This window comes from Elaeis guineensis, chromosome 2 (assembly GCF_000442705.2).
Source record: "Elaeis guineensis isolate ETL-2024a chromosome 2, EG11, whole genome shotgun sequence".
In the NCBI taxonomy this organism is placed as follows: Eukaryota; Viridiplantae; Streptophyta; class Magnoliopsida; order Arecales; family Arecaceae; genus Elaeis; species Elaeis guineensis.
Genome location: NC_025994.2, coordinates 93,284,682 through 93,345,629, shown reverse-complemented (window position 1 = coordinate 93,345,629; position 60,948 = coordinate 93,284,682). Strand labels below are relative to the sequence as shown.

General features: G+C 39.2%; 3 protein-coding genes and 1 long non-coding RNA gene across 6 annotated transcripts; 2 read left to right on the top strand and 2 right to left on the bottom strand.

The window, feature by feature from the left end:
* Positions 1–1,500: 1,500 nt before the first annotated feature.
* On the top strand, positions 1,501–1,989 carry LOC140855318 (uncharacterized). The gene has a single exon (XM_073251193.1). It carries the CDS (start codon positions 1,501–1,503, stop codon positions 1,987–1,989), a length of 489 nt encoding a protein of 162 aa, XP_073107294.1.
* Positions 1,990–8,739: 6,750 nt separating this feature from the next.
* On the bottom strand, positions 8,740–23,580 carry LOC105055460 (oligopeptide transporter 5-like). Its single transcript, XM_010937277.3, has 4 exons — positions 23,562–23,580; positions 22,985–23,424; positions 9,438–9,535; positions 8,740–9,313 (listed from the first exon to the last, which is right to left on the bottom strand). Exons 1-4 carry the CDS (start codon positions 23,578–23,580, stop codon positions 8,740–8,742), a joined length of 1,131 nt encoding a protein of 376 aa, XP_010935579.2.
* An 11,720-nt stretch (positions 23,581–35,300) lies between these two features.
* On the bottom strand, positions 35,301–37,001 carry LOC140855716 (pentatricopeptide repeat-containing protein At5g56310-like). Its single transcript, XM_073252206.1, has one exon. It carries the CDS (start codon positions 36,900–36,902, stop codon positions 35,577–35,579), a length of 1,326 nt encoding a protein of 441 aa, XP_073108307.1. The 5' UTR covers positions 36,903–37,001; the 3' UTR covers positions 35,301–35,576.
* A 15,048-nt stretch (positions 37,002–52,049) lies between these two features.
* On the top strand, positions 52,050–58,966 carry LOC105055440 (uncharacterized). 3 transcript variants are annotated; one of them, XR_003802377.2, is made up of 8 exons: positions 52,050–55,896; positions 56,022–57,455; positions 57,553–57,767; positions 57,872–57,912; positions 57,995–58,092; positions 58,188–58,280; positions 58,359–58,460; positions 58,540–58,966. It is a non-coding gene; the product is annotated as an uncharacterized lncRNA (long non-coding RNA). The 3 variants fall into 3 exon arrangements; XR_012138705.1 differs by having other exon boundaries at positions 57,872–58,092; XR_012138704.1 differs by having other exon boundaries at positions 57,553–58,092.
* The last annotated feature ends 1,982 nt before the right edge of the window (positions 58,967–60,948 follow it).

Genomic DNA, 60,948 nt, shown 5'->3' with positions numbered 1-60,948 from the left:
AGGGTCATCAATATGATCTCCAAACGACTGGATCGGGGGACGACTGCTGAAGGGGAGTCGATGAAGAAGCTGCGCCAGGATAATGTAATCACCTTTACGGATGAAGATGCTCGGAGAATCCAAACTCCCCATGATGATGCTGTTGTTGTCTCGACAACAATAGAAAATTATGATGTAAAAAGAATTCTTGTCGATAATGAAAGTTCGACTAATATTTTGTTCTACTCGACCTTCTCCCGAATGCGACTGTCGACTGATCGGCTCAAGAGAGTCTCTACGCCCCTAGTAGGTTTCGCTGGAGATGCCGTCACAGTGGAAGGAGAAATCACTCTTCCTGTGACAGCTGAAACCGAACCATAACAAAGCACCGTCCACTTAACTTTCACGGTCATCTAAGTACCTTCGGCCTACAATGCCATACTTGGAAGACCCGGACTAAATGCTCTTAAAGTGATAGTCTCGACATATCACCTGCTGGTCTAGTTTCCGACTAAAAATGGAGCTGGAGAAATGCGTGGGGATCAACAGCTCACTCGACGATGCTTCTAAATCTCGACTCAAAGCGATGCGCCCAAGGATTCTCTGTCGATCAATGAGTTGGATCAACGAGAAGAGGAGGAACAGGGTGAACCGGTCGAACAGCTGATTTCCATCCCAATAGCAGAGAATCTCGAACAGGGTGTCTGGGTCGGATCGCAGTTATTCGACCCAGAGCGACGGTAGCTGATAGAGCTGTTGAAGGCCAATGCCGATGTATTCGCTTGGTCGACAGCGGATATGTCCGGCATCCCCCCAAAAATGATGACTCACCGACTCAACATCGATCCCGACATGAGGTCGGTGAGGCAGAAGAAGCGATCTTTTGCCCCCGAAAGACAGAAGGCCATCGACGAAGAAGTGGACAAGCTACTCGAGGTGGGCTTCATCAGAGAAACCACATATCCCGACTGGCTCGCCAATATTGTCATGGTGAAAAAAGGTAATGGAAAGTGGAGGATCTGCATCGACTATACTGACCTGAATCGTGCCTGTCCGAAGGACAGCTTTCCACTTCCAAAAATCGACCAACTGGTGGACGTGACGTCCGGCCATCGACTGCTCAACTTCATGGATGCCTTTGCCGGATATAACCAGATCCAGATGGCGCCCGAGGATGAGCATACGGCCTTCGTGACCACTAAAGGCCTTTACTGCTACAGAGTAATGCCCTTCGGTCTGAAGAATACCGGAGCCACCTACCAGCGACTCATCAATAAGGTCTTCAAAGATCAAATCGGGTGCAACATGGAGATGTACATGGATGACATGCTGGTGAAAAGCGTGCAGACTTCAGATCACGTTTAGGATCTTGAAGAAACTTTTCGCACTCTTCGACGACATTGGATGAAGCTGAACCCAACTAAGTGCTCCTTCGGGGTGACTTCGGAGAAATTTCTCAGGTTCCTCGTTTCTCAATGCGAAATTGAGGCCAACCCCGAGAAGATAAAGGCGATCATCGACATGCGAAATCTGAACACCAAAAAAGAGGTACAGCAGCTCAACAGAAGAATCATTATGCTCAGCCAATTTATTTCTCGGTCGGCTGAGAGATGCCTCTCGTTCTTCAAAATCCTAAGGCAGGAAAAGGACTTCTCTTGGCCGGATGAGTGCTGGCAAGCCTTCGAGGACCTGAAGAGATATCCGACTTCTCCGCCTCTGCTTGTAAAACTAGAGGTCGGAGAAATGTTGTACCTCTACTTGGCTACCTCCCCAGAGGCGGTTAGCTCGGTGCTCGTCTGGAAGAACAAGAGCCGAATTTACCAGCTCATATACTACACCAGCAAAGTGCTCCACGAAGTTGAAACTCGATACTCGAAGGCGGAGAAAATGATATTTGCCTTGGTCATATCAGCACAGCAACTTCATCCGTATTTCCAAGCGCATGCCATCGTGGTCCTCATCGACCAGCCCCTGAGAGTGATCCTGCATCGCCCTGACACATCAGGATGACTGGTGAAATGGGCGGTGAGACTGAGTGAGTTCGACATTCAGTATCGACCACGACCTACTCTGAAAGCCCAGGTTCTGACCGACTTTATTGCAGAGTGCCCAACAACCGACCAAGTGTCGGGAGATGGGAGCTCCAAAGAGGCTGCGACCTCTGAATATGACCCCGGGTCAACCTGGGTATTGCACATCGATGGAGCTTCCAATGCTCGAGGGAGCGGGGTCGGGTTCCTGCTCACCAACTCGGAGGGAGTGGTTACCGAGTACGCTCTTCGATTCGACTTCAAGACCTCCAATAATCAAGCTGAATATGAGGTGCTCCTCGCTGGCTTGAGAGTGGCGAAGGAGCTCAGGATCGACAGCCTTAGAGTCTTCTCCGACTCCCAGCTGATTGCGGGGCAGGTCAGAGGTGAATTCGAAGCGCGGGATCCGACTATGGCAAAATATCTTCAAAAAGTGAGAGATCTCGTAGCACATCTTAAGTACTTCGAGATCTCCCACATTCGTAGGATGGAGAACACTCGGGCTGACACACTCTCCAGGCTTGCGACATCCGACTACGGCACTTTGGGTCGGACACTCATAGAGAGTCTCGAGCAATCGAGCATCGACAAGATTGAGGATGTGCTACAACTGGCGATCGAGCCGAACTGGATGGATCCGATCGTTCAGTATCTGACCGACAGAACCAACCCTGAAGACCCCACGGAAGCCAAACGACTCCGGTGGATGGCCTCCTAATATGTAATGATGGACGAGCGACTCTACAAAAGATCGTTCTCCATTCCCTTGCTAAAGTGCCTGGGACCGACAGACGCGGACTACGCACTCAGAGAAGTGCATGAAAGGATCTGCGAAAATCACTTGGGAGGCAAATTCTTGGCCTACAAAGTCCTACGATAGGGTTACTACTGGCCCACCATGAAGAAGAATGCAGTTGAGTTGGTTCGAAAGTGTGACCATGTCAAAAGTATGCCAACATACAACAACACCGACCCGCCAACTAGCTGACTCCCATTGTTGCCCCGTGGCCCTTCGCCTAGTGGAGAATCGACATACTCGGTCCTTTCCCTCCGACGTCCGGTCAAAGAAAGTTCATAGTCATCGCAATCGACTACTTCACCAAGTGGGTGGAGGGCGAGCCTCTGGCGCAAATCACTGAGCGCAAGATGGAAGACTTCGTCCAGAAATCCATCATCTTCAGATTCGGACTACCACACACTATTATCACCGACAATGGACGACAATTCGACAACCAAGACTTCAGAGAGTTCTGTGCGAGATTTCATATCGCACACAGGCTGACCTCGATCGGACATCCACAGTCCAATGGTGAGGTCGAAGTAACCAACCGGACCATTCTGTATGGACTGAAGACCCGACTGAACGAAGCCAAAGACCTTTGGGTTGAGGAATTGCACTCCGTCCTATGGGCGTATCGAACGACACCCCGTGTCCCGATCGGAGAATCTCCTTTCAACATGGCCTACGGGACGGAGGCAATGATCCCACTGGAGATCGGGCTACCATCGACTAGAGTTGAGCAGTATTGTGAATCGGGCAACTCCGAATGTCGGAGAGCCGACTTGAACCTCCTACCCGAACTCCGATGCGAGTTTCAACTCCATATAGCTTCCTACCGACAAAGAGTGGCCCGATACTACATGCTAAAGTTAAGCCGAAGTTTTTCAGACCTGGAGATCTGATCTTAAGAAAGACGGAAGTCTCGAAGCCTCTAGACCAAGGGAAACTATCCCCGAACTAGGAAGGATCCTACAAGATAGCGGACACCTATAGGCCGGGAGCCTACCGACTTGAGACTCTAGGAGGGGCGGCCATTCTTCGAACTTGGAATACCGACAACCTGAGATTGTACTACCAGTAAACTCTATATGCCCTTGTTCGAAATACAAACTCAGTTTCAAAACTCCAGAATCTACAAGTTTCGGCTCTCCAACTATGGGTCGGCGCTCGCCAGGAGTACGAGCCCCGACGCCCCGACTTGGACCGACGTTCCATTGGGAATCTACAACCCGATCGTCGATGACACATCGGACTCTTAACGAGAGTCGATCTATCTACGCTAGTGGAAGGCCGACGTTGGCGATGAAACCCCCCCTAAGTTGAAGCCGTGCTCCTTCCACAGTCAACTCTCGAGCAAGATGACTGGCTAACTTGCCGACTTGGCTCCGGCCAAGAAAGGCAAAACGCCAACATGACCAACGTCGCGTTCGTGACATACCGACCTGGTCACGATCGGTCGAAGGATATTCGGCTTACCACCATTTATCACACGTCATGACGTATACGCCCGACCAAGGTCCGGGCAATGGATACCTGACTTATCGTCGTTATCCTAACTAAATACGTCGGACACTATTCGACTATCAGACTCTACGGGATGATCGGGTCAACAAGCCACATCCGAAGGTCAGTCGACTCCCAACTCGACATACACGTCCGACCCAGGTCTGGGCGACGGACGCCCGACTTACACTCTTGACTATCGGATCCTATGACAGTCAGGATGCCGGTCTATAATCGGGGCTCGCTCTGTCTTTACCATGGTGCGCGCTACTGATTGTCTCATCTAACTACCCGGGATCTTACCGAACGTCCTAACGAGGTATGTCGGGCCTACGACTTATACGCTCGAGGGCATTTTGACGAAACATGCATTTCGAGATACATTTCAGGATACATGAAGAAGAAAATTGAAAGTTCTCAATTTCATTCAAGTATAAACTGAATTTACAAAATTGGACCGAAGCCTAATTACAAGTACATGAAATAAAAGCAAAAACAATAAAGTGCCGACTACTCATCGGAGTCAACCTCTTGGATCGGGAGAAGCTCGGGGGCGATCGGCGTGCCCGCTCGGGTCGGAGTAGGATCGAAGGTCGGTGCCGCCTCACCTTCAGTGACTTGCTTCGGAACGGCTTCCTCCACAGCAGTGTGATCTCCCGATGTTGGGTCGGCCACCTCTTCTGTGACTTGGCCCTCCGACCCTGGGAGAACGACGCTGCTGAGATCAAGCTCCGGATACAGACCCTGGACTGCATCTCGGGTGTCCTCGTACCCCACTCGGTACGAGGCAAAACCACTTTCCAGGATCTCCTCCCGATATTCATCGGAGCCGTGAAAGTCCTCCACTGCCCGACCCAGCACCTCCTTCGCTGACTCTGCCTCCACCTTCGCTATGTCTGCATTGGCTTGGGCGGTGGACAAGTTCTCCTCAGCCTTGGCAAGATTCTTCAGGCTCACCCTGAGTTGCTCGCACTCGGCCTCGAGCTCGCTGACGCAACCATCCTACTCGCACCACAGTCGGTGAGCGGTACGACCCTTATGCTTGGCTTCCTCATGGGCTGACTGAAGTTCGGCCTCCGAGGTAGCCAGGGCATCGGTAAGGTAGGAGATCTCCTCCTCGAGCCTCGCCTCCCGATCGATCGACAGCTTCAGCTGCTCGACCAATACCACCTTCTCAGCCTCGGCGGTCTCTGCCCTATCCTTCCAGGCCGCCCGAACGTCCCTGAACCTCCGGTATCCGGCCTCCAATTCGAACATGCTATAGATTAGCTGCAAACAAAAAAGCCGATCATCAGAAGGATAAAATAATAAGAACAACGATGAAGAAGGAAGACAAGGCAGAACTTACCTCGATCATAGTCGGGTAAAAGGAAGACAGCATCTCGATCACCGACCGAGTCTTCAGAGGCTCCCGATTGGCTGGGAGGAGGATCGCCTGACACAGTCTCCTAGCCAAGTTGTGGTTGGCCAGGGCCGACGCTCCCTTGAGGACCCAGATGTCGGACGACGTGGTGCGGTCCCCCGACCTCGTGTCATCCGTCGGTGTCATCGGGGCCTTCCCTCGACCAGCCGCCCAGGCCCGAAGATCGGGGAAGGAGGGAAAGCTCGAACTTGATTGAGCTCCCCCCGAAGCCGCTACAAGAGCTGCCGAAGGACGTTCGGGCTCCCGAGCTTCAACCCGAACCTCCTCCACCGGTGAAGCTGCCGACACTCCCTCGGCTACACCCTCCACCATCCTTCCCTCGGGTGGCACCGCTGGTGCCGACAGTGCAATGATCGGCTCTGACTGCTAGGCCGCCGACGTAGCGACAGTCGGGGGTGACGTCTGGGGCCTTTTGGGCGGTCGTGAAGGTCCGGCCCCAGACGCCGGCCTCTTTCTTACCGCATGTTGCCTGATTTTGACGTCCGTCAGTCTCATTCTCGATGGCGTACCTACAATTTCAACAAAAGAATTAGTATAAGTTCGGAGACAAATGAAAAGCTAAAAGACAACTGATGGGTCGAGCTGTACCTAGGTGGGGGACCAGGCTTAAGCCGGCATCATAAAGAGCTTGTTCGGTGACAAGCTCTCTCTGCTTCAGTACCGACATGTCTTTAAGTTGGTAGAAGTCCTCCCGGTCGTCTGCCTCCACTCGGCTATTTTCGTTCGGCCGAGTCAGAGGGTCGCCCCAACGGGAAGGGAACCTCCAAGGTGATGAAGAGGAAACAAAGAAAAACTGATTCTTCCACCCATGAATGGACGATGGAAGACCAGTGATGAAGGAAAAACCCTTCTGAGGATTGAAAAACCACCACCCTCGGGCTTTAGGGTATGGTCGGAGGATGAAGAACGTCCGAAAGAGGAAAATTTGGGGATTGGTTGGCAAAAGCCAACACAACAAGGCGAAGCTGACTATCAGTCGGACTGAGTTCGGTGCCATTTGCACCAGACAAAGTCCGTAATAGTCCAGGATGTTCCGGATAAACTCCGAAATCGAAAAATGAAGACCGGTCCGGAGGTCCTCGACATAAAAGGCCACCTGGCCCAGGGAAGGGTTGTTAACCCGACCCTCAGTCCCAGGGGCGAACAGTCGAAACTGCTCTGGGATACTATATAGCTCCTTGAGCCGATCGATGTTCGGCCCCGAAAGTGAAGAAACCTCCACCTCCGGGGTCGACCGAGAATCATCAGTCGGGTTCCCCGACTGACTTCCTTGAGGAGGGGTTCTGGCCATGATGCTAGAACCAAGGAAGGAGGATGAAGAAGAAGAAGAAAGAAGAAAATCCGAAGGAAGTGAAGGAAGCAAAAAATGCAAGGAGACAAAAGTCTCGAAGAAAACTTTTCAAGAATGAAGGCAGGGACAACTACCTGGGACAAAGGGGATCACTCGACCAGAATCTCAGCAACAGAACTGTAAAAAGTGAAGTTTTGGATACAAGTGACCCTATATATATAGTGCCCCTCGACGGTCAGGATAAGAGCACGCCCAACGAGGGTCTCCCGAAAGTTGACATGTGGCAGCATCTGGGCCCTCCCTTAGTCCGACGATTCGACGCTCCTGCCCCAGATCAAGCCACGTCGCCCCCATCCGCGCGACCGGCTCCGGCCCAATGACCTCCCGACACGTGGCAAGAAAAACTGCATCTCGGGATTAATTGACGGCGGTTCGCGTTCCCGACGGGATGCCTGACGGCGGCCCACGTTCCCAAGGGAACACCTGGCGGCGGTTTGCGTTCCCAATGAGATGCCTGATGTCGGAATCGTCCGTTGGTGAGGTCGGCAGAATCGGGCATGACGTGCTAAAAATCCACTCCTTTCGTCCGCCGCCGCCGCCCACGTGGTAACACGGGCCAACACGACATCAGACTCAGGAGTGGGGGGGGCAACTGTTGGGATATACTGACTGACCCCCGATGCCGACTCACCGACTGGCCCCCGACGCCAACTCACCCTCGGGACGGTCCGACCGACGACCGACGACCGACTCTACCCGTCCAACGGACGGACGACTCCAACAATGACTACCGACGATATCCAGCTCAGAGTGTGCCGGCCGAACAGGCCAACGCTACCTCCAACCACCCGAAAGGCCGAACCTACACCACCGACTTTCTGTCGGGTAGGGCAGCCGACGTTCGACTTCTACAAGCCATCAGGACGGCCGACTGTGCCCCCAAGTCACCACCCGACATCCAAATCCCGACGTATAGTCGGTCAGTCCTTCCAAATGCCGTACGACCGGCATGGGCTGCTGTCCTGCCAAGGACATGCTGCACGATCGCTGGGGGGCGTTGTCCTGCCAAGGACCTGGGGCACTGTCCTACCAAGGACATGGATTAATTCCAATGACTTGACAGCCCACCGACGATTTGACAACCCCCGGCTACTTGACAGCTCCCCAGTTGTCTACATCATCGGTGGCGGGACCATACCGCCTTCTACTATAAAACGAGGTAAGGCAACAACTTGGGGTAAGTCTGGAGAAATCTCGGAAGGCGCTCTAACTCTCTGAAGCTCTCTCGAGCTCTCCCTCTCTCCACCGCTGAGTCCCTTGATTCTTTTCTACTATTGCCTAGTCTCCTCTCTGACTTGACCGTCGAAGGGTCCTCGCCGAAGGCATCTCCAGTCAGTGTGGACTTCCCTTGCAAGTGCTCGTTCCCGACGACCAGGCCACGAGGGGATTGGCTGCAACAAATTGGATGGTTTTCTAACGCCTTTTACCAAGAAAGTAAAAAAGGCAGCATGCCAAGAATAATAGAAAGGGTAGAGATAAAGCTTAGCCACTATCGAGCATGAACAACATCTCACCTCATATGATAATTGCTCTATGGACAATTACATTGAAAGAGTAATAAAACTGGAGTAAAGTGAACTGTCTTAAAATCTTAAAAAAAAACTAATATGCAATAGATGAAAATTATCTTATTCATAAACAAGAAATTCAAATCAAGAAGAATATGTGAGACTTACCGCCCGTAGAAGAGAGCAAAGTGAGCAATACTTGATGTTAAACAAGCAAAGGTGAACCCTTTAGAATATGGATAGAAGATGCTGAAATAAAGCTTTGAATAGTTATTATATGCTGCTTCATCTAACTGTAGCTTCTCATCTATAATGCGTGAAATATTGTATTTTTGTCCATCAGCATCAAACATCTCTAGGGAGAAAATTGGAAACCTCTTGGCATTGTATACATTGGTCCAATATGATATGGGCGTAATAACATAGAGAATTATGATAAAGCCAATGAACATGTTACAGATCACAAACATTGGTGTGGCCAGTGGAGTTCCTAAGAAGCTGCTTGTGGTCATCCAGTCTAGGGCGAAAGATCCAAGCCCAAGCCCTTTTTGTCCAGAACCAATTTGTTGTGCAGTTACCGAGTCCTTCCATATCCAGCAAATGAATGATAACGCAGTGACAGAAGGAAAGAAATAAACCGGGACTATATGGTAAGCAAAACTTGAAACTGCAACTATGAGGAAGAATTGGAGTCTTGTTAGCTGACCCTTTCGTCTTTTCTCTGTCTCATGAATTGCTCTGTATATATCAAGAGAAAGATATCATTTTTTGTTTGCATAATATGAGAGAGACAGAGAGAGAGAAACACTTTCCTATCAATGGACACAACAGCAAGACAAGGTGGACAGAGAAAGAGAGCAACCTATAGAAAGACACGTCCACAAGCGTTGCAGGCCACCACATGTAGGGATTATGCACTAGGAACTTGGTGCAAACGCCGGCAAACCCATATCCAAGAAACTACACATGAAAGACGACGAGAAGAGAATTATGAGTAACATATTTCATTTATCATCAAATATTTTTGACCAAGGTTCTGAAAAGACACCAAAACAATCCTGTAGACGTCCAAGAAAGGCCTTTCCAACTACCAAAAGTAGCACATTAATACCAAATCAGTCGTTTCGTTGGTATCATGGATAAGTACAACGAAATTTTAGTTGTAACAAAAGCTTTGCATAATTTTTTTTTCTTATACACTACTAGAGTATTCGGTCCTTTCTTCCCTAAGAAGGATATATAATGAGCGAGAAATACCAAAGCAAGTCTCACTAGGTTAATTAGATTGTTCTCTTAAACAAGAATGTTGTTATAGCAAGTTCATATTTCTCCAAAAGTTAGAAAAATTCGATGAATTGGGTTTCATTTTTGGTAGAAAAAATTTAGTTATTTGCATTCGAAGGCAACTGCAAATATAGACGCGCATGAGTTGACAAATCTGCTGTGTTGGTATGCGTGTACATGCACGGACAGTTTAAGTACATAAAGTGGCCTATGTTACTAGATGCCTTCTATTTTCTTTAATTTTCTTTATATTTGTATTCTTTTCTTGAGCAAATTGGCAGTGGCACCATCATGTATGAGTATTCTTTTTTGAGAATACATGGATGATTACTGCTAATTGTTGGTGACTTATGCTTGCATTCTCATATCACTGTTATGATCTTCGAAGATCTCCTCGAATGAAAAACTATCTCCAGATGAATCATGTTTCCTTTTGCTACCTAAGAGCCGTTTGAGAACAAGATGTGCAATTTCCAAGACATGAACAATTTTGACCATGAGGAAAACTCATTGTCGCATTATTTGGCAGGTATATCATCTCGAGGATTAGAATTACTTTATTCTTTTGGCAACTTGGTTTTGTGCCTAGTAACTATAGACTCATTGAAGTAGTCCTAGTGGCAGGAGTTTGATATATCATTAAGCAAAAGAAATTTGAAAACCAACAAATCAAACCACCAAAAAGACACTTCCTATTTTCATAGAGCTAGCTTCAATGCCTATTAATTAATAGGGATGACATAAATAAAATTTGTTTCACAATGGACTGATATTTATGAGATAGAATCAATTATAAGCACATTATAGTTGTTCTCATTCTCTTGATTACGTGATATATTTGGAGAAATTAAAGGATAATAATGCAGTAAAAATCATTAGATTTCCTTCTAGAGAACAAAGATGACATGATTTGGTTTCTTCCATCTTCTTCTGGCTGAGGGAAGGGGGTTAGGATGTGGCGGTTTGGAATCTCTAAATGACCTGTCTCATCATTTAATTTAAATTTTCTGGGTTTTCAGTTCAATAATGTCACTTTGCTGATAAAATTTTGGAGGAAAAGAAACTGAAGGATGATGTTAACAATTAGAAAATACTACTGGAACTTTACAAGCTCAAATTGACATTAGTTTGCGCCTTGTTTTGGAACTTAGATCAAGCATTCAAGGGCTGCCATGTTTGGTCAAGAAAAGATACAAGAAATGAGCGTTGGAGAGTTTCTCGTCGTAGCCGTTCATTTTCCTAAGTAAAAGCATCAGAATATGGGTAGCAAGGTCATCTGATAGAAGTGCTATAAACTAGAGACATAAGATTAGATTAGATGGAAGCAAATATTATCATCATTGCCCCATCTTTTCTCACCAAAGATAAGGACGCCTGTGAAGTGCGACCATAATTCGTGAAGGCTCTACTGATGTGTCATGCATGGGTTCAATAAATCGACTCCAGTTATGTTAGAATTTGTTGCAAATTCCTGGTCATGAAACTTTAAGCACTATAGACTCTCCCCAAACCTACAAGGTTGGCTGGTGAGTTCGGAAACCTAGTTTGGTCATAGTTTTTGCTCATAAACCAAGGAACCACCCTTTGGAAGTCGCTAAAATTTCACAGAAGGATTTAGCGGATGGAGAATGTGGATGATAAGGACCACAAGATTTGGTACAAAAATCTGCACTTATCTTTTTAAGTTTTTAGGCTCTAATTACAGATTAGGTATTCAAATTTAAGACAATTTCATATAATATTTCACATAGTTACATGATGCCAATGTAAGCCACTATGCAAATTCAGTAGATTCAATCTGAAGCCCCAGGTTTAATACAAAGAACTGCATTCGTTTTTGAGGTACACGATATAACATATGCGGCAGCAGTTCCATATCAAGAAAAACAAAGAAAGAAAAGGATATAGAGCATCACATTATTGTGCCGAGCATGACTTAGTGTTTCCTTCATTCTTTTGCAGTAACTTCCGGGTGCTCCAGTCCTGATAGGATGCAGTTGATTTTTATTCTTATTATTGTGAATTTTCATGATAAATTGTGAATCTCAAAGACTGATTTGAATTTTGACTGTTAGTTTTTCTTCTTGTGTGAAGGCTTGGTAATTTTCTGCATTCAGAATCTCTCTTAATTTTACATTGTACTTTGGTATTAAACTACAAGTAATCCTATGTTGCCATCCTGAACATATAGGATTTCTCTGGGATCGTATCATTGTTTTTCTGATTAATTGAGACTGTAAATGGTGTATCATGCATCATAATCACCATCAGAATATAGTGATTTTGAGGTATTGATTCTATTTAGGTGATGAATCTTTGATCTACGTTTCCTAGTAATTCAATTTTATCTGTTTATGGGAAGTTATGATTAAATCATGCAACATGGCATGGGACAATGTGTTATTATATAATGGCTTTTCTTGGCGTAGTACAAGAGCGAAGGGCCACTTCAAGAAAGTGAAACATCTTCCTGGAGTGAACTTTGGTGATTTCAGATTTACCAATTACTGATGAACCGATTTTTGGAATTTAGGTTAAAATATAATTTTACTAAACTTCTTTATATACATGTTGATGAAATTGAGAAAGAATGTATGCAGATCATTTGGGAAAGATTCTTTCATTGAACATTTGAAGTTGACCAGCCGTAAACCAATTTAGCTGAAAGGAATGAAGTAATGCCTGAATATTTGTTTTAGAGAACTAGAGATAAATCCGTAGCTCTACTTTCAACTTAAAAGTAGCTCCTCAAATGAGTTGTATGTAAAAGTAGCTATTCATTCCAAACATAAGCTAAAAATAACTACTCATTTTTAGCTAAGATTATCTATATAATTTTATTCCCATATATTCTTTAAAATATTATAGTATTATATTATCATAGTACAATATTCTTTTATAATAATATAGTATTACATTATATTAGTGTAGTTTTTCTATATAATAATACAGTATTATTTTATTATATTATATTAATATAATATTCTTTTATAATAAAATAGTGTTACATTATCTTAATATAGTATTCTTTTATAGTAGTATAATGTTACTTTATTATATTATATTAGTATTGTATTCCTTTACAATAAGATAGTATTACATTATCATAGTATAGTATTCCTTTATTATGGTATTATTTTACAATAATGCAGTATCATTTTATAATAGTGTACTATAACTTTATGATAGTATAATATTATTTTATAATAACATAATATTACTTTTATTATAGTGTAGTATTGTTTTATAGTAGTGTAGTGTTGCTTTTATTATAGTACAATATTGTTTTGTAACTGTAAGGGCAAGTAGATCATTTCATCTCATTTGGATAGTTGCCTTTAAGTTATGTTTCAAATAGAAAAGATTGTTTACTGGAAACGTAGGTAAGTAGCTACTTTTAAGTTTAAATATAATTAGATAATTTTTATTAATTTTCTCTATTTATTTTACTTGAATGATATTATGATATATGTGTGTATTATCAATAACTCGATGTCACTAGAAAAATTAATACATATCATTAGCAATGTGTTCTAGTTCAAGCTTTATGGTTGTTTGGATATGCAGGAAGGATTACTATAAGATCAAAATTATGCATATAATAATAACATGATGTTAAAAAATAGGCCAACAAAGTAGGTTCTTATTCTCCTCATCTTGCTAGAGAGAGAAGCTCTGAGGAAATCTTTTACTCTTCAAGCTCCAAGACTCCTTTGCAGATGTCTACCTCCAACGATCGGTCGACCGACCACCGGCCCCCCTCTTTTCCCTTCCTCTCTCTCTCTCTCCTCCTCTCTCTTTCTCTCTCTCCCTCCCTCCCCCTCTCATTCTCTCTCTCTTTCCTCCCTTTTCCCATCTCTCTCTCCCTCCCTTTTCCTCTCCCTCTCTCTGTCTCTCCCTCTTTACTCTTTGAGTGCTAAGGACTCCTTCAATGAATTTCTTCCTCCTCGACCAGCCACCTTTTGGATCCATCTCTCTCCCCTTCCTCTCTCTCCCCTCCCTCCCCCTCTCGTTCTCTCTCTCCCTTTCCCCATCTTTGTCTCCTCCTCACTGTACCCGCCTTTCTCCGTCCCCCTCTTTTCCTCTCTCTCCCTCTCCCTCTATACTCTTTGATTGCTGAGAACTCCAACAGATTTCTTGCTCCATAGCCAGCTACCAGGCCTCTCTCTTCTATCTTCCCTCTCCCTTTCTCCCTCCCTCTCTCTCTAGTTCTCTCTCTCTTTCCCCACCCCCCACTCTCTCTTTCTTCCTCTTTGCTAGCCCTTCCATGTGATGGGCTTGTTTCTGACTGAGAGAAGAGTCACTCTCCCATCATCTTATTTTCTCTCTTCGTCAGCACTTCTGGACGGTGGGCCAGCTGAGCTTGGGCTCGATGCTGTTACATTTTAATGGCAGCCTCCTGATCCTTTTGTGCCATTTTTCTTATCGCCAGCTTGATTCGACTGCTAGGCTCCCTTTTTTGGCCGACAAACTCCTCCTTCTCTTCTCTCTCGATATCGCTACTGGATCATCATCGGTGTTATTCCTATTCCTTCCCCCCCCCCCACCTTCAACACCTAGGCATTGGCCAGCTCTTCTCCTAGCCAAGCATCCACCCTCTACTCTCTTTGTTGTCCGACTGTTATTGCCAACTGCCCTCAGAAGTGGATCTGTCATCGAACTCTCTTCTCAAAACTATTCCCTCTAGTATGACTAGCTAGTGTTAAAATATAATGTTTGTTCTTTTTAATTTCTAAGTTCTGCAAATTTTTATTTAGTTGTATGTTGGGTTCATGTATGGGCTCATATGTGGTTGGACTCATGTTATCTTAGTGGTTTATATATTGATATATGAATTTTTATAGGATGTGATAGCCTCACACATAAGAGATCTTGTGTACTAAGAAAAAAGAAAGAAAAAACCCTAGATCTACATTCTCCCCCAATTTTTCATCTCATTCTCCTCTTCAATCTCTTCCCAAATCTCATCAAGTTGATAAACAAATCCAACAAAAATGGTATCAAAGCAAGGAAGATCAACAAGATTTGAGTTTGAAGACAACAAGTGAAAAAGAGAGCACCATTCAAGAAGATCTCCATGGCAAGTTCAAACAACATGGGTATGAGCATCAATCAACCTTCTATTTTTATTTTTAATAGAGAAAATATGATTATTGGAGCATCAAGATGAAGATCTTCTTCATTTCACAAAAGATTTGAGATTTGATGGAGAGTGGGTATGAAGAGCCATCCACTCCAACTAACCAACAAAGAGAGCAAATGAAGGACTACAAAAAGAAGGATGCCAAAGTCCTCTTTTTCATCCAACAAGCGATGTCTGACAAGATTTTTTCAAGAATCATTAGAGCCACCAAATCAAAGGAGGCATGGGATATCTTACAAGAGGAATTTTAAAAGAATATCAAGGTAAGAACTGTCAAACTTCAAACTCTAAAAAGAGAGTTAGATAATTTGAGATTGCAAGAAAATGAGAAGTTGAAGGATTACTTCTTCAAAATTATGAAGATTGTTTTTATCAAATGAAGAGCTATGGTGAAACCATCATGGAACAAAGAATATGTGAGAAAATTTTGGCTAGTTTACCTCCAAAGTTTGATACCATAGTTACTATTATTGAAGAATCTAAAGATCTCTCTACTTTAAGTGTTCATGAGTTGATGGGATCTCTTGAAGCTCATGAGCAAAGATTGTTTAGGCATAAAGAATCATCATTAGAAAGTATCCTTTAATCTAAGCTCAAGATGTTTGACAAAAGTCCTCAAAGAGAACCGTCTAGTCATGTATAAGTTAAAGAAGAATCATCTAAAGGTGGAAGCCAAAATAGAGGAAGAGAAAGAAATAGGAGAGGAAGAGGAAGGAAAAAAAATAACTTTTCAAGAAATCAAAATAATGAGGGCACTCAACCTAGGTGCAATATATGTAAAAGATCTTCTCATGTTGAAAAAGATTATTGGTTTAGGGAAAAACCCTATTGTTATAATTGTAAAAAGTTTGGCCATGTTCAAAAAGATTATACGTACCAAACAAATGAGCAAGCACACTTCTTCAAAGAAAATGAAGGTGGCCAAAACATATTCTATGGATATCAAACCATGGAGGAGCAAAAAAATAATGTATGGTACCTTGATAGTGGATGTAGCTTTATGATAGTATAATATTATTTTATAATAATATAATATAATGTAGTATTATTTTATAATAGTGTAGTATTGCTTTTATTATAGTACAATATTGTTTTATAACTGCAAGAGCAAGTAGATCATTTCATCTTATTTGGATAGTTGCCTTTAAGTTATGTTTCAAATAGGAAAGATTGTTTACTGGAAACGTAGGTAAGTAGCTACTTTTAAGTTTAAATATAATTAGATATTTTTTATTAAATTTCTTTATTTATTTTACTTGAATGATATTATGATATATGTGTGTATTATCAATAACTTGATGTCACTAGAAAAATTAATACATATCATTAGCAATGTGTTCTAATTCAAGCTTTATGGTTGTTTGGATATGCAGGAAGGATTACTATAAGATCCAAATTATGCATATAATAATAACATGATGGTAAAAAATAGGTCAACAAAGTAGGTTCTTATTCTCCTCATCTTGCTAGAGAGAGAAGCTCTGAGGAAATCTTTTACTCTTCAAGCTCCAAGACTCCTCTGCAGATGTCTACCTCCAACGGTCGACCGACCGACCGTCGGCCCCCCTCTTTCCCCTTCCTCTCTCTCTCCCTCCTCCTCTCTCTTTCTCTGTCTCCCTCCCTCCGCCTCTCATTCTCTCTCTCTTTCCCCCCTTTTCCCATCTCTCTCTCCCTCCCTTTTCCTCTCCCTCTCTCTCTGTCTCTCCCTCTTTACTCTTTGAGTGCTAAGGACTCCTTCAACGAATTTCTTCCTCCTCGGCCAGCCACCTTTTGGATCCATCTCTCTCCCCTTCCTCTCTCTCCCCTCCCTCCCCCTCTCGTTCTCTCTCTCCTTTTCCCCATCTTTGTCTCCTCCTCACTGTACCTGCCTTGCTCCCTCCCTCTCTTTTCCTCTCTCTCCCTCTCCCTCTATACTCTTTGATTGCTGAGAACTCCAACAGATTTCTTGCTCCATAGCCAGCTACCAGGCCTCTCTCTTCTATCTTCCCTCTCCCTTTCTCCCTCCCTCTCTCTCTGGTTCTCTCTCTCTTTCCCCACCCCCCACTCTCTCTTTCTTCCTCTTTGCCAGCCCTTCCATATGATGGGCTTGTTTCTAGCTGAGAGAAGAGTTACTCTCCCATCATCTTGTTTTCTCTCTTCATCAGCACTTCTTGACGGTGGGCCAGCTGAGCTTGGGCTCAATGCTATTACATTTTAATGACAGCCTCCTGATCCTTTTGTGCCATTTTTCTTATCGCCAGCTTGATTCGACTGCTAGGCTCCCTTTTTTGGCCGCCAAACTCCTCCTTCTCTTCTCTCTCGATATCGCTACTGGATCATCATCAGTGTTATTCCTATTCCTTCCCCCCACCCCTTCAGCACCTAGGCATTGGCCAGCTCTTCTCCTAGCCAAGCATCCACCCTCTACTGTCTTTGCTGTCCGACTGTTATTGCCAACTGCCCTCAGAAGTGGATCTGTCGTCGAACTCTCTTCTCAAAACTATTCCCTCTAGTATAACTAGCTAGTGTTAAAATATAATGTTTGTTCTTTTTAATTTCTAAGTTCTGCAAATTTTTATTTAGTTGTATGTTGGGTTCATGTATGGGCTCATATATGGTTGGACTCATGTTATCTTAGTGGTTTATATATTGATATATGAATTTTTATAGGATGTGATAGCCTCACACATAAGAGATCTTGTGTACTAAGAAAAAAGAAAGAAAAAACCCTAGATCTACATTCTCCCCCAATTTTTTATCTCATTCTCCACTTCAATCTCTTCCCAAATCTCATCAAGTTGATAAACAAATCCAACAAAAGTGGTATCAGAGCAAGGAAGATTAACAAGATTTGAGTTTGAAGACAACAAGTAGAAAAGAGAGCACCATTCAAGAAGATCTCCATGGCAAGTTGAAACAACATGGGTATGAGCATCAATCAACCTTCTATTTCTATTTTTAATAGAGAAAATATGATTATTGGAGCATCAAGATGAAGATCCTCTTCATTTCACAAAAGATTTGAGATTTGATGGAGAGTGGGTATGAAGAGCCATCCATTCCAACTAACCAACAAAGAGAGCAAATGAAGGACTACAAAAAGAAGGATGCCAAAGTCCTCTTTTTCATCCAATAAGCGATGTTCGACAAGATTTTTTTCAAGAATCATTAGAGCCAGCAAATCAAAGGAGGCATGGGATATCTTACAAGAGAAATTTCAAAGAAATATCAAGGTGAGAACTGTCAAACTTTAAACTCTAAAAAGAAAGTTAGATAATTTGAGAATGCAAGAAAATGAGAAATTGAAGGATTACTTCTCCAAAATCATAAAGATTGTTTATCAAATGAAGAGCTATGATGAAACCATCACCGAATAAAGAATATGTGAGAAAATTTTGGCTAGTTTACCTCCAAAGTTTGATACCATAGTTACTATTATTGAAGAATCTAAAGATCTCTCTACTTTAAGTGTTTATGAGTTGATGGGATCTCTTGAAGCTCATGAGCAAAGATTGTTTAGGCATAAAGAATCATCATTAGAAAGTATCCTTTAATCTAAGCTCAAGGTGTTTGACAAAAGTCCTCAAAGAAAATCGTCTAGTCATGTACAAGTTAAAGGAGAATCATCTAAAGGTGGAAGCCCAAATAGAGGAAGAGAAAAAAATATGAGAGGAAGAGGAAGGAGAAAAAATAACTTTTCAAGAAATCAAAATGATGAGAGCACTCAACCTAGGTGCAATATATGTAAAAGATCTTCTTATGTTGAAAAAGATTGTTGGTTTAGGGGAAAACCCTATTGTTATAATTATAAAAAGTTTGGCTATATTCAAAAAAATTATAGGTACCAAACAAATGAGCAAGCACACTTCTTTGAAAAAAATGAAGGTGGCCAAAGCATATTCTATGGATATTAAACCGCGGAGGAGCAAAAAAATAATGTATGGTACCTTGATAGTGGATGTAGCAACGACATGACTGGTGACAAGTCGATCTTTATTTATATTGATAGTTCTTCAATCTCATAAGTTAAGATGAGAAATGGTACACTAGTCCAAGCAAGAGGCAAAGGGATAATTGCAATTGACATAAAAAAAGAGAGGAAGTTCATCCATGATGTTTTACTTGTTCCGGACTTAAGATAAAATCTTCTAAGTGTTGGACAATTGATTGAGCATGGGCACATAGTGCACTTTAAAAATAATGAATGTAAAATATATGACAAAGAAAAGAAAAAACAACTTATGACAAATATTAATATGGAGATTTTGCACTATGCAAAGAATATTGCATAGAAGATGGAGGTGAATGATGAGTCATGGCTATGGCACAAAAGATATGGGCACTTGAACTTTCAAAGCTTGAAAAGTCTACATCAAATGAATATGGTATATGGTCTATCGATAATACAAGACAAAAAAAAAATTTATGAAGGATGTGCACTTAGAAAACAACACCGAGAGGCATTTCCAAAAGAGCATGCATGGAGAGCCAAAGAACCATTGGAGCTTATTTATACCGACATATGTGGACCTATGAAAACTCTTTCTCATGTTGGTAACATCTATTTTATTATCTTCATTGATGATTACTCAAGAATGATATGAGTATACTTTATGAGACATAAGTCTGAAGCATTCACCATCTTTAAAAAGTTCAAAAATTTATGAAAAAATAAATTGAGCACTACATCAAGGTGCTAAGAAATGATAGAGATGGTGAATATAACTCAAATGAATTTGAAAAATTTTATGAAGATGTTGATTTGCAAAGACAATTGACCGTTGGCTACACACCGGAACAAAATGAAGTTACTGAAAGAAAGAACCTTACTATTTTTGAGATGCCTAGATCTATGCTCAAAGACAAAGGTCTTCTAAATTTTTTTGGATAGAAGCGGTGTATATGGTGGTGTACTTGATGAATAGATATCCAACAAAAACTCTCCAAAATAAAACACCATTTGAAGCTTGGTCTGAGAGAAAATCTTCGATGAAAAGTTTTAAATTTTTGGATGTGTATGCTATGCACATGTTCCAAAAGAGAAGAGGCATAAACTTGATGAAGTAAGTGAAAAGTGTATTTTTATTAGCTATAGTTCTAAATCAAAAGACTATAGACTTTTTAGCTTGAAGCACAATAAGGTGATTATAAAAAGAGATATTCTTTTTAATAAGAAGGCTACTTGGGATTGGAAGGATAAGAAAGTTGAAGAAAATATTGTTACTCTTGATGAAAAAATTCATAATGTCCAAAATAAAGAAAATAAGGATCAAGGTTCATCTCAAACTTCTCAAAGTGTAAATTCATCACCAACTTTAAGCTTAAGCTCATCTCCAAATTTCAATCCCACAAGAATGAGAAGCCTAGGTGACATTTATACCACTTGTAACTTTTGTATGATTGAGTTCAAAACTTATGAAGAAGCTATACATGAAGAAGTATGAAACAAGACAATGCAAAAAGAAATTGATGTGATTGAGAAGAATAAAACTTGAGAGCTAGTAGAGAAATCAAATAATAAAGAAGTCATTGGCTTGAAATAGATCTACAAGACAAAACACAATTCGAATGGATCCATTCAAAGATACAAAGCAAGATTGATAGTAAAAGGATACTCTCAACTATCTGAGATTAATTATCAAGAAACTTTTACATCGATTGCTTGACATGACACAATTTAGAACTCTCATTTCTATGACGATATACAAAGGTTGGAAACTTTATCAACTTGATGTAAAGTCGGCATTCTTAAATGAAATATTGGAAGAAAAAATTTATGTAGAACAACCTCAAGGCTTTATCATCAAAAGTCAAAAAAGTAAAGTGTATAAGTTGAAGAAAGTATTGTATGGGTTGAAGCAAGCATCCCGAGCATGATATTCTCAAATTGATGCCTACTTCAATGGGAAAGATTTTTAAAGAAGTTTAAGTGAACCAACATTTTATGTGAAGAAACAAGGTAATGATATTCTCATTGTCCTCTTTATGTTGATGATTTGATCATTACTAGTAATAATGAGAATATAATTTTGACTTTCAAAAGTAATATAATGAGAAGATATGAAATGAATGATATGAATTTGATCCATTATTTTTTGAAAATTAAAATCAAGCCAAGAGAAGATGATATTTTTATTTGTCAAAAAAATTATATAGAAAATATTCTCAAAAAGTTTAAAATAGAGAATTGCAATATTGTGGCAACATCTTTAGTAGTAAATGAGAAGTTCATAAAAGAAGATGAAAGTTATGAAGCTAATGTTGTGGCAACACCTTTAGCAGTAAACGAAAAGTTCATGAAAGAAGATGAAAGTGATGAAGCTAATGCATCACTATATCGAAGTATTGTTGGAAGGTTATTGTATTTCACAACTACAAGATCAGATATAATATTTGCATCAAGTTTACTTTCTAGATTCATGCAAAAACTAAGCAAAACACATTTTGGGGTGGCAAAAAGAGTCTTGAGATATATCAAAAGTACCAAAAATTATGGCATCATGTATGAAAGGTACATAAATAATCATGTGAAGTTATTTGGATTTTATGATAGTGATTGGGCCAGAAGCATTGATGATATAAAGGGCACATCAGGCTATACAATTTTCTTTTGAATCCGGTGTCATATCTTGAGTATCTAAGAAGCAAGACATTATGGCATTGTCATCTGCGAAAGTTGAATATATCTCAACTACTTTGATAGCACAATAAATAATTTAGTTGAGAAGAATACTAAAAGATATGGGTGAGAAGCAAGAAGAAGTCACTACACTACTTTGTGAAAACAAGTCTACCATTTCTATGACAAAGAATCCTATCTATCGTAGTCACAACAAGCACATCAAAATCAAATATCATTTCATAAGAGATGTGATAGAAGAAAAAGAAGTTGAAGTAAAGTATGTGAGGACTCAAAATCAAGCAGCGGATATGTTCACCAAGGCATTACCTAAAGAGAAATTTATCTACTTTAGAGACCTCATGGGCATTCAAGAACAATCATTAAAGGGGAGTATTAAATATAATATTTATTCTTTTTAATTTCTAAGTTATGTAAGTTTTTTTTTTAGTTGTATGTTGGGTTCATGTATGGGCTCGTATATGGTTGGGCTCATGTTGTCATAGTGGTTTATATATTGATGTATGAATTTTTGTAGGATGTGATAGCCTCAAATGTAAGAGGCCTTGTGTACTAAGAAAAAAGAAAGAAAGAACTCTAGATCTACATTCTCCTCTAATTTTTCATCTCATTCTCCACTTCAATCTCCTCCCAGATCTCATCAAGTTAGTAAACAAAGGCAACAGCTCCGCCCTCTTTCCCCCTTCTCTCTCCTTTCTTCCTCTACGTAAAGGGTGTTCTTTCTTCCTTCTTTTTCTTTCTTCTCCCTCTGATTCGAGAATAAAAGGTGGCTTCTTCCTTCTTACTCTCTCCTTCTTTTTTCAGTGTTGGTCACTAGTTGGGCCTCTTCTTTTCATCTTTTCCTCTCAACGGCGCCTAGGACATCGCTGGCTAATTTGACCATAGGCCAACATGGGAGGCTAGCTGAATGGGGCTTGTTTGAGTGCTCCATGTCTATCTGTCTTTTGAAGGCCGATTTAATGGTCCACCATACTCCATCTTCCAATGGTAAAATGGAGGCTTCAAATTTTAAAGTATTTTGGTCATATAGGTGATTTGAATTTCAAATGGATGTCAGGGGAAAGTTGAATTTGAATTTCAATTGTTGATAGGATGTTGGGGGGGGGGGGGGAGGGTTCCTTCTTTTTTGCATACTTTCTCTTTTGTATTCTCTTGATGGATTTTTTTCCTCTTTTTTTATCAAAAAAATATATATAATAACATGATGTTCCCATCTTTATGCACTTACATACACTATGACATAATCGGGCATCAAAACAGGTATCATTTCTTTTATCACCGAAAAATAAAAAAGAAGAAGAAGAAGATACATGTATCATTTTGATTACAACCAAATAAGACAAGATCTGTGGATGAACCTCACCTGAGTTGCAATCACCACGAGAAAAGCCGGCAAGGGTCGAACATTCCTGTGGTAGAAAGCCTTCACCACGGCCACAAGCTCAAAGGCATAAGGGAAAATCGAGCCAGCGTTTGCCAGAAAGGAGAGAAGGCAATGCTCCTTCATGTTGAAAGGCCCTGGATTCAGCGAGAACGACCACAGCGTCCCCGGTATCCTCACCTGCTTTCTCGGTAGACGCTTGGCCATTAACTTCGCGATGAAATACAGTATGATGGTGACGCACTGTGATGGTATGTATACAAGTGCTTGGCGATAATAGAAGTACTGGTTCAACATGGAAAGGATGATGCAGCCGGGGATCCCCAGAACCCATGTTCGGAATGTCAGGACCGGCAGCGTGTTATCGTCGGTCGGTGGTACGGTCAGCCGCACCTCCTCGATAGGGGAATCGTTAATTACACCTGAAAATTATGCCATCATGTCAGTTTTTTTTCTTTTTGAAAGAAAAACCATCGCGTGAAGTTAATGATATGTGTATGTAGAGATCGAGATTGAAGGAACAAGACATGGACGTGAAAGGTTACTGCTGCTCTATTACCTTCTTCTTTCTCTGCCATGGAGATTGGGGGAGGTGCGATATGGCGTCTTCTTCTTGCTTTTCTTTTTTTCCGTAAGAACGGGCTATTTAGGGTTTTATTGGACGAGAAACATACTTTCCAAAACTGAAGTCGGAGGGTTTAGGGGGACGCACAATTCAAATTTTGGCAAAAATACAGCGGATAAAAATATAGTAATTACCTTACAAATATATACATGTAATAATAATTGCAGATCCTCTCCGAACCTGTCGGCATGATTAAAGGAGAGATTGTCGAATTTGCAGTATGCCTTCATCTCCTCAAGGGCTTATCTTGCACCTGGTTTTTCAAAGAAAGTTTTCTGATGTTAAGCACCAAATGACCATCGAGTGTTACATTACATCATCCTACTATAATGCAAATGCGTAGCAGATTTGATTAGATGCAAGCTAGAAAAACAATGACATAAAACAAAATAACACAAGAACTATGAAGACAAAAAAAAAAAAAAAATCTCTCATTAAAGCGTCCAGTGTTATAATACAACAATCCATTTTCGAATTAAATCACCATGCCCATCCAAATCCGATTACATGTAAGCTATGTATATAAATAAAAAGAAATAAAACAAAATAAGTTAAGAGCTATGAAGACAAACAATCTCCCATAGAGCATTGAGTGATATAGTACAACATTCCACCAAAAAGTAGAGATCAATAGCAGACCAAATTGAGAAAAAAGAAACCACTTCCAAGAAAAGAAGAGGAAAAATAGGTTAAGAGAGAGAAGATCTACTTAACGTGCTTGTAATGGCTACGATTCGAGTCTATTATTGTCACGATTGCTTGTCGATATTTTTTATCTGAATTGCTCCTTTCAGCTGCTGATCACTCTCTTTATTGAACAAGATGGATAAAATAGCCTAGCTTTCTTTTGTCTCTACTGAGTGTATTGTTGGCTGCTCAATCTTTAATCTTTTATCTTGATTGATGGATTTCTATTCTATCTTAGGGCATTTTGTAGCATCTTATTGTAAATGCTTTCACTCAATAAATGGCTCAAAGAAAACCATCCAATCTGATGTTCATTACAACTTTGGACTACTGGGTCTCTATCCTGGGTCTTTCTATAGTTTGCTTTTATTTTATGTTTCAGGATGATGATGAAGATTTTATACAGTATTGTGAGGATTATGTGATTTCTTTTGCTATCAATTGTTCTACTTTTTGACATTCTTTATGAGTCCTGTTTAGTTTGGATTGCTATCTTTTAAGCAGATTTCTTTCTTTTTTTTTACTAAATTGTGGTCGTTGTAAGAACCCGGCCCCTCTTAAAGCTTACCAAAAAAAAGATGAGGACCTCAGATGCTTGACACATGAGGTGGAAGAGGTGGACTCCCAAGTGGAAGAGTCTCTCGATGGGGGTCCACCTTCTCTTCTGAATCCGATGGAAAAAAGAAGTCCTAGGGCTGTTGGACTCCTATCAAAGCCCTAAGACATAGTCCACTTAAGGTCCTCCCCTCTTCCCTTGAGTATGTCTCGTTTAAATCCTGATCAATCACTAGCAAGGTTGTTCGATTTCTCTTGGATTTCGTCAAGCATTTCTTGGCAAATCACCACCAATTTCTCATTGGAGATGAGGTAAGAATACTAGAGTTTGTCTCTTTTCTTTTATTAACCCAAAAATCACCATTGATGATTGGATTGAGCCATCGATCATTGGATTTCCTGATGGACTGAGCCTCTCCTATTTCCTTTCTTCTTCTTTTCTTCTACCAGGTAGGCCGCTATCGCTGGAGCCAAGATATTGGACAACTAGCATTGAGTCTTCCTTTTTCCCACCTTCCCCACTCTTGAGGTCACTATTGCTACCTGGATTATTGCCCCTTTTTTTTTGAAACAGGGGTGCACTATTTCTGTTCTTTTCTTTGCTTATTGCCATCGGCAGTGGTTGTTGTTGCGGTAGTTGCTTTGCCACCGCTGGGACTCGCTATAGGTGGCTGGCTTTGGGTCTTCTGCCACCATGCTTGGGAGAAGAGAAACAGGGAGAGTTCCCCTATTTTAAAGAAGAAGAGAGATGCTCTTTCTCTCTTCCCTCCTTTCTCTTTCTTCTCTAATTACTAATTAATTATTTTATTTTTCTCTCTCTCTTCTTTAATTATTTGTTATTCAATCAATCTATCTATTATTTTCTCTCTTAGATGGATTAAAGAAATTTTAGAAGGAAAAATTTTAGGGACTGAGGGGTAGGGGGGATGGACCCTAGGGAACCTCGAGAGAGGATCTTAAACTAAAATCATCAAGATCTTCTCTAGTATGTATTGATCTCTACCCGATTTTTTATCAACTAGCCGAATTATCATGATCTATCTACTCGGGCTGCTGGACATCATTTTTTCGAACAGTCAAATCTTTTTTCTCTCCTAATCTTTCTAGCACGATCCAATTATTTTATTAATTTTTCTAATTATTGGTTTCAAACTATTTATTATTAATTATTCAAGCCTTAGGTAGCATTGAGAAATTTAGAATTAAGAGTAAATCAGTAATTAGAGCTTTGAAAATAAGAATCTAATAATACTTTACTACTTCTTGTGTTGATAGTCGATCAAGGATGAGCTAGAATCATAGTGATTGATTGGACATACTAGGCATGGACTGATAGACACTGTAACTGGATTAGATTGATAATAAAAGTAAGAATCCCTATATAGAATCATCATTATATATGCTATTTGTACCATTGGATTTGTATTGTTGATTTTATATCATTGGATTCGTGTTAATAAATTTGTCTTGTTTGAGACATTATTATTCTTATATGACTTTTCGACATGAGTATATTATGCATTCATTATATATGCGTATCAGTAATTCATGATATGGTTATATACTTATGATATGCTTATCTTGATCATAATACAAATTGCAATTAATTTGATGAAATCAACATGTAATAGTCAGATGGAAAGATATGGTTTGGACTTTGTTATGTAAGATAGTCGATCAGGAGCTTATGTTTGGAACAATCTCCATGGACTCACATGTGGGATAGCCGGTCAAGGGCTTATGCCTGTGACAATCTCTATAAGCTTATACATGGGGTAGTCTCTAGAAGCTTATACTTAGGATAGCCAGTCAGGCACTTATGTCCAGGACATCAGGCCAGAAGCTTATAAAACTATGCATGAAAGATGAGGAAAAGAGAATTGTGAGTAACATATTTCATTTATCATCAAATATTTTTAACTAAAGTTATGAAAGGACACCAAAACAATCTTGTAGATGTCCAAGAAAAAGCCTTCTCCAACAACTAAAAATAGGAGATTAATACTGAATTAGTAAGTTTCGTTGGCAGCATAGATAAGAACCATGAAATTTTAGTTGTAATAAAGGCTTTGCATAATTTTTTTCTTATACACTTCTGGATCTGGTCCTCTTTTTTTGAAATGGATAGTGAGGGAGGAATGAACTCAAGAATTGATTCTACCAGAGCAAGTCTTAATTGATTAAGTTAGTTAAATTGTTTCTTTTGCATGCATATGAATAGACATTTTTAACCCATAAAGTATGCTATGTTACCAGATATCTTCTTATCTTCTTTTATTTTTTTGGTTCTTGTATTGTTGTTTTGAGAAAATTAGTAGCAGTTCCGCCAGATTTCATAATAAAACTTTTGTATTCTTTTTTTGATTCAAGTATTATTCACTCCCACTCAGATTTGAACCTAAGATTTCTCACTTGAGGAGATGGGTGCCAACAGAATTACTAATTGCTACCAACTTATGCTTGTATTTTCATATCATTGTTTTTGACCTTTCAATAATCACCTTGAATAAAAACTGTCTCAGCATGAATCATGCACAATGTGTACCTTGTGGAAAACACAATGTTCACAGTTTGTCAAGCAAATCATCTCATGGATTTATAGAATTACTTGTTCTTTTGGCAACTTGGTTTTGTTCTTAAGACTGACTTATGCTGTCTTATTGGCAGGAGTTTGATATATCAGAGTAAAAGGAACTTGAACATCATTAAAACAAACCACCAAAAAGACACTTAACTCCTATTTACATGGAGCTAGCATGGGTCGTTGTAATAGGGATGACATACCTAAAATTTGTTTTACAACAATCTGAAATTTATAAGACAGAATCAATTATAAGCACACTATCGTCTTTCCCATTATCTAGATTACATGGCTATGAAGTACAAGTACTCTTATTTCAGGCATGTACTGGCACCGGATCTATTTTCGATGTGGGTATGTTTTCGGTATGGCATCGATACTCCTATCTCTACATTTTTGAGATTACAAGTTTATTCCTTGATGAACCAGATGTGAAAAAGAAGCTTTTTGCCGATCATGCAAAGAATGAAGCAATTGAAACTATTATCACTTGATTATCAAGACTTATTATTTTGATTTCTTCTACTTATTTAGACTGCTAGTTTTTTTTTTTTTTGTTAATTGCAAGTGTTTATTTTTTATGATGATACTTATAAATTTAATTGAGATTTGAGAACTTAATTTTATTTATATTCGAATATTATATATATGGTTCAGTTTTTCATATATTTTTATTAATATGAAAATATTATATATATATTCAAATATTAATAAAAATATAAAATATTTAGCCACACCTGTATCATGATTTTTTTAATTTTTACCATATCGGTGTATCCGTACCATAAAGTATCCGAACTGCATATCAGTATCTATGCATCCTAGTTATATTGTATTTTTGGAAGAAAATAATAATGAAGTAAAATTTAATTAGATTTTCCTCCCAGAGACCAAAGATGACATGATTTGGTTTATTTCTTCTTCTTCCTGTTTGGAAGCAGGGGGTGGGGGGAGTAGTGTGGTAGTTTGGAATCTCTGCATGACTTGTCCCATCACTTAATATAAAACCATGAGGTTTTCCGTTGAATTATGTCTCTTTATTTGGACGAAAAATAACTGAAGGACAATGAGGCAGATGGAACATTGAAACCATTTGAAAATACTCGAGGAACTTTGCCAGTACTAGTTTGATATTATTTTACACATTGTTTTGGAACTCAATTTAAGTGTTCTAGTGCTGCTGTATATGAGCAAGGAAAGATACAAGAAGTGGGTGTTGGATTTATTATTTCTAATCATAATCATTAACTTTCCCAGGGAAAAGCATTGGAATATGCGTCATAAGGTCATCTAAATAGAAGTGTTATAAACTAGAAACATAAAATTACATGATGCAGAAACATATATTATTATCATAACCCAATCTTTTCCCACCAAAAATAGGGGCAACTGTGTGGTGCAACTATAATTCACGAAGGCTCAATTGATGTGTTGAGCATGGTTTCAATAAATCAACTCCAGTTCTTTGGAATTTGTGCTAAATTGCTTATAATGAAACTTGTACTGTAGACTCTCCCCAAAACCTACGGGGTTGGCTGCTGAGTTCAGAAACCAACTTAATTTGATGGTAGTGTTGGCTAATAAACCAAAGAACAATCCAGAAGTCATACCCAAAAAACAAGAATGCAAAATTGCCCGCAACTTCCGCCCAATCAGTTTGATGAATGGAATCTTCAAAATTTTGTCCAAAATGCTGAGCATCCATCTATCTAAGCTCATTGGAGACATCATTTCAGATGATCAGGCAGCATATATAAAAGTGTTGGGTGGATGTCTGGCCAGGCCACCACCTTTCAAAATCTTTTCGATACCGCACGATGCAGTAGAAAGAAAGAAGAAATAAACAAAAAACAATCAAATATGTGGATCAGTCAAAAAAAGACTCGCCTTCACGGGACATGCGAACTTCACTATGAAAAAAGAAATATTACAAGAGGAGATCTCATCCTCAACCCTCGTACACCCAATTTGTTCCTCACAAAAAGTTCTCCCTCACAAAAGCTCTCTCTTGGAAGACCTCCCTGAACCTCTGAAGCGACCGCTGTCTACTGTCCAAGAGCCCTGCTCCTTCTCTCCTCAACGTTGTGCGTCTCTCTCTTTTTCTCCATGGGTTCGATCTCCGCTGAAGCCCGTGCGCATCCATGAGATCACCAGCCACCACACTTCTGTTTCATGATCATAGCCTTTTAAAGGCCTTAAGGACATGATAGATTAGGTTTAGGAGTCCTAATCAAGCTCAAAACAAGCTCCGGACCGTCGGATCAACACTACAAGCCTCTCAGAACTGTCCAATTATGACCGATCCACGGAATAGTGCCGTGGACTGTACGAAATACGTGGGAAATGCCCACGCGGTCCATGTGCCCGGCCGTAGACGGCCCGATCCACCGTGGATCGGGAAAAATGGGCTCCCAGTGGCGCCTGGGCCTGGGCCAGCCAGCACGTGGGCCTGGGCCATGCCCGCGCGGCGCGCCTGGGCCTGGCTGCGCCCCTCGCACCCAGGCGTGGGCCGACCCGCGCACCCACATGCTCGGGCCGGGCCGCGCACTGCCGCGTGCTGGCAACCGCGCCGCCGCAGCTCCGCCGGCCCGCCTTCGGCCGCTGGCGGTTCTCTGCCACTTCGGGTTCCGTGCCGATTTCTCTCGCGCATATCTTCTTCGTTCGAGCTTTGTTGGAAGTGGTCTTGGTCTCATATCCTCAAGCTTACAGCTAGAAATGGGCTCATATCTGGTATAGGTTCACCATCCGTCACTAGAAAAATTACTTGCTTGCAGTATACCGATGATATATCTTATTCTCTGATGCAAATCGCTAGCATGTTCAGCACCTCAAATTTATGCTATATGCCTTCGAAATGCTATCCGAGCTGAAAATAAACTTTGATAAGAGTACACTTTACACCATTAACTTACCACAAATCCATGCCATGAGATAGGCAGCGATGTTGGGATGTAAGCTTGCAAATTTGCCCACCACGTATCTTGGCTTTCCTCTGTCAATTGGCCCCATGAAAGCATTTGACTGGAACTTCTTACTACAGAAGGTAGATAAGAAACTGGCGTCTTTGAAAGGTAAGCTTCTATCTCTTGGTGGACGCCTGTCCTTGATTAATTCAGTATTGTCAGCCTTGCCTTCATATTGGATGTCAAGCTACCTTCTTTCCACAATGATGATCATCTCAATTGACCGAAGAAAAAGGAATTTTTTATGGAGAGGGGATAAGCAATGCAATGGAGGACATTGTTTGGTAAGTTGGGAGAATGTTTACAAACCAAAGAAGCTCGGAGGTCTGGGTGTATTAAACCTTAGACTTTTCAACAAATGCCTACTTCTTAAAAGATGGAATGTTAATACAAAAACATGGAAAATGTTAATACAAAATGAATACTATGGTGACAGGAATGCTCTTGCATGCCAATACCGCGATCTTTGAAGGCATACCAATCTTGGAAGAATATTCTAAAGGTCCGCCCCCTGTTCAGCACATGCACTGAAAGCAGAATAGGAAATGGAGAATGAACTTTCTTGTGGACTGACTACTCTACTGGTTTGAAGGAAATTATATGCAAGATCTATTTCCAAACCTCTTCAGGATTACTCTTACACCAAATATCGCTGTCCATGAATTCCTTCTTGCTGCTGACAGACAACACAACTTCTATGATCCCCTTAACTCAGCTGCTAGATCAGAGTTCAATCGATTGCAGACTCTTTTAAGACCCATTCGCCTATCTTCCGATGCCGACGTTTTGCATTGGAGATGGCATCTTCTGCGTCAGCAGCGCACACAACTTCTTTATTTACAGTGGTATGATCTCACGGTTTCCCAAGAGCATTTGGTTTCTGCATATTCCGGCCAAGGTAAAAATCTTCATGTGGCTTACCTTTCACAACAAAATACTCACTGCTGCTAACCTACGTAAGCATAAATTCCCAATGCCTGATCACTATCCTCTGTGCTGCTCTATGGACGAAAGCGTTGACTACCTATTCCTTGCAGGTTTGGACTGTGATCAGCCAGCATCTTTCTCTACCTCCCCCACCACATAATCTTCAAGTCCTGCTGGGTGAATGGATGACTAATTTCAAAACAAGAACCTGTAAACAGGCAATACTTTGTGTAATTTCTGCAATTATGTGGTGTCTGTGGAAAGAACGAAACAAAAGGGTTTTTAGATTTGAGGCATATTCCTATGGAAAGACAATGGACACAGGATTAGCAGTGTTAAAAGACTGACTTCAGGCTGCTAAATCGTGGAAACAGGAGCCTACTACATCCCTGTTTAACTCCCTGAGGTGCCTGTTGTCAGAGTAGAACAGAGCTTCTAGCACTTTCAGATTTGAAGATTACAACTCACGTTCAGTTTGACAAAGATAAGAGCTGCAACCAAATCATTTATTGCTTACCCTAACTCTCTATGTCAATGATATCTGAAGCCATAATCAGTGTTTTCAAATATGCAACCTGAAACTCTGAAGTCCACAACCCTGTTATTACAGTTTTTCAGAATCTGTAATCTGAAAATATGTAATCTGAATTTCTGTAATTTGATATTCTGTAAACCTGACTCTGCAGCTACCTTTGTTCATCTTAGAATTGAGCTTCCTCAGCTTGATTCATTACTCTATAAATATACATCATGCTCAAATAAATTCTGGGTGGTATCACCGCCCATTTCATCAAAAAAAAGAACAACCCAGAAATCCCTAGATCTCATAAAAGGTCTAGTGGGCAGAGAATATGGATGATAAGGAACAATTCTGTACTCATCTTTTTAGAGAGAAACTATAGATCAGGTAATCAAATTGAAGATACAATTTCATATAATATCATTAGCAATTTCTGGTTCAAGCTTTACAGTCTGCTTGGATGCGCAGGAAGAATTTATCATCAGCAATTTCACATAATATCATTAGCAATTCCACAGCCCAAAGTGGGGTCTTTGAAGCATGGAGGCATGCGAGAATCTTCCTTTCTTAGGTTTTTAGCACGACAAAGTCCTCTACATAGAATTTGTTTGTAACTAATCATTTATGCGCTATACCTACACCTGCACTGCACTTACATGAGCTCTGTCGCGAGGATCAATTACCTGACTATAGTATTTAATATTTACTGGGAGAACGAGTTTGGTGAGGAAAATCTCCATATTTCATTGCCAACATATTTCTCTGGGAACGTATCTCTAGCCATTTCTATCCTAGCAGGTCGTCTAGCTCCGGTTGTCATATCCAGGCCAAGGAGAACCTTTTTTGAATAAATACTGTCCACCAACAGGTTGAAAAAATGCATCTAGACTACGGGCATGCCAATCTCTATATGAAAGAGATTGGTAAACCACATTTCCACTTCTTGAAGGCTAAAAACATGGTCTCGAGTATTGATCATATCGTCTAGAACATTACTTGGTCACCCAGTTTAGAAGATTAAAACCATGTAAACATGCATTGATTATCTTGTCCTGTTGAATCATAACTATGAGGTTGTATTTGGTGCACCATCAGGCAGTGGTAATCTGGATTATCTGCAATCTAAATAGATTGTTAGTAATGTTGATTACTGTGTTTGGTATCTTAATTGACATATTTGGTATGACAATTAAATTACTGATAATATAACATCAAAATTTCAAAATATCATTCTTATTAGTTTAGTATTTTAAAATATTTATTTAATTTTTAATGATAAAAATTATTATATGAAAAAAATATTTTTTAATTAAATAGTCAAATAATTTAATTTTTTATTATTTTTTAATACTTATTATTATTATTATTATTATTATTATTATTATTATTCCTTCCATTTTCTTCCCCCACACGCCACGCCCTGACCCCCCTTCCCCCTCCCCTCACCCTCAGCCATCCGGCATCGCCCCTTGGTCGTCGCACCTCCGACACCGCCTCCCAGCCATCCATGCCTCCTCCCACCCTCCCGCACCACCCCTTGGCCCCTCGACGAACCTGCACCCCATACCCCTGTGGCCGCCTCCATTATTGCCTTCGCCCACCCGCGTCGCTGCCCTCACCCACCCCACCGGAGGCCATGTCAGTGGAAGAAGACAGCGAAGATCAGGAAAGAGATGGCCAGCCGGCTGTCTCGTTTTTCCATGCACGATCATCCCCGTGAGACCATCGGATCTCAATAGGCCAGTGGTTCCCTCTTGATTGTCGGCGGCTACCGTTAAGGAGATAATTGTGGCCTGCCAATTGATTGGTTTTTGACCACCGCAGGTTGGATTTTGTAGAGGATGCTGGTTTTGGCCCCTCTTTTTTCACTGCCCATCATGAGGAAGAAGATTATGGGATAGGTGGTGGTGGTGGGAAGGACGATGGCGAAGGCTACGATGGTGGCATAGGAAGCGGCCCTGCCGTCGGAGGCACGGACGAGCGATGGGTGGTGCTGCGTGGGGAGGTGGGGAGAGGAGACACGAGCAAGCGATGGGTGGCACCATGTGGGGAGGTGGGGAGGGGAGACACGAGCGAAGAGGGGATGGAAGGAAGGCAGTTTCGTCTAAAAATTTTATTACAAGATTACTAAAGTAGTGGTAACTGGATAACCACCCTTCTTCTTGATAATTCAGATTACCTCATGAGAGATAATCTGGATTATTTGATAATTTGAATTACCAATGCGAAAAGCATACCAAACATGATAATCTGATGGGATCTCTTTAAATTGCCAGCAATCTAGATAGACTGCCAGCTACCAAATGCAACCTAAAAACTTGGGGCACATGGACCCATGCATGAAAACATTGTTGGGTTCGACGGACTAGTTTACTTAGGCTAAATTTAAATTGAATGAGGTTTGTATTTTTTTTTTATGTAAATATTTAGTAAAAAATCTTCATATAAGTTCATAGTAGAATTTTTTACAATAATTTGCACCTCAGACACTCTTTCTTGAATCCTTCAATCTCCATATTAGCTTGTTGAGGAATTCTATATGTTAAGCTTTTCTTGATGGTATCTCCTAAACAGGACATCCATTATATTCATAATAGGTTTTCTAAGAGAGAATTTTTATGTTGCACCTGGATTTAACTTTTCTTACATTCATCCTCTGCAAGAATTAAAGGTTTTCCAACCTAAATCACCCATGACCAAGGATTCTTTCTTTTAGAAAGACAGGTTTAGAAACGAGAGAGCACTTCTTAGCAGAGAGGATGGTACACTGCACCCTGCAGCCCATAACTTTTTGTCTCCATCTATTTTCTAGTAAAAATGGTGCGCCTCAGTATAAGTACAACTCCTCACCACGATGAAAACAGAATAATTAATGTAATCCCAGGATTCAATTGTTGAAATGTAATGAAAATCCCACATAGAAACACTTAGGGCTCTATCATGACTTCTTTAACAAATGGGTGTCTTCACCAAGATTTTTGCTAATCATTGCAGGGAAATTTCTTTGTACACTACCCGCATGTAGAAAATCCGACGTAGAGTGCATCATCTCGCCCGATTAGATTACGTAATTATCACTTTTCAATATGCATTTAATATCTGAAGTTCCACTTATTCGTTTGAAATTTTGAATGGCGAAAATGCCGCTTCTTTTTTGAAAAAATTATGACATCCTATATCAATATTATAACATTCTGCATTGAAAATTATAACTTTCTATACATATCATAATTTTTTCAAAAAATATCATAAAGAAAAAAATTTTTCAATGATGCAAATATTTCTACCAAAATTATGATATCTTATAGAAAAATTATGACATTTTGTATAGAAAATCATAATTTCAATGCAGGATGTCATAATACCTGCATATGATATCATAATTTTTTTTTTTGAAGAGAACATTTTCGTCATTCAAAATTTCAAATGAAAAAATAAAATTATGAATATTAAATGCACATTAAAAAGCGATAGTTATGTGGTTAAACCAAATGAGACGGTGTGCTCTACATCGGATTTTCTATACCACAGGTGGTGTACAAAGAATTTCTCATCGTTATAGTTCTCTAATCATCTCAATTCATGCAGTGCCTTCTCCGCGTTCAGCTGGTGTTGGGCTTCCAGAATCAGAATCCATCAACCAGCAGCACCTTGAACTTTCCAAACAATCCCAATAGAACCAGACACCCCTGGCACTTCCTAATATTAGTTCTATGTCACCTTGCCTTTTCTTCTACCTCAATGAAACTAGACCCTCTGCTCTTCTTCACACTATGCACATCCATCAACTTCCTTACTCGTTCCACATCGTTCCACCTATCCCCCAATGCATACAAATCAGAGATTAGCGTGTAGACTCCGCCATCTTCATCAGGGATCGTCATGCTCAAAACCTTCTCGATCCCTTTCTCTGCGATCTCAAAGTTCTTATACTCCTTGCAAGCTGCCAGAAAACAAGTCCCCACGATGATATTTGGTTCCATTCTCATACTCTCGATAATAGCGTAAGCATCCTCCAACCTCCCGGCCTTGGCGAAAAGATCGACCATGCAACCATAATGGTGAATTTGTGGCTTGTAGCCAAATTCTTGGACCATGCTCCAGAAATACCTCTGTCCCTCCTCGATCAGTCTTGCATGGCAGCAGGCACTGAGGACCCCAGTGAATGTTATCTCGTTGGGCCTCACGCCCACCTCCCTCATTCTGTCTAAGAAGGCAACCGCCTCCTTGCCGTGCCCGTGCATGGCCAACCCGCAAATCATAGCCGTCCAGTGCATAACGTTCCTCTCCCGCATTCTCTCGAATACACGGAACGCGCTAATCAAGCAACCGGACCTGGCGTACATGTCGATAAGCGACGTCCCCAGCTGGACGTTGATCTCGATTCCATTCTTCACGGCATAGGCATGGATGGATTTTCCCAGCAACCGGAGCGAGCCCGTGGAGCCGCACCCGGAGAGCAGCGTCACGAGCATCAGCGAATCGGGCTTCAGGTGGCCAGTCTTCATCATCTCCTGGAAGAGCTCGAGCCCCTGGGTCCGGTGCCCGGCGTCCATGTAGCCGCCTATAATGGCCGACCAGGAGACAATATCTTTCTCCTTCATGCTGTTAAAGAGAGAGCGGGCTTTGCTGAGGCGGCCGTGCCTCGAGTAGCAGGTAAGCATGGTGTTGGCGGTGACGATGTTCCAGTTGGGGATTTCGTCGAACAGGAGGCGGGCGATGGAGAAGGAGGATAATGCATAGTTGTGAACGAGGGCGGAGGCGACATGGACGTCGGTGAAAAGGCTCGATTTTAGGAAGTAGGCGTGGAGGTGGGGGACGAGGAGGGGGACGGAGGAGGAGGCCTTGAGGGTGGAGACGGCGACGTGGGTCTTGAAGGGGTCGAAGCCGGGACGGCGGCGTTGGAACCTGAGCTTAAAAAGCCGCAGGGCTTCGTCGGGGCAAGAGGGCTTCCGGATGGCGGAGGCGGAGGCGGAGGCGGAGAAGTGCGAGAGGGGGGCGTGGGCTAAACGGAGGAGCTCCTGGCTTTGGGGCGCTGCCATCGGATATCATTGACGTGGCCAGACTGCAGGCTACACCATTGTTGCTGAGCGTGAGTGGGTCTGGGGTCCAACAAAACCCACTCGCGAGCTTACCGGTCCTGATCGGCAGCCACAAAATAGCCATCTAATTTGATGGTATAACTTGAAAAATCAAAAAATTACACATCACTCGATTTGACTTGTCGGTCTTTCTTGATACTTAAGGACAAAATCTGGAGCTTGCGTTACATATAGACTTATCTAGCTAGCCTTGGGTTAGGCTAGAAAAATAGATTGTTAGATTGAGCCACGTATAATGAGCTGCATTGTGCAATTTGATTGAAGATACATTTCAAGTTTTTCAAAGGTGAGAAGAAATTGGAATACAAGACTTTCTATTTCTTATACTTTCAATGTTCTTTGTTGCTAAACATAATAGGCTAATTATAACTTCTAACTGTCAATAAACTCTATCCTGCAATTCATACATTTTGTTGGGGGTCTAATCTTATGCTACTTTGAGAGGAGGAAAAATTTTCGATCTTTGTTTTTCTTGAAAAAAACTTTATGGTTATGTTTTTATGGGTTTTTAATCTTTTCAAGTGAGGCTAGAATATATTGCTTTCACTTGTAAAATTTGTAAGACTTATATAAAGGATCTAGACTTATTCTTAGAGGAAGCTAAGTTGTGACCTGCGAGAGGAGGTATCTTATTAGGGAGAATATGATTATTCATGCATGAAAAAGGAGGAAAAACAAGACTATTGATGATCTAAAATCATATCTAACAATATTCCAAACATAATCATTGTTGTTTTTTTTTTTTCTTTAGCCAAATCTTCATAAATTATTTGATTAGGATTTATTCAATTATTCATGAATCTTATGATTTGTTCGATTCTTGTATTTCGATGGAAAATTCATTAAATTATTATATATTGATGACTATACATTCATATACTAGTCTGATATATTGGAGTCGATAATAATAAATAATAGGAAAGAAAAAAAATCAGAACTTTGTGGAGTTGCATGATTATCTAAACAGTTGGGGTAAAAATGAATAAATGGCTAGATTGTTGGAAAATTTAGAGTTTTACTACCTATCTAGTTATTAGTGTAGGAAAAAAATTGAGCTAGATTGTTTCTTGCAATTTAGGATAAGGCTTCTTAGCTATATAAGTCCCCCTGAAACCATAAAAAATAGGTTTAGATGTTAGGGCAGAACTAGATCATCGTGGATGAACAATCTAATTTATACATTTTAAGAATCAAAATGACATAGTCTCTCAAGCATTCAAAATATATATTTTCCTAGGAAATGTTATAAATATGTCAAGGAGATTCGACTTTAATATAAAACAATAGTTACATCTACCAGGTTATAATATTTCATTAACATGAAGAATCTTTGTTGAACCAAAAGAAGTAGAAAAATACCCACCACAGTCAAAGGAATTTTGTAGTGGCGTCTGGGGACTTGCCTCCATGTATTTCTAAGTAATAGAGAATATCAAATGTCTCGAGTATTGCTTCGTGAAGCCAAATGCCTATAACTTAAACTCACCTTCCAAAAATGCACTTCCTTAAATTTACTTCCAAAACCTTCAAACCAGTGTGCAACCAAACTAGGCCTTAGCTAGGAAATGGCTGACTCAGGTTATACTTCAAAAAAGAATTGCATCCACATCTAACTTTAATATTTAATTCTTCAAATTTTCACCTTCTTCCCGTTTATAAATTGTCCATGTTTAGCAAGTAGACTAAATAGAACTGCAGCTATGACCTGTTTATGGGAAGAATACGGTATTAGCTTCTGAACTACTTCAGACAGTTCATTGCAAAATTGTGATTATTTTCATTACGAAATACTCTGATTATGTTCATTTAGAGAAACTGGAAATTAAGCTCTTTTGGTTCAAGAGAAAGGAAATAATGTACCTTATGAAAGAGAAAAAATGAATAATCTCGGAATTCTATTAAAAAGTTTCTCTTCATAAAATTGGGTTGCTTAGCCTCCCCTTCAATCAAAAAGAGACCAAAAAAAAAATGCCACAAGATATTTTAGAAATCTCGCATGCGAAGCTTTTCTAATATAAATCACACGCAAGCACATCGTTTTAGAAAATAGACCTTTGGGGAAAAACAAAATCAATTTCCACGAAGTTCATTAGAAATATACTACAAGTAGTTTGTAACCAAAGCCATAAACTAAGCACACAAATCATGTTGTTTCATAATTTGCTTAGAAGTAATTTATCCATCTTAGCTGGCACCCTCTATGCGACAAGACCCGGAGGGTTCCACTTTTACACCATGAAAACGTGCAAAATGTGTCGTTTGCTTGAAGAATTTTGGAACGATCTGCAGGCGCAGAAGGAGGCGGATAACACGAACCAAAAATGAAAATGACCAGTTCAGCTTTCCTTAATTCCAACGCACGGGATGGAAGAATTTGTGAGAATGCAGAATTGAAGTCCATGAAAAACATTACTTGCGAGTATTTATATTCTTTTTTTTGATGTAACATAGAGGAAGTGAGAAGCCTCCCCCATTTTATTGATCAAAAGAATGTACAAAAAGTTACAGATATGGAGAAGTCAGCAAAACATAAACATTTAATCTTAAGGTGCATATCGAAGGGTGCCGTTAGGACAGTTAAGGACAGTCAAGCACCATGGTGGATAACCAAAGAAGACAGGCTACATCAATTCTTTGCAGAACAGAGATTCTCCCAAAGGGGGAAAGAGTTTAGGATCTTTTGAAGAGCGGTGAATATAGAGTTCTTCTAGTTGAGAAAGACGCTACCATTTCTTTCTTGCCAAATATACCAAAAGGATGCCTCAATAGCTGATCCCATGCCCTCCTAAATGATTGATGAACTCTCTTGCTCCTCCAAAAAGACCAAAGCGAGAAAAAGTTGGCTTACCAACCTCTAATATTCAAGCATATCTTGAAGGTAGAAAGAACACTCCGCACAAAAGGACACGTAAGAAGTAAGGGAGTATTTAGTTGAAAAAAGTGGGGGTCTGGAATCAGAATCGGAATGGGTGACTCCCATTCTAACCATTTGGTTGAAAGGAGTCTTATTTCAATTCCGATTCCAATTCCAGGGTGGAATGGGAATGGCTCAATTTATATAGAACTCAATCCCTACTTTCCTCTATGGATTCAAATTTTCATTCCAATTTCGATTCCGATTCCGATTCCGAATCCAATCAAGAACCAAATGCTTCGGAGGATTTGACCACTCTGATTTCGATTCCAAACCGTTTCGATTTTCATTACCATTCTGATCTTGATTGCAAACCAAAAACTCCCTAAGTGTTATACCATCTTAGAACTAGAACCAAAAAAGGGGCATTTGGAATCTAACCAAATGCAAACTTTTACATCTTCTAAGACCTCAGATTTCCAAATGATTAAAAGAACAAAGCTGAGCACTGCTATTAATGAAACTGCAGAAAGAGCTAATAGAGAAAGCACTATTTCTTGTGAGGGAGCATTTGGTTTGTAATTGAAATCAGAATAAGAATGAGAATCGGAATGGCTTGGAATCAAAATCGGAATGGCCAAATCTCCCGAAGCATTTGGTTCGTGATTGGAATCGGAATCGAAATTAAAATGAAAAATTGAATCCATATAAAGGAGAGTAGGGATTGAGTTCTATATAGATTGACCCATTCTCATTCCACTCCGGAATCAGAATCGGAATGAGACTCCTCCCAACCAAATGGTTGGATTGAGAGTCATCCATTCTAATTTCGATTCTAGACCTCCACTCCCTCCAACCAAACACCCTCTGAGTTTCCATACCAAGGTGTCTTTATGTCTTTTGGTCAAATAGGAGAGAGAAGATCCCTCAATAGCTCATATTGGGCATTTTGAAGCTTAGGGGGCTCTGCAGTCTAATTGTCCAACAATGGGTTCTTCCACTCTAGAGGCCATAGAAACATTCTCTTTGGAAGCTCTAAGTAAAGATCACTAAAGAGAAAAGCAAGCGGTAGTGGCCCATGTTGACGACATAACGGCTATTTTCCCCCATGTTGTTGTCATCCTCTAGTCCAAAAAACACCATTCCTCGATCGCCATCACATCAAAACTTATAGTTGGGAAAAAGGGGAGCATGGGTTCTCTGCTATGCACTGCATCATGCGGTGCATAGCGCACCGTCCATCACATGATGGACGGCCACATGTGAATGCACGCTCGTGACGTGTGGCTGCGCGCAGCCATCCATCGCGTGATACATAGAGTGCGCTATGCACCGCACGGTGCGGTGCACAGCAGAGGATCCACACGGGAAAAAGGGACATGTGAAAGCCAAGCACAAAATCATTCTCGAATTGGGCATAAACTGCAGGTGAATTTTACAAGATCAAAGTCTAGAACTTGAAAGCGACTCCACAGATGAAAGCCATGAAGATGATCAATGTCACAAAACTAACAACCTCTTTAGAAGTGAGTGAAGTCCCAAACTCCAGGATGCCAGCCATAATTTTCTTTTACGATCTGATTGATAAGGGTCCTTGCTCCACTGTTGGGCAGACGATTGTTTCTAGAGAGAGAAAGTCTATGACCTTCGAGTTCTTGTCCCTCTCTTCCCCACCATCTCGTCTAAGCCTCATGGGAGAAAAATGGATCCATTTCGTCCTCACGTGGCCGCCAAAGGAGACAACAGTTCTGGCTCCCTCCAGTCACCAGCACTTGGACAACGAGTGAAAAGAGTCCTCATGTGGATATTCTGTACTCACAAAAGCAAACGCCATCCCGCTAGGTTCGAAGTCCTGCACCAAATTTTCATTTTCGTCTGCATACACGACTGATCGAAATCCTACCAGCTCAGCCTGCCCAGCTATGCAGCAGACAGAAGAGATCTCTTTTCAGTCAAGGACCCTTCTCCTGCCACTCACTTGATACCTGGGTAAGCAATTGATTTTCCCTAAAGACTGAACACCTCAACGGGAGAAGCAACAACTGCTGACATGTATAGGCTCATGCAATAGAAGGCAATGTGCATGCAAACCAAAACAATCAATCATTATGGAGGATTCAATGATCAGGTGTAACGGATGTCAAGCTAGCAGTGGAAATCAAGTATCTGTATCTCTACAAGTGTAGATATCATGGAATTGATGTCATTAATGTACAATTAGATGTAACCAGTGATCAAGCATGCTAATATTGATCAAAGTCGAAGAATGCCAAAGATAGATAGATTTTAGTGATTGAGTGCCATTAGTTCCTAAGTTCCGAGTGGTTGGATAACATGATTCTAATAATCATTCATAAAGATTTCAAACAAGGTTCATGATCTCAATAATAGATTCCGTATTGATACCATTCTATTACAACATTAATATGCAATATGGCACAATAAGATTTAAAATATGGAGTATTGATATGATATGGCGTAGTATATTAATTCGGTAGCAATGCAGTACACTACCAACTAGTACAACAAATCTTTGTTTCAAAGATCAATGTGATAACATGTGGCATTTGGAGTCCATGATTTTTCAAATAGTACAACATAATTGGTGTTCTTGTCAAGATCGCAGCAATCACAGTGGGTAGAGATTTGGATATATAATTGGTGCCACTGATACTGGAATCATGGTGATCAATTATGAGAATCACAAAAATCACAGTGATCAAACATTATTGAAGTCAACATTAAGGAGATGAAAGATTGCTACTGTGATAATGCAGCAACCAAACATCATTAAGGTGGTTATCACTGCTTGGCGCCATGGGTATGGTGATTGTGACAACCAAACAAGGTTGATGGGGAAAGTGTGATGATATAATGTTATGGGTTTATCGAAATTCACCAATCTGACTTTGCCAATTTGAGCATCATCATTATAGAATTTTCAAAATTGGAAGATCAAATAATCTTTTTGGAAATGTGGTGATCCTGGTGTCATGGCAAGAGATAGGGAGAGTGGGTTCTTTGCAGCATCCGCAATACACCACAGTATAATGTACATTGTATAGCCCCGTACCTATTTATGGCCATTCATCATGCAATGGATGGTGCGTACGGTGCAACACACGCTAAGGGGATAGATCATTTTTCCTTTGTTAAGGAAACCAAACATGTATATACCAATCCAATGTACTTATTTCTTATCCCAAAAAAAAAAAAAATCCAATGTACTTTTTTTTTCGCTTTTTTTTTGTAGGGTTTTGTAGGGGGGGATATTTTACATGTTTGTCTGTTTAGAATAGCATCTTTTTAAATTCTAGCCTACATGTTGATTGTGGAATTCAAAATTTTATTATATTTTACCATGAGTCACTATAAAAAAAGAGCTTTTTTGTGATGAAATTATTTACGACGAAAATATTTTCATTGTCACTAACAATATTTATGACAATAAAAATAATCATTGCAAATAATTAACTATTTACGATGAAAATAATTTTCATCAGAAATAGTCAGGTATCAATAACGAAAAAATTTTTCCGTCATAAAAATATTTATTATTTATGACGAATATTTTTATCATAAATAATGTATCATTTATTTTAATTTTAAATTTTTAAATATTAATGATGTAATTATTTTCATCATAAATAATTTAAGTACTTACGATGAAAAAAAAATTTCATCGCTAATAAATTTATTTCCAACCCAAATATTATCATCATAAATATTTAGAAAAAATAAAAAAAAATTAAAAATTACAGATGATTTATGATAAATTTTTTTTATCATAAATATTGAATATTTATGATGAAAAAATTTATTGTAAATACTTGATTATTTATGATAAAAATATTTTTATCATCGATATTTAAAAAATTAAAATTTTAAAAAATCAAAAATTACCCATTATTTATGATGAAAATTTTCTATCATAAATAATCAAGTATTTACAATGAAAAATAATTTTGCATCATAAATACTTAATTATTTATGATAAAAATATTTTTGTCATCAATATTTAAAAAATCAAAAATTAAAAAAAAAATCAAAAGTTGCTTATTATTTGTAATGAAAATTTTTATCATAAATAATTAAATATTTATGATGAAAAAAATTTGCATCGTAAATTCATTATTTACGATGAAAGCATTTTCATCATTAATATTTAAAAATCAAAAATTTAAAAAAAATTATAAAATTTAAATGTTTGATTTTATGTAAGGCAACTACATCTATTTTTTGTAGGAGCTATATATATCTTTTATCATTTTATATGGTAAAGAAGTAAATATGAGTTATGATCCAGGTTAAACTTTTTGTATAAAAAAATTATATGAAAATGGATGATATTCACAGAGTAGAATAAATAGATCCTTTTGAATGAAATGAGCTATACGTTTATTTACCACATAAAATTCATCTGTTTATCACTGTCACTATTACTAGCGACATCAATGAATCTTTCTGATAGAATATCTGCCTTAAGCTGCATGAAAGAAACCTCTTTTCATGCAAAAATAATATAGTTAAGAGCACATTCTAGTATGACTTTCATGATCTTGAAAGATATCATGCTTTCCATATTGATCAACACTCAAATGTATCTCTGTAAGAGTTTAATCATGAGAAGATAAACAATATGAGCACTCATCTTTCTAGCAATACAAAGCATGAATATGAGCTTGTGCTTTATAACACAACTTGCACTATCCATAGGTCTGCTTTGATTCTGATTAATTGCTAGATCTTTTATGCCCATACAATTTCTCTAAAATTTCTCAAGCTTGATCCTCACATGCATGGAATATACGAGCTTCTGGATCTCTAACTTTCTGTCTTTACCCTATCTTTCAAATTTTAATCTTGATAGATTTTTCTTGCGATCTCAGAATCATCATGATATTCTCGTACTCTGACTTTTGAAATGAAGACTCTCAGAAGAAGATGAGCTCTTTGAAAATCAAAAATCTCAAAGCTATCGATCCTTCATAGCACCCATTCCATTGCAGAAGCCGAAGAGCTGTTCTTATAACAATTATTAACGATATAAATTAAATTTTTTTATTAATTTTTTTGGATAAAAAATTTTTTGATAGAAAAATCTAAAACTAATTTTTTATGAAATTATTATTGGAAAGTTTTTTTAGGTTGAAAAAATATGAAAGATTTTTTTTTAATTATTAGTAATATAAATTAAATTTTTATCGCAAATAATCTTTAAATTTTTTCTAAATTTTTTTCATCAGCAACTATATTTTTCATCAACAATCATATTTTAAAAATATTATTTTAATCAATTTTTGTGAAGAAAAATTTGTTAATGAAAATTTTTTTTTAGCAACTAAAAAATTTCATCAATAAAATCATTTTAAAAATAATTTTTTTATTTTTTTGAAGAGAAAATTGTTAGAGAAAATTTTTTTGACAGTATTTATTAGCAATAGAATCAATTTTCATTGCTAGTACCCTTATAAATGATGCATATTTTGATTTCCATTACCAATAATTTATTTCATAATTTTTTTGGGTAAAATTTTTTTACAGAGAAAAATTTTTTAGTGAAAATTTTTTGGCTAGCTTTATTGGCAAGGAAAATTACTTTTTATCGCTAATAAATGTATTAGTGTTAAAAAGTTTCATCGCTAATAATTTTTCATTTAATAAACATCAAGTCGACGTCGCTTCCATCATCGACGATCGTGAAACCCTCCTCTCTCTCTCTCTCTCTTTACGAGCTCGCCCCCCCTTTCCTCCCACGAAACCCTCCTCTCCCCCCGCTCCCTCCAAGCTCTCCCCCCCTCTCCCTCTCCAACTCCAACTTCGCTTTTTGGGCTCCGTCATTGCTTCCACCGACCATCATGGACGACGCCTCTTCCCCCTCAAGAATGATCTGCCATCACCTTTTTTCTTTTGGTTGATCGAGCCACCAGCGAGCAACGTCTGGCCCATAGAACGGAGCCATTGGTGGGGGGGGGAGGGGGGAGGGGTCCGGTCGTGGGGAAGGGGGTCCGTGGGGTGTGAGGGAGCGATACCGTTGGGGGTAGCGGGCCATGGGGTTCACCGATCGGGGAGGAGGGAGGGGGTGGGTTGCTAGGTTCCGTTAGGTGACAATGGGGTGCAGGTGCAGGAGCCAGGGGTTGGGGGTTGGGGGGATGGCAGCGGGGGTTGGGGGGACGGCGACAGGTCGAAGGAGGTTTGGGTGCCATGGGATTGGGGGGACGGCGGTGCGGGGGGCTGTGGGGCCTGGTGGCCAGAGGGCGGAGGGGGTTGCGGGGGCCAGGGGCCGGAGGGCGGAGGGGTTTTCGTGGGTGGGCAGCAGGGGGGCCGATGGGCCAGAGGACAGATGGGGTGGCATGACAAGCAGGGCGAGGTTGTGGGTGGCACATCGGAGAGGGGTGGGTGTGGGTCGGCTGTCGATGGAGGAAGGTCGATCAGGGTGGGGAGGGAGGAAGGAAAGGGAGAGACAAGGGGAAAATAGAAAAAAAAAGTAAAAAAATAATAAAATATTAATTAAATATTTTATTATTTGATTAATAATAAAATATTTTTTTATTGTTATAATTTAATCCATATTTTTTACTTATTATAATTTATTACATATTTTTTATAATTTAATGCATATAAAATATTATGATTATGATTTAATGTTTTAACTAGGATTAATCGAATCCTTCAGTGAATTTTTAATGCATATGAATTGTTCGATCCGAGATCTGAATCGAGATCTAGTTCGAATCTGGATCACGATCCGCATTGGATTGAGGTCAGAATTCGGATCGAGATCCTGATCCGGGTTCGGATCCAAATCGAGATCTGAGTTGAGATCCGGCATCACAGGAGCGGAGGTCGCGGGGGCCGAGTCCAGACGGCATGGGGTGGGTGACGGCAGCAACGCCATGGGAGCGGAGGTCGCAGAGGTCGAGTTTAGATGGCACAGGGTGGGTGATAGCGACAGCGCCACGGGAGTGGGGGTCGCGAGGGTCGAGTCCGAGCGACGCAGGGTGGGTGACGGTGCCAACGTTGCGGGAGCGGGGGTCGAGTCTGGACGGCACGGGATGGGTGATGGTGATGGCGCTGCGGGGAGTGGATCAAACCGCGAGGGGTGAGTCAGGCCGTAGGGGATGATGCTTAGGGAAAAAGTGATTTTTAAGGAAAAAATATTTAAGATAAAATATATTTAGGGGAAAAATAATTGTTAGAAAAAAATGTTTAGAAAAAACTATTTAAAAAAAATATTTTTAAGTAAAAATATTTTAAAAAATAAAAATTTATTTATTATATATATAAATTAAAATAGGGATTGGGTCGGGATCGGGGGAGAGGGGGTTCATAGACCCGAACCCAATCGGGTTGGCTCTAGGTTGGGCCAAATGTCTACCTAAGCCCAATCCGATGGCCAAACAGATACTATTTTTTTTGCTAGAGCCCGATCTGAATGGTTTGGGGCCGAATCCAAAGCCAGACTCGATGGGCCTCTTGGCGGCCCGACCCACTTCCAACACTATCTGAGGGACTGCCTTTACGGTGCTGCTTGAATTTGGAAGATGAGGAAGAGGGAGTGGAGGATATTCGATGCGGATTGATTTCGTGTTATAATTTTATATTAATATTATTTTGTATGCTCAATTACTTATAGTTTATTTTATATTTATTGCATAAATTTTTTAGTATTACTGTTGAAATTTATAAATTTTTTATTTTTCCACTAGCACGATGCACATTGCTTTTGCTTATTACAATTTAATTATTTTGTATACTGTTTTATATACTTTTGCTTATTATAATTAAATATAAAAAATATTTTTATTTAAAAAAAAATTCTATTGAAATTTTTGATGAAAAAATTTCAATACAGAGTTACTCTTTTTTGATAAATTAGAAATCCATCTCTGAATGTATGTTCAGAGATGGTAGTTAAATTGTATTGAACCGTAGATTCTTATTCAAGAGTCATTCTTGATCGAGATCGACTCTTGAATGTCTCGTATTCAGATTTTTTAAAAAATAATAATCTTATTCTTGTTAATAGTTGATATTTTATTTCATTATGTGGTTATCAGCAGTTATCTATCCATTGTTCTTCGAGTATATGATGGATAGGGTGTGTAGGCACCATACTTACGTTGTATACTTGGAGAACCATGGAGAGAAGCTGTTGAAATTTTTATAATAATGAAATAAAATATCGACTAATAACAATAATAAGATTATTACTTTTCTGAAAGAGATAGGGTCACATCTGTTAGTAGTGATTTGAAATGGATAGGATTATATATTTTTGCTTCATTACTCTCCACACCTGTGTTCTTTTATATATGCTATTTTGTATAAAATGATCCATGACTAGATCCAGATCGAAATTTGATCCAAAATCTGGGTCGAAATTCGATCCGAAATCTGGGTCGAGATCCGGTTCGAACGAATACCACTGAAAATTTTTTTGTTGTTAATGGTTTTCATATTTATTGTTAGATGGATATCAACAAAGGTTGGATGAATACCAGAGGTATTTTTTTGTCTGAATATCAAAAAGATATTCGAGATTTTATTGAGTTTGCACAGCATAAGGCTAATAATACTAGTTGGATAAAGTGTCCATGCAAAAGATGTGTCAATATGGTATATCATCACATAACACTTGTTGAGGAGCATCTGCTATATTATGGTATAGACAAGAAGTATACTCACTAGATATGGCATAGGAAGGATGATCCAAATGAAGTTGTGCGTGACGATGACGATATTGAAGATGATAGTGATGCTGCAGAACTTGTCGAATATGGTGGTATAGAAAAATTATTAGATGATTTACATCAAGATATTTGCTCAAATGTATGCATGAGTACTAATGCATCTGAAGGTAATTCTGATCATAAACACAATCTTCAACTTAAGGTGGAAGAGACTTCTGAACAGTTTGTAAAGCTTATAAGAATGCACGAGAGCCACTCTATCCAGATTATGCAAAGTTCTCCAAGTTAGAGTTTTTGATAAAATTGCTTCATATTAAAATCGTGAACCAATGAATTCAGAAGTCATTTGATCAAAATTTAACATTGATCAAAGCATCTCTTTCCGATAGAGAGAGACTTCTGAAATCATGTTTTGAAGCAAAAATATACATGCAAAAATTAAAATTTGGCTATATTCCTATACATGCCTATAAAAATAATTGTATATTATTTTATCAGGATAACAATAGGCAACAGAATGTTCGAAATATGATGAGCCTAGGTACAAAACCGATAACAAGAAAAGAAAGAAGATACCTCAAAAGATTTTGAAGTATTTTTTATTGATTTTAAGACTTTAAAAGTTGTATATGTCCACAAAGACAGCTGAAGAAATGAGATGGCATCATAAGTAGCGATTTTCGGAGGAGAACATACTTAGCCATCCGACCGACTCTGTAGTATGGAAAGACTTCGATGCAAAGCATCCATACTTTGCGAGTGACCCGTGCTAATATCTGACTTAGTCTAGCTACAGATGGATTTAATTCTTTGACAATTTGAGTACTTTCTACAGCATGTGGCCTGTGATGCTAATTGTATATAATGTGTCACCTTGAAAGTGCATGAAAGAACTATTTATTTTTATGTCACTGTTAATTATGAATCTGAAAGCACCAGGTAATGAAATTGATATATATTTATGACTGTTAATTAATGATCTGAAGAGCTATAAAAAAATAGAGTACAAATATATGTTCTATAAGTTGAAGAAATTTTAAGTTACATGCTTCGATTTTATGGATCATAAATAATTTTTCTGTATATGAAAATTATCTGGGTGGAGTACCAAAGGATATCTGGTATATCCAATATGCAACAATGATGCATCCTCCTTACATTTAAAGCATGAATGAAAAATATGTTTCATAGGTCATCAGTAGTTTCTACCTCGTAATCACTCTTGGAGGATCCATTACAACCAATACTTTGATGGTAAGTCTGAACGACGTCCGCCACCTAAGGAGTTAAGTGGAGCAGAAATTTTAGAACAACTTGAAGTCATTGGAAACGTCCAATTTAAAAAAATATCGGATACTCGCAAGCAGAAGCGTACTGAAGTTAAGCTGAATTGGATGAAGTGAAGTATTTTTCTTGGACTACTATATTGAAAACAGCTACTACTTTGTCATAATTTGGATATAATGCATATTGAGAAGAATATTTATGACAATATCATCGGTATAGTATTGAACATCTCAGAAAAAATAAAAGATAGTACAAAAGCTCATCTTGATTTATAGAAAAATAGAATTCGATCGGAGTTGCACTTAGTTTATCGAGGTGATAGATTTTTTATGCCACCTGCATGTTATTCACTGTTTGGTAAGAAAAAAAAATTTCTATGGATGGTTCAAAATCATAAAATTTTTTGATGCTTACGCTTTAAACGTATCGTGGTATGTTGGCAATAATGATAGCAATATCTCTAGCATAAAAAATTATGACTCTCATATGATGATGCAATACTTGCTTCCTGTGGTTATGCATAGCTATTTGGATGGTGATATTCAAATTGCATTGATTGAGTTGGGAGTGTTCTTCAAAAAATTATGCTGTCAAAAATTGAAGATTAACTTACTTAAAAAGTTTGAGAAGGATATCATGCTCATTTTTTGTAAGTTAGAAAAAAAAATTTCACCATCATTTTTTGATGTTATGGTGCACCTAACTATTCATTTTCCAAAGAAAGCTCTTTTGATCAGACCAGTATATTATCGATGGATGTATCATATTGGAAGATAAAGAAATTATATGCACCTCATATCAGTTATTAGATGTAAATATATTTTTAAAATTTAATTTTATTTTTATTTACAGATTTTTATATATCCTAAAAAAGTATGTGTGTAATAAAGCACGAGCTGAAGGTCTATAGCGAAAGCATACATAACTACGAAGTGTGTCACATTTTGCTTGATGTATCTTGATGATATCAAAATAAGATTCGATAGTATATATCATAATGTAAATAGTAAATAGGATGATAATGAATCGATATTATCTATATTTAAACAAATGGTTCGATCCATTAATGGAAGGAGGTATGAATTTATAGACGTGAATGAGCTATCTAGGCATACTTCTACGTTCTAAATAATTGTAAAGAAATTAAAGATTTCATTTAGTAAGTACCATCTTAGCATACTGCTTAATATTCTAAGTAATTTTTTCATACCAATGTAAAATTAAAAATCATGATTTATTGCAATGAGCACAAAAGTATACGATGCAGAGAGAATAATATGGATGCTGATGATCGACATAGAAAAAATTGGCAAAATACTTTAGTGACCTTGTAAATTGCACTAGTAATACGTTATTTTTAATAATTATAGAAATAATTATTTGAATCAACATAATTTTTTATATTATGGTGTAGATGAAATATTAGTATTTCAATAAAGAAGAGGGTATGACTGATAAATTGTATAATTTAGCATGTGATCCCAATCGAAGGGTTAACCACTATGCATCCTGTATTATTGAAGGAATGAGATTTCACACAAAAGAGCTTGAGATGTAACGACAGATCCAGAATAGTGAGATTGCTACGATAGGATATGAAGGAGAAGAAGAGATTGAATATTATGATGTACCGATAGATATCATAGAATTGAAGTATGGGTCCAGTAATTTTGTATTCTTATCTCAGTATGAATGGTGGGGTATTAGCAATAAAAAGATCGATATTCATATTGATCCATATTTTATCAGTGTAAACTTTGCATGAATATGGTACCAAAATGAGCTATATATATTAGCAACTCAAGCGAAATAAGTAATATATTTGAAGGATCTAAAATATCAAGTAATTGGTATGTTGTACAAAGAATAACACCTAAAGACGTACATAACATACCAATCTGACTAGAGATGGATGAAAATTCAGATTTACATGAAAAGAAGGCATTTTAAGAGGAAGAACAAATATTAATCAAGCTTCTTATTGATGAAGAACCATTACAAAAATTTGTGTCTTTCACGACGTTTAAAAATTGAAATGTTGTGAAAACATAAACTATTTGGCGATGTTATGAAACATCGCTGATGAGATGGATTATGTATAATATTTAGATAAATATCATGGATTGTAATATCTTTGCGCGATGTTTGGGATTAAAACGTTGCATTTTGGTCTAATATTTTTTTTTTTGTTGTTGCCCGTTTGCCCCAGAATAAGTCCACATTTTGGTCTAATGTTTTTTTTCTATTGCCCGCTTGCCCTAGAATAAGCCCGCACGCCTCTCTTCTCCGTGCCCCAAAACAGACCTGCAGCGATCCCTATTCTCGTGCCCCAAAACAAACCCTCTCTTCCCCGTGCGCCTCTCCTCTCTTCCCAGTGCCCCAAAACACCGCCCCTTATCCTCGCGACGCATGCTGCCCCCTCCTCTCACGGACCGCCGTTCGCCGCCACCACCGTCGTTTGCCAACTCCACCGCCTCTCACCGTCGCAACGCATGCTGTGGTCGTTCGCCTCCTCTCACGAACCGCTGTTCGCCACCATTGCCGTTCGCAGCCTCTCAGGACCATCGTTCGCCTCCTCTTATGACCTCCATTCGTCTGCGTTCGTCACCGACCTTCGTGATCTGTTCGGACTTTCCATCTACCGGCCATCGCCATTTTTTCGAGGTCTTATCTTCTCCCATTGGCACTTCCGTCTTCCCTTAGTCGAGACAGAGCCTTCATTTTCTTCCTCCATCACCGTCATCATCGCCGGTCTTTCCATCTTCGCTCATGGTCTTACCATTTTCGCTCATGGCCAGTCTTCCTCCATCTTTATCTTCTGTGGCTCTTCTCATGAGAAGGCAAGATCTCCTTCCCTTTTCCTTCAAGCACCAAAGCCTCCTCCGACGATTCCTTCCTCCAACGGCCACCGAACCTCTCTCTCTCTTCTTCTCCTTCTCTCTCGATCTCCCTCTCTTTCTTTCTCCCCTCTCTCTCCCTCCCTCCCTCTCCTCCCCACTCTTCCCCCATCGTCTCCCTTCCCTCTTGTAGACGGCCGACTCCGAGTCCTTTTTTCTCTTCTTTGGCTGATGGCAAGGGTATCCCGGCTCTTTCTCTTGCTCCCCCATCTCCGATCGGGAGTCGGCCATACTCGAGACCCCTCCCTGTTGTGCCCTTGTTTTGCTCCCTTGCTACCGGTGTTCTGTGGGGAGTTAATTACCCGATCGGGGCCTTCTTTCTCCTCTTCCTGCTGCTCTCCCATCTCTGGCTGGGAGCCAGCCATACTCGAGACCCCCTCTAGCATCCTATGGGGAGTCACCGTTCTTCCTTGACGAAGTTCGATCTTCGAAAACAGGTGGCCCCATTCTCACCTACGGTAGGCACCCGTTCCTTCTCCGGTCGGATTTGATCCTCCCCTTTCTCTTTTCTTGTGGGGGGTTGTCGATCTTTAGAACCTAGTTGGCCCCTTCCCACCTCTGGTCTCCGGTCAGTCGTGGGTCATTCGCCAGAATTGCATCGGACTCCCTACTCTCCCTCCCCTCCTCCGATTGTCTGTTTGCCGGAATTTCATGGGGAACCCGTGCCAGGCCCTCCTCTCCCTCCCCTCCTTCAGTTGTGATTTCATGTCTATAATCTGTTTGTGATTTTATTTTTGGAATAAGAAATCTATTTTTGGATTTTTTTTTGTTTGATTTTTCTTTATTGTCTTAAATCATGAGTCTCAAGTGATTTCACGCTGACAATTCATTTGTAGTTTTGTTTTTATAATGAGAAATCTATTATTTGGAGATCGAGGATTTAGATATTTTTCTTACCTGTCCTTCAATGCATGTTTCTTTGCTTTTTCAAAATATTAGATGGGATTGAAAAGAATTGGGGATGAAGGGTTTGCTAACTTTTTGATCCTCAGATTCTCCTATCCTCTGTCTTCTTCGAACTCCATGAATGTTGGTAGCAAGCATTTCTCGTTCATTATATGGTAGCCCCACTTGCTCTAGTTTTGTAGCATGCCAGGATTTAAATTTTAATACCTATCTTCAGATTTTTGTTTTAAGATTTGTATGAAGAGGCTGTGACGACTTTGGATTAAATTTTGCTGATTCAATTATTTCAAATGGCAGCAATCTTGGACGGTTTGCTTCTATAGGCAATTGATTGCAGTCATTTTGATTTAGCTGCAGATTAAATAATGAATCTGAGCCTCCTCTTCGTCTTCCCTTCTTTGTTGTTCTAATTATTTAGTAATTGTGTATGCTGATTTTTTAATTTTGGATTAAATGTTTCACTTGAAGTTGTCATCCAGACTCTTCTTGATATTGATTCAAAAAGTTTCACTCATTTAATCACAGTTTTGGAGAGATATGGTTAAGTCATAGCTAAGTTATATCCTCATCATGATAAGCAAGTTCTGCTAATAGACGAAGTCAGTTCCTACTGGAAGAACAATACTCAGATGACTGCTATTGCTATTGACAGAATGATGAGTTACCGACTCATATCCAATTTGTCAATTGTGAGATGAATTTTTTCTCTTTCTAATGTCAACCAATTCCATATTTCAGATCATCCACGGGAGGTATGCTTTGCATCTTAGTACTTTTATAATCTGTTACGGTTTATTGGTAAGGTTTATGATGTTATTGCATTTTGTCATAGAACTTGGCCAGCACTATGCTGTTCTTAGTACTACTGCAAATTTGATAAGATGGATTTATCATTTTCTTTTCAGATTGACATGGTGAACCTTAGTTTAAAATAGTAAATCTAAATCTGCATAATCACATCACAATATTTACATAGCTTAGTTAAGAAAGATACAAGTGCACATTCTTTTTTCAAGGGAGCTATTGAATACATTTTTTTAACTTGTTTGAGCTTTGGTGCAGCGCATATCGGCAGATTTTTTTTTGAGATGTTTAATGGATATCTAAATCGAGGTAAGCCAATTGCAAACATGACATTTAGGATCTATGGTATGCTTAGCATAGATACAAGTGTGGGGGCAATGTCTTCTTTCAAGCAAGTTCATTACATGAAGATTCCTCTAAAACAAATGTTCCTCATTCAGGTAAATTGCACTAACCCATGGCCCTTCATAATAATCCTACTCAAAGGAAGGAACACCACAAATTGAGAAAAAGTGATGAAGAAATGCATTCTCCTAAGATGTTGGACCAATTTGTTATGATCAATACCTGTGCATGTCTAATGATTATCTGTACCAAATTATAGTACATTTGAGTGTTTTGGAATAGATGATATGTTCTTATGAATAGCCTCTATTTACATGAAGTAGATTATTAGCATAGCATTGTCAACAGTGGCTAACTTCGTTATAGGATGGTGGATGTTTAGTTTGGATTATGGTGGTTGGTGTGGTTTGGATTACGATGGTTATTTTGGTTTGATAATATCTTTTATGGTGGCTGATTTTAAAACTTAAATTATGGTTAGTTTGACAAATTCTTGATTAATGGATATAGATAGTTTGCTGCTTCTTGATTGATTGTAGTGTCGTTTAGATATTTTTTTTTACATATTTTCTTATCAATGCCTCCATCTATCTCCTTTTATTGTTTATTTTCAGGCATGGGAGAATAATTATAAAAAAAACCAAAGATTGTACATTCTTTCATTACTTTGAATATAAAAGTCGAAGGTCTAATGTTAGTATCTATTCTCGAGTCTTTTAAATAGAAGATTTCATTTAATATTTGATTACTCAAGTTTGATATGATATACTTCATTGATGATTATATATAGTCAATAAATCTGTTTATCTTTGCATTAACTTATTTTTTTTTACTATTTCATTTAGGTCATACTTTTTACATGAAGAAAATATCAAAATGATCGGAATGCTGGACAATTGAGAAAGTTTCAAGTTTGAACAATGAGAGATCCTTGTTTTTTTCTTTGTTGGGAGTTGGACCTTGTCTAGAAGGGAAGAGTTCCTCTTTTATGTCTAAGAAGAGACTCCAAAAGGAGTTGAAGCAGTCGCAAAAGCATAATCAAGAGATGAAGAATGAGATTGTAGATATTAAGATGCAGATAAAGCGTCAACAAAAGATTTTGGAAGCTTTATGTGTATCACAGAATATCTCTTTATCAGATTTATGACGTAAGTTATTTAAGTTTTTTTTTTTAATGTGTCTCTAAATCCTTTTTATAAGCATAATGGAATAATATATGTATTTTGTTACTGTAATATAAGAAAATTAATTGATTATGTTTTCTTTTTGACAGGGATCCCATGATTCAAGAACTTGTGAAGATGTGGTTTTGAGGACATACATGGCAGAGCAATCTTTTGCACTTTAGATTGTCGACTTATGAACTCATTTGTTTTGTGATAGATAGTTGGATAATGAGTTTGTTTGCTTTTGGTTAGAGGTGAATTATTTGCTTTTGGTAGACACATGGTCTCTTGGTGCTTTTAGTTGAAAATACATCTTTTTGGATGTCTGGAAATTTACTTTTTAGATTATAAACTTTGTGTATGGATTCATCTTGATTATGAATTGCATGTGAGTTTATACTTTAGTTGTTGAATGATTTGTTAACTGAAAATGGATGATCAATTGCATGTGAGTTTATACTTTAGTTGTTGAATGATTTGTTAATTGAAAATAGATGATTTACTTGGTATTTGAATATATACCATAAAATATGATATTTTATACATGTTATAATTGAACTATCAATGAAGCAAAATTTGCCATCGCAAAACACTCTTGTTGCAAAACATCCTTGTTTTGCAATGTTAGCGAAATCGTTCCACGACATTTGAGAAACATCGCCAAAGATCCTTGTTCATTTCACAATGTTGGCAAAATATCGCACAATCAATCATGTTTCGCAATGTTTGTCAGACGTCATGAAAGACATTTGTTCCACGACGTTAATGAAATGTTGCTTAATCAACCTATATTTTGTGACATTTGAGAAATGTCATGAAAGATTTTTGTTCCACGACGTTGGTGAAATATCGCTTAATCAAACTACGTTTCGTAACGTTTAGGCATATGTCGTATTTTTGACGTCCTTTCCGTGATGTTTTATGACAAACGTCGTGATTGATCATTAGCAACGTGGCTAGCGTAGACGATCTTGATGACGTTGTACCCAACATCGTAAAAAGACTTTAGTGACATTTTGGAGAACTTTTGACAATATTTTTAAACATCGTGGAAAATCTTTTTTCTTATAGTGAACTTGTAACAGCTCCTTTTAATAGGCTGATCTGCCGTCCAATGAAGTTGAAGCTGATTTTATATTTAATCTTGATGAGTCAGAGGATGACAATCCATTCATAAATAATGATGAGATAGAAAACGATACATTAGTTGATTATTGTGATTGGAGAAGGGCCTGCACATCGAGGAAGATACGAATATTGATGAGTAGATCTATATTCTTTATTGAATCTTCTCTTGTAATAATGATATACAATATAATTCTATTTATTATAATATAATTTATTTTTTACTATTATTATTCAATATTATATTCATTTATATGTCAAGAATTACAGGTATGGCACCATGAGACAAACGACGATGTTCATGTTCGCATCCTACCCCTGAGGTTGAGGCACCTTCATCCATTTCCACTGTCGCACCATCAGAGTCGCCAGAGGGTCCTGAACTGGCAGGTCATAGTGAGACAGGTCCGAGTGAGGTGGGTCCGACTGGTATTATTATATTTTTTATATAATAAAATTTAATTTTTTATTTGAATAACTGTCATATTAATGATTTATTTATTATTATTTCAGGCCAGTCTCCACCGATGGTGAGACGAGGGTGAGGTCTATCGAAGAACCTTACTTTAGAGCATTGGAGATGCGAGCACCCAAGACAGCATCTTCATATTGAGATACCATCCCACTATACCAGGCCCATTAGGGGATGGTGCGAGCCGTGGCAGACTGAGCTGGGCATCATATGCCGCAGCTATGCTCCCATGATACTTTTCGATTGGTGTTACATTGTACGGGCTTAGAGAGAGATTTTCTACATCCAATTATAGATAAAATAAATTATACTGTGAATATCTAATTAGTATGAAATTTTTCTAATATTTGTTATTGACAGGATGTATTTGATATTATTGATTTTGAGGAGGATTGTGTGCGGTGAGCTATGGATTCTCATTTATGTTTATGTTTCAAGGAGTATTACCACTGCATTCATCAGTATTGGCACCATATGATGCAGGACCATGGGGTGAAGACGGCATGGCAGCGCCCTATGACAGTATCATTATGGATGATTGGGCTCTCGTATGCCAGCATTACAAGGATCCGACGTATCAGGTTACATATCTAAATTTTTTTTTAGAGTTTAATGATTGAATCATTTATTCTTAAATTTAGTTTGTTACCTATTAATTTGACTGCTAACTGTATAGAGACGATGTGCCCAGAACATCATGAATCGGACAAGAGAGATCATGTCACATTGTAGGGGTTCGAGGTCGTTCACTCGTCATATGAAGCAGATGGTAAGTAATTTTTAATTAGCACATTTTAACTATCTAACTATTTATAAAAAAATTTAATTAATTATTTTTAAATTATAGAGAGATGTAGAAAGTGGTGAGCTTTCTGGTAGGATCAATATTTACCAGTAGACCCACCAGTGACGGTCAGGGGAGTGGATGACGGGGAGCCAGGAGCTTTTTGTAAGTTTTTTCAATTATATTTTCATTCGCAGTTTGATTTTCAGTACAAAATTAAAATATCTATAATTTTGATTTTCAGAATCGTATGATAGGCATTAGATCCAGCCTATCCCTGAGAGCTCGACCGCACCCACAGATGAAGAGATATGTGATCAGATGTTTGGTACGAGATCCTATTATATTAGGGGTCTAGGATATGGGATCAATGCTCTCTCATCCTCACGCTCATCTAAGGCTGACATCTATGCTACTTGCGATGCTTGGCTGGTGGAGGTGTAGAGGCAGGCTACTAAGGATTGACAGTGGGCTGAGCAGCGAGCTGATAAGTTGGTTGCACGCATCGATGAGTAGCAGTTGCTTCAAACCCAGATAATAGAGCAGATAGTGCAGATGGAGTAGATGATGTAGCTGATGAGATAGCAACAGCCAGTCTGAGCTCTTCCGAGTGCTCTCCTTCCCAGTCTGTTCTCCTTCTGTAGATGTCGATACTTGATGACTTGTTTATGTAGCTTTTTATTTTTATTTCAAATTTCTTGTAATTTTAATTTAATATAATAAAATAATAAAATTTATTTATGAGTTTATTGTGTGAATTTTTTTATTTTTATTTTATAGATTATAAATAAAAAATATTATAAATATAAATTAAAATATATATTCATAAATTATTTAAAAAAATATGTGTAAATTTTTAGCAACAGAATTATTCATGATGAAATATTGATCACCAAAAAATATATTAGTGACAAAAAATTGATCGTAAATATTTTTAATAAATTTAAAAATATTAAAATTTTATATTAAATTAATAGTGATGAAAATAATTTCATCACAAATAATTGATAATTTAGTAGCAACAAAAATTTATATCAAAAATTATCATATTTGCAACGAAATATTTACGTTGCTAATATTTTTTTAAATCTGAATTTCATAAAATTTTTTAATTAAATTAATAGAGACGAAAGTGCTTCATCGCATAATTTTTTGAAATTATTTTTATCAGCGATGTAATATTTTATCGTAAATTATTTTTTTATAATTAAAATTTTTTATCGTAAATAGTTTTTAAAAAAAAATTTAACGATGAAAATTTTTAATCGGTAATATCGATTATTGACGATGAAAATTTTTTTTCATCATAAAAAATTATCAAGAACGTCATTATTTGTGATTAAATATTAGCGATGATAATTTTATTATTAATAATTATTATTAATAAAAATTAATTATTAATGATAAATGTTGGTGCGAAAATCTGCCGGTGCCGGATGAGCTGGAGTCGGGGAAGCCGCGGTCGCCGCCGGGACCTGCAAAGGAAGTCTAAACCGGAGGTGGGGTTGCTCCGGCAAGACCCTCCGACGCTCAAGTCAGTTCTCTGCCTCAACAAGAATGGAGCACTCGAACGGAGAATTTAGCAGAGTTTTGAGATAAGAAATGAGCTTATAGAATAACGTATCTGGGTCCTCCCTTTTATAGGCGGAGGAAGTAACGCACTGATGGCAACATTTGTAACCGCCTCGTAGTGGGCTGCCCAGGGTCAGGCGGAATATGCGGCGGAGAGTAGTGGAGTGGACTCGTGGCCATTGCTGGGGCGCGCTACATGGAACCTGCCGCAGGAAGTGAGGCGGCGTTTGCTGTCGCGTTATGCCAGCGGACGGGAGAATCGTGTGATATCCGTCGCAGGAGGTGGAGCAGGATTGAGGCCGTTTGTCGTGGCCTGTCAGGCAGTAATGGAGCCGCGCGGGGTCTGCCGCAGTGAGTGGGGCAGAATTATGGCCGCTGATACAGCCTGTCAGAGGATAATGGGGTCGCGTGGGGTCTGCCGCAATGAGTGGAGCAGAATCATGGCCGTTGATACAGCTTGGGGATGCGGGTCCGTCGGTCGGAGCTTGGGACTGATGGCGAAGTCCGGTTCCCATAGGAGTCCGGATAGTGCTTGCTGCCGTCGAAGTCGTCGACGGAGTCCGGCTCCCGTAGGAGTCCGGACGAAGTCTGTCGTCATCTGTTGGAGTTGAGAACGGAGCCCGGCTCCCGTAGGAGTCCGGGCGGAGTCTTCCTGCAATCAAGGTTAGAGGCGAAGTCCGGCTCCCGTAGGAGTCCGGACAGTGCTTACTAGCGGTTGAAGTTGAGGATGGAGCTCGGCTCCCGTAGGAGTCCGGACGGAGTCTATCCACTGTTGATGTCGTCGGCGGAGTCCGGCTCCCGTAGGAGTTCGGATGAAGTCTGTCTTCATCTGTTGGAGTCGAGGACGAAGCCCGGCTCCCGTAGGAGTCCGGGTGGAGTCTTCCTGCAATCAAGGTTAAATGCAAGGTCCGGCTCCCGTAGGAGTCCGGACAGCGCTTACCAGCGGTTGAAGTTGAGGACGGAGCCCGACTCCCGTAGGAGTCTGGGCGGAGTCTACCTGCTGTCGGTGTTGTCGGCGAAGTCCGGCTCCCGTAGGAGTCCGGATGAAGTCTGTCTTCATCTGTTGGAGTCGAGGATGAAG

Bases quoted from the DNA above. Each gene is read 5' to 3' on its own strand.
- LOC140855318 (XM_073251193.1), top strand. From the start codon at position 1,501: ATGCGAAATCTGAACACCAAAAAAGAGGTACAGCAGCTCAACAGAAGA.
- LOC105055460 (XM_010937277.3), bottom strand. The intron at 9,536-22,984 runs GTGAGGTTCATC...TTTCATGTGTAG, and splicing joins TCGTGGTGATTGCAACTCAG to TTTCTTGGATATGGGTTTGC. The intron at 9,314-9,437 runs GTTGCTCTCTTT...TGATATATACAG, and splicing joins GTGGACGTGTCTTTCTATAG to AGCAATTCATGAGACAGAGA.
- LOC140855716 (XM_073252206.1), bottom strand. From the start codon at position 36,902: ATGGCAGCGCCCCAAAGCCAGGAGCTCCTCCGTTTAGCCCACGCCCCC.